Source organism: Ursus arctos, unplaced genomic scaffold (genome assembly GCF_023065955.2).
Source record: "Ursus arctos isolate Adak ecotype North America unplaced genomic scaffold, UrsArc2.0 scaffold_15, whole genome shotgun sequence".
Classification (NCBI taxonomy): Eukaryota; Metazoa; Chordata; class Mammalia; order Carnivora; family Ursidae; genus Ursus; species Ursus arctos.
The window spans coordinates 6,597,346-6,669,434 of record NW_026622819.1 but is presented as its reverse complement, the minus strand read 5'-3'; positions in this window follow the sequence as shown (position 1 = coordinate 6,669,434).

Genomic DNA, 72,089 nt, shown 5'->3' with positions numbered 1-72,089 from the left:
AATAACTGCTTTCTGTTTACAGTTTCAACTAGAATTTTAACCAAGCCTGGGTAAGAAATAGAGGTCTTACCATTTGTTTCTGGACCTCTCAGAACAATGAAGGAAACAGGGTGCTGTGAGAGACAACATTGGGCGACTACTTTCTGTGGAAAAGGGGCTCCCCTCTCTGAGGAGGTCACCTTTCGTTTGAGAACCACATTAGGAAGAGCTGACCTTGAGATTTCTGGGGGGCACACTGGGAATGAGAAACACTCAGAGAGAAACCCTAAGGCAGCAGTAAGCTTGGGTATTTGAGGTTCTCAGTGGAGGCCACTGGAGTAGGAGTTTCATGAGCAAAAATAAAAGCGGCTGGAGTTTGAAAAACTTGTATCTAGTGCAGGGGTTCTCAGTCAGTGTTTCTTTCCTCACTTTGACTATTCCTTTCAGAAACTTCCAACTCCTGCAATTGTATCGTTCGTCATTTACTGACTCGTCTACAATCAGCTGCCTCTACACCCCTGTGACAGCAGGGACTGTGTCTGCCGCCTTGACCACAGTGTCTCTCCCCAGAGCCCATGTCAGTCCCGGCACATAGCACTTGTTCAATAATTATTCCCAAAAGAAGGAAAGTGATGGGAGCCTGTGGCGCCTGTCTCCCTCATTTGTTCATTTGTGAAGAGTTTTGGGTGAGTTCCTTCCAGGAGACTTGGTTTTCCAAAGATGGATGTGGTTCTCCTGGGGTCAGCAGGGGCTCAGCAACACCCTCCTGTCAGCTTCCCGTTGGAAGTGTCACTGGGCAGGGTGACAAGCCGGCTCGGACAGGAGGCATGGGAATGGCCCCAGGTGGGAAGACCACAGAATGAGCGGAGTCTGGGGCATCATGCAGAAAGTCAGCCCCAAGCCCTGGCTGCTGAGAAGCGCCCTTGGTGCCTCTGGTCACCGTGCTCTGGGCTCACAGAGGTCTTCCCCAAGGTAGGCAGCCCTCGGGTAGAAGGTCTTTACTGATTATCTCTTTTGTCAGGGACTATGCTGAAGGACAGGTGAAATGTGCTAGTCAGGGAAGCCACAAAGAGGAGGCCTAGCGAAAGAAATGTATACTAACTATTCAATGCTACTGTGTTTCTACACATGAGAGACTCGTTGACCAACTCTTGGCCTTAATGTTCTTTTCTTGGAAATAGGACTGTGACAGATTTTGTGAAAGTCTCTTTCCACTTGAGCCTTCTAGAACTGAAGGGAAGTGGTCTGAATGGAACTTTGGTATGCTGAAAAGCCAACATACCTGCTGTTAGTAACTGGTAAATGGTCTCTGGGATGTTGGTGTTCATACAAAATAGAAAGGTACAAGAATGGGGGTGTGAAGGATGGTCCCATATGATAGAAAAAGGAGCTGCATGGTCTGTCTTACTGGTTTTAATGCTAGACGTTTGTGGATAAATGGAAGACACATACTAAGATCCAACCAATATGAGGGGGTGGCTCTGATAAAAACAGCACTTTTCTTCTGTTTCTCAAGATAAAGTGTTATGTGGTAGAGATGCAACACATTTTGATAGTGGAAATTCAGCTGCTTCTGACCAGGAAGATTATTTTCTATATATTTAATGTGATCTTACATTTTCAAATAATGAATTTAAATTACATATTACACTTTGCTGAGAAAGGAAATCTATTTGCCTGTCGGTGATATACATTCTTGGTATTTGCCAGACAACGTCTTGTGGACAAATGATAATGGATTCAGACAGGCAAAATCGCATTAAATAATTCCACCACTTAATTGCAATGAATTTATAGCAGATTCGAATCAAGGAGCACATTAGCAGGAACATTAACTTATGATGCAAAGCTCCATTTTACTTCATACTCATACTTTTAAAAACCTTCAGTTTTAGAGATCTCAAAATAACATCAGCTTAGCTGGTTTGGGGATAAACAGAAATAACGAATGTGCCTGTTCTTAATTTTTTCTACTCAAATGTATATTAGATTAAATTTCCATTTGACCTACTCTATCAATAAATGCATAAATCTGGAGATATCTCCCACGAGAAGCCATTAAGTTGGATTATTTTCTAACGTGAAATGTAGATTTGCGGTGAAAGGGACAAGAAGGGAAAGGGCATGTTTATGTTTTGTCCTCAAAGGGGCCAATAGATAAATGTGAGAGCTTCCCAGATGAACTTGGGCCTGCCAAGTTCATGTCCACTAGTGTTAAAGCCAGGTCAGAGAGTCACACCGGACTTCATTTTAGCCTGTTTTGTTGTTCTTGTTGTCATATCTGCGGATTACTGTTAGTATCGTTTCTCGTTTCTCATAACTTTATTTATTTATTTATTTATTTATTTATTTATTTATTTATTTATTTTTAAAGATTTTATTTATTTATTTGACAGAGAGAGAGACAGCCAGCGAGAGAGGGAACACAAGCAGGGGGAGTGGGAGAGGAAGAAGCCGGCTTCCAGCAGAGGAGCCTGATGTGGGGCTCGATCCTGGAATGCCAGGATCATGCCCTGAGCCGAAGGCAGACGCTTAACGGCTGAGCCACCCAGGCGCCCCTCGTTTCTCATAACTTTAATTTCGTGTTCCTTCACGGTGTAAGAGCATGGGGTTTATGCCTGTGAACGCACGTGTAAGTACCCAGCTGAGAGATGGTGCGTTGGGAGTCGGGGGGAAGGGGGCGTGTGGCTGGAATTATGTACACAAGACCGTGTGTGTGAGACTAGGTAGGTTTACCATTTATTTAGAAGATTTAGATCTTCCATCATGAAATCTATGCAACTGTGTAAATTTTCATTTTTAACCATAAATTATACCTCCAAATCCCTTGGTCTTTGCGGAAAATATACAACCTCAAAAGCAGATGGGACTCAGCCCCCGGTGACCTTTAGGCTGGTCCTCGTTGGATACCATTCATGTGTAAATGTTCATAGTTAAGAGATTACAAGCTGATTTTTGTCCAAACACGCTTATTAAAAATCATAATCAGTCTAATTCATCGTGAAACAATAATTTAGTCCCAAATATGCAACCCAGTTAACAACATAGCTTTAGAAGCTGGAGAGAAGCCACGGGGAATTCTTCGTAAGATGGAAAACAAATACTGATATATCTGAGTTCCAGGAAAATTTTCACAAAATGTTTTTACAGTCATTGGTCGTTCTATACCAGCAACACAGAGACAATTATAATTCATTTATTTCGAAGGCTAGTTTTGAGTAATGCAGGTGCGTGTGTTTTGCTTCATTGACTTCGAAGAAGTAATGATTCTCTGACCATCTACTCAACGTCAAGAGAGGACCTCGCCCTGCAAAGTCAGAGTTCAGTAGACGGGACGGAGAGACCCTCAGTACACCTGGTGTCAGACTGGAAGGATAAAAGTAACATTTCCAGTTTTGTCACTGACTAGTTATACGTGTTGAGCTAAGTCTTTCCCTCAGTTTTATCATCTACTAAATGGAGATAGTTATGCCAATTTTTCTAGAATTTGCATTAATCAGGTGAATAGCAACTATTAGCAAGCCTGTATAAGCGTGTGTGTGGTTGGGGGAGCAGACTGGGAAAGTTCAGAGCCTGTAGGGAGACTGGACCCCAGAGCAGCCAGTGTATAGACAGGGCAACAGCTGGTAAGCCAAGGAGAATGGACAGTGATAGGCCGAAGAAGGAAACCTCTGGCGGAAAGAGAGCTACCTAGATAAGACACCACCCCACCCCACCCCAGCCACCACACACTGGCTCTAGGTAATGGTGCAGGTTGTCCGTAATACCTGCCGGGGCAGGAATATAGTGGCCAGGCAGTTGAAAAGTTTCCATCAATATTCAACCAACTACACTGTAACAAAATGAGATTGCTTAATAATAGATATTACCTGCAGATATTAAGAAATTTTAAAGTGGCAGACTGGGGCACCTGGGTGGCTCAGTCATCTTCGGCTCAGGTCATGACACTGAGCCCCACGTTGGGCTCCGCACTCAGCACGGAGTCCGCTTGAGGTTCTCTCTCCTTCTCCCTCTGCCCCTTCCCCTGCTCATGCTCATGCTCTCTCTTTCTCTAAAATAAATGAATAAGTAAAATCTTTTCTAAAAAGTGGCAGACTCACGCCAATTAAGCGTATATAACTGATTTAATGTAACTTTAGACAAATTAAGGTGAACCTCACTTAGACCACAATGTCTTCACATGCAAGGAGCTCGGAACCGCGTGAGGTTTGTCTCTCCCTGGCCGCAGAGATGGGCTGTGCTCTTCTAATCTGCACTGTGGTTCTCCTGCTCTTTCCGGATGGAGTCACCCGCCATTGCTCTCCCTGCGTCAGAGGTGCTGGGGCTCACGGGTGCCGCTGGGATTCCCTCAGTCAATGCTTGTTTCTGGCGGGAGTGGCTCCTTTGTTATCATGGTTTTTTCTCCTCTTGGTTTTTTATATGATTCTTCACTGATGAAACATTTAATGACAGTCTGTGATCTGCAGACATAGAGTAGGGCTGTGCATATTCAAAGGCATATAAAATGGGGTTTCTGCCTCAAGGGGCTCACAGTCAGTCCGCTAAGGCAGACAGACCAGTAAACAGGTTTTCAGACCATGTGATGACAGACGTGTGCAGGGGAGCTGCAGTTGAACTGGAAGATGACCCCAACTAAGGCTTGGGTGCACAGGCCCTGAGGTCTGTGACTTTTGAGCTGCCCGCCTGAAAGATTAGAAGATGTTGCCTTGGTGAAGGGAGGCGGGTGCTCAGGCAGAGGGAGCACCCCTTGTTCAGAACAAGGAAGGCGAGTGCTTTCTATCCTAGGAAGTGGAGGTTCTGTGCTCCCCCCCTCCTCCTCTCTCTCTCTCTCTCTCTCTCTCTCACACACACACACACCCCAAAGAAATTCTACCACTTTTGTGGAAAGAACCAGCATAACCTTCACCCTCAGTGGCTGGCAAACTACCCCTCAAGAAAACAACAAGAGTAACAATAACAACAACACGGATTTCTGAGTCCGTCAGTCTCTGTGGTATAAACACTTCCCCCATGGCTGATTTCAAGCTACCAGTGACGTCACAGCTGGCTTGCCAACTTCGATCTGTAACAATCAGGGCTGAGCTGTTATTCAGCCCAGCCCACCACTGCCCCCAGGCCAACAGCCTCTCTCTCTCTCACACACACACACACAAACACACACACACACACACACACACACACACAGAGAAGCCCCTTCTCTGGCATGTTTTGGCTTCTTTTCTTTGAAATATCCCCAGTGGTCTCTGGATGCTGGCCCTTCGGTCTCTGAGTTCCCATCTGGCAGGTGATCGTGTGCGGCGGAGGTTGCTGGGAGGCTCTGCAGAGCTGGCAAGGACAGAGGGTGCACGGCTGTGACATTTGGACACACACACACCGAGAAACCCTCTCTCCTGCTTGACAGGAGGGATGGATATGCTAACGGGGTGAGTGGTGAGGATGCCAAGAAGTGTAGCAGGAAAACATGGAGCAGGTGAGAGCAGACTGAGCAGAAAGTGGACCCCGCCCTCTGGGCATGGACTCTCTCCCAAGCCTGCAGGAAATAGGAGGGGTGGGCCTGGGCAGCAGCAGGGAAACCCTTCCCAGAGGAGATATGTGCTGGAGAGTTTGCAGACAAACATGAGGCTCGCTTCCAAGAAGCTACACGCGGGGAAGGCCGGATTATCAGTTTGATTAATTAATCCCTAAGAACATAATTACTGTAAATCTTATTCCTGGGAACAAGATATCTGAACCGAGATTTGTGTCTGCAAAGAAACCAATATTAAGTGGGAGGTTTCTGAGATAATTAGAATCTAAAACTTTGGGAAGAAGTGAGTGGGGATTCCATATCTATGCCTGAAATCCTCATTCCCTCCAGTGCTGAAACACAGACTGTAGGAAAGGTTTAGACGGGGAAGCATGACCAGTGCCGGCATAACAATGGGGTTCGGCTGGGAAGAGTGGAAAACAGAACTTGCTCGAAAGCAGAGCATAGAAGTGACATTGCACATGCTTTCCATGCAGAAACAGGAGTGTCAGAGCCCTTATAGCCCATGGCCAAGAACACGTTGCAGAAGCAGTCATGTGCCATGACATTTGGGGAACAGCGTCAAGGGGGAGGAGTGTAAGGGTCCAATAAGCGACTTTTGAAGAGGGAAGCAGATGGCACTAACCCCCAAGCGAGCAGGACGGGAGTATCTTCAAACGACTCACAGCAAATACATAGCTGGGGTGGTTTAAAACAGACCTAAACTGGTAGCCAACTGGAGCCAACGAAGCTGCATGTGCCCCCAAACCAGGGACGCTGCCTGGGGAGTGGGGTAGATGAGGAACATAGAGTCCAGGCGGTTGGAGGGGGGAGGGAAGCAGAGGAGAAGGAGACAAGTTAGAGACGGGCAGGTGTGATGAGAAACAGCAGGGAGATGCAGGTTCCGGGGCAGGAACAGGGAGTGTGGGCTCTGCAGCTTCCCAGGGAAAGGGATTTCCTGGGCTGGGGGGGGGGGAGGGGTAAGTAAGTTTAGAAATGATAGCTAGTGCCTGTCTGATAGAAATGTTCGCAATTTGGTCATTTTATTCTGCTTTGATTTTCACGAAAATATATGACCCAATTGCTTTTGGATTAAAACTGGTAATTATAGATTTTACCCACCAAGATAAATTTGGAGGAAGAGAAAATTTCAAATCCAGAATAATAAGAAATAAAAATAGTTGTAGGAATTTTTAAAATTAAGTTAAGAAAAGATCAACTTGAGGCAAAATTGGACTGAGAAAATTTGTCCTGAGAAAAAATTTGACTTTCTCTCTCATTTCCTCCTTATTTCTGTTCGAGAATCATGCATTTTAATGCACTCTACATCTTGCCTACTGTGGTACTTTGTGTTCATAGTGAAGTAAAAAATAAACTAACTATGCTGTTTGATCATTGATTATGGTTGAAATGGCCTCCAGTCCGTATGCATGAAAATTATAGAGTGACAAGTGTGTCTTTTGCCTAACGACTTTTTCACTTAGCATAATGTTTTCAGAGTTCATCCACGCCATAAAGTGTATAGGACTTCATTTCTTTTCACAGCAGAAAGATCATCTTTTCTACAAATACACCACATTTAATTTTCTACCTATCACTTGATGGATATTTGGTTTCTTCTACTTTTTGGCTCTTACGAATAATCCTACTGTTGACTTACATGCACAAAGTTTTGTGTGGACAGATATTTTGTTTCTCTTGAGTGTATTCTTAGAACTAAAACTTCCAGGTCATATGGTAACTGTTTACATTTTTGAGGAACTTCCAGACTATATTCCCAAGTAGCTTCAACGTTTTGCATTTCCACCATCCCTGTGGGAGGGGCCCAGGGTTTCCCCATCCTAGTCAATACTTGTTATTAGCTGTGTTTTCTGTTTTGTTTTGTTTTGGGGGTTTTTTTGCATCCAAGTGGGAGTGATGTAATAATTGTGATTTTGTTCACATTTCCCTGATGACTAATAATATCGAGGATTTTTTCACGTGCTTATTGGCCATTTGTATATCTTCCTTGAAGAAATAACTATGCAGATCCTTTACGTATTTTCCCATGTGTCATCTGCCTCTTTACTGAGTTGTGAGCGTTCCTTATATGTTCTGGATATAAGTCGTTACCAGATACGTGTTTTACAAATATTTTCTCCCATTCTTTGTATTATTTTTCTCTTTCTTAATGGCATCATTTACAGCACAGTTTTTAATTTTGATGAAGTCTAACTTAGCCATTTTTTTCCCTTGTGTTTCTTGTGGGTTTGGTGTTGTGTCAAGACTGCCTGATGTAAGGTCACAAATACTTACTCTTACACTTTTTCTGGGAGTTCTATAGTTTCAGATTTTACATTTAGGTCTCCGACTCATTTTCATGAAATCTTGTGTGTGGTGTGAGGTAGAGATCCAAATTGGAGACAATTCTCTCTTTCCTTCGTACAACTTGTGTTTCCCTCGACTGCTGTGTCGGTGCTCTTGGATTTCAAATCTGTCAGGCCAGGAACAAAATATCATGCAAAATATTAGACAAGAGACAAACCATGATAAGATGACAAAGGAGGCTATTTTTTTTTACTTTAGGGTTGCCAAAAGAAGTGATAAAATACAAATACATACAACTCAACGCAGTATTTGGATGCCCAAAGCACATACTGTCAGTAAATCTCTTCTTGTCACTGCTTGAGGATTTACGTGTTTGACACGTCTGTGTGAGACCACACAGCCAGTCTCGCGCCTGACCACTGCCTTTGAGGGTTTCCCCATAGTCATCATGCTATTCTTCACCTCTGTCCCTGCCAATGGATTGATGGTGCAAATTTGAGTAAGAAAAAAAAAACGTGCAAAAAATGCTTATCTTTCTTTGTCCATAACTTACCTTTTTGTCCTGATACGCTCCATACCCTAATGGCTTAATCTGTGCCCAAAATGGCTTAAATCTTCATCTTATCAACCACTTAATGAGCTCATTAATTAGTTCAGACAGAAAGTGCTCGGTTTCTCTGAGGGCGGCCCCTCTCCATTTGTCTGTCTCACAGAAGCCCAGAATCTAGGACAGAGGATATTTGATTCCCACATTTTGTAGTGTCGGAGAAAGAGCTTCCTTGCTTTGCCTTTCAAAGTGTGGGAGAACTGATACCCTCTTCTCCCTCTCTCCTTTCCAGAACTCCTTGGCCAGAGAAAGATAGACTTCTTTTTTATTTCCACTCTCGTAAGTGGGAGGAGGGTTATATTTTCAAACTAGAGGGAAGTTCTATAGATTGGATTACCCAAGTTTATGCCTTAAAATTTCAAAAGAGGAGTTTCACAGAAATATGGAAAATTCTCTTCTAAAACAACATTGCCAAACCGTAATACTGCTGCCTAAGCACATTGAACGTTCAGAAACTGAATTTTAACTCATCATTTTTTTCTTTCTTCTATTTTGCATCAAATCCTTCCAAGGAGCAGATTATTTTCAGGAGAATCAGTACTCAGACTTGCAATGGAGAAAAGCGGTTTACTTAGTTTTCAAATCTTACCCTGTTACACTAATGCCTCTATCCCCACTTGGGAAACATCCGCTGCTTCCCTCCCAGACAGTTTCCCTGGTTTCTGGGCTGAGTCCAGAGCAACAACCTGGACCCACTGTTGAGTTTGTATACAGTGCCAGGGGCTGGGCTAAGATAATCACCTTCGTCTTCACAGTCTTCCTGTAATAGAGGTATTGTTAATTTCACCTTACAGAGGAAGGGACGGAGCACAGATACTAAGTGAGGTAGAAATAACAAATGATAAAGCAGAGATTTAAATCTAGATGCATCAGACCCAAACCCATTATCACAGTACCTGGCTAAATTGTTTCCTCATTGTTGTGCTTGCTTATTTTTAAGTGGGCAGTCATTACTAGATCGTGAATGCCCTGGGCCCAGGGGGGCTGCTGTTTTTACTGTGTAACTCCACTGCCCAGCAGAGTGACTATCCCACAAGAAAAGCCTAATACCTGTACGCTGAGCTAAGGAAGCAGCATAAATCGGTGATGATGGAGAGTGGAGACCACATTGCCCAGCCCTGGATGGAAACAGCACAGTCAGAGGCCACCCACAGATGCAGAAAATCTCATGTGTAGTTCTACAGAAGCTACGAGAACACAGGGGCATGACTGAAAAGGCCTGTTAACATGGCAGACGATTATTAGAGCTTAGAAGAGGAGGACAGTGGATAGCTGGATCGTGAGAGCTACTCAAGATGGAGAAACTTTTGGAGTGTGAACAAGATTAGGTAAAAAAATAGTAAGAGAAGAAAGATACCAAAGACTAGAGAAAAGAATGAACAAAAAAGTGCCTGGTGTACTTTAAGTACCACAAATTAATCAATGAGCCTGAAGCAGTGATTTGGTGGAAGAGCCAAGAAAGAAAGAGAAATATAAGGGCTGATGTCATGGTGTGAATGGTCCTAAATCCCTTGACACGCTGATCATAGTGGATCAAGGGGACTTTAGCAGGTTGGACAGACTGAATTAAGATGGGGGCTGAGGGCTAAGAGGGGGATGGGAAGAGAGCTGGAGGAATAACAATGAAGTGGGGGCTAGTTAAGGAACAACTACAATGATCAGGGTAGAGGGTAAGTGTAGGGTGTGGGGGAGGGACAGAAATTACAGAAGGGAAGGAGAGCATGAAGAATTCTCTGAATGTGGAGACCGGAAGTGCAGGGAAATGCTGAATCAAAGTTTCACTCCTATGAAGACAAACCATGGTCATGTACCAAATCCTGACACCCAGAGGAAATGAGTACGCAGTGGCAGATGGGGCTGGTGGGAGCAGCTGGGTTTGGCCTCCGACACATGATGTGAGGAGGGGGTGAGGCTCTGGCCATTCGCTCTGCAGGACTGAGCTCGACCCCGCTGGGGTCAGGAATGTGCTGGAACCCGTGACTCTGTGCACAAGGATCAACTGCCCCGGGGGAGAGAAAGAAACAGGAGGGGGTTTTGTCTCTACCACAGAGATGTGCAACTACACGAGGCAAGGGTTCAAAAAATATTTATAGAATGATTACATAAATGCAGTTATTTCTAAATGCAAAGTCTTTCAGTGTGTTAGGTTTGAATAAACAACATCAGTTGGGACTAGTGGGTTTCCCCCTTCTTTACAATTATGGTCATAAACATCATAAGGACCAGTCATATCACTTGTAATTTCCAGCTTCCACCACAGTCATTCCTCTGGAACTTTCCATGCCATGCAAGGCAGTTTTCCAAAAGGTGGGAGGGGAAAAACAACTTGGAGGCCATGGGGAGAAAAAAGGTCTATTTTAAAATCTTGAGCTGCTGTGGAATTTGACAATTGAACTTTATAGAAAAACAATGAGTCAACTTTATCTGGTAAAGTTATTACCTGTAAAGGTTGATTCGGCCACAGTCCTTTATCAAAATGGCAGTTGGTAAGGTTGCAATATTGAAAATAAATTAGGTGAAGTGCGTGCTCTCTGAAAGGACACAGCAGAGACAAAGCCTGAGTGCTGGAGGTGCGGCTGGCCCAGCTCTTGACCTTTCCCAGAGCTTCTGCGGAGGGGCTTCCCCTCCAGGCTGGCGGGGCAGGGCCTGCGGGCTGAGAACCAGGAGCGCTGGGGACACTGCGGGCCAGCGACCCCGTGGGCTGTGCGCATCTCAGGGTCCAGAGGAGAGGGCTCAGAGGGAGGCGGGGACTGAATCACTGGAATCAAGACACACATCGGACCCTGCACGACTTTCTCTGTGTAATTAAAACGCATAAAACAGACCTGGGGCAGCCATTCCCACAGCTGAAAGCCTTACAAATCCTCTTTCCCCCCAGTTCTGGGGACCCGGTCTCAGGGCGCTGCAGCCACAGCCGAGTCAGAAAGAGACCGGCCTTCTGCCAAGGCCACACCTGGCCTAGGGAAAGAAGCAGATGCTGAGTTGGCGGGATCTGCATGTCAACCCTACAAGTGTGCACACGTGGGAAAAATCATGCTATCTACGAAGATTTAAGTCCCCCTTCTGTATGTCTGCTCTCCTATTTGGCCAGCCGAGGGCCAGTGTATTTCAAACTAATAAAGAAACTTCAGGTTTGTACTCAAAGCTGGAGGTCTGTGCCTACACCTGCCATTAGGCGGCCCAGAGCGCAGCCTCCACTGGTTTCAGCAAAGTGCGATACCCAATGTTCCCCACAGGGGGCGCAGTCCTCCAGAGCGGCGCTAAGATGCAGCAGCTGGGCATCAGGATGTGTTTTATATATGCATTTATGTAAACCTTAGCCACCAATTTATTTCTTTGGTCCTATTTTTTTAAAAAAAAGAAAAAGAAAAGAAAAGTTTTGTTGAGTGACTACCACATTCACAGAAATCGAATGGAAATTTATAATTCAGCCAGCGAGATGAGTCATAAGAAGGTTGATAAGAAAATAATAAGAAGTGGACTGATCCGCACATATGAAAGTCCTTACCGTTATTAGCACTGACTTGTTCATTCCTGAAACAAATAGAGGTTCAGTATAAATTAACTTGTAAGAGCAAGTATTGGTTAGTATGGGGGCAATTACATGCATATTAGGGAAACCTGATAAGAGTAAAAATTTCAACTATGTTGGGTATTACCCTATTGATAAGATAATAGAATAAAAACACTCAGCACTATTCCTGAAATATAATTAGCACATAATAATTGTTCATGTTTTGTTTGTAACCTGTTTAAACGTCTTACAGATGCCAATGTGGAAATTAAAGAAAATGTCCTAGGAAAGGGGATAGACTATAAGAGGCAATGACAAAAAAGAAAATTCAGTAAAGGTCAATATGACTTTGGGAAAAAAAGTTAACCCCCTAGTAAAATGTTACAAATTTTAAACAATAAAATATCAGTTCCTTCTTATTGGGTAGGCGATTTTTAAAAATTGCAGCACGCATAATGAATTAGGAAGCAGTATAAGGACATGGGGAAACTCACGCACAGCCAGTGTGAGGTGAACTGTCTAAACTACCCGTGGGCCATTTACCACCGTACACCCAAATTCTCAAGCAGTATGTATCTTTCATCCTACCATTCAAGCACTAATAATTTATGCTAATAAAATTATTAGGAAGTTTTAAAAGATACTGTGTCCATCTACACTCCTCCACAAAAGGGCAGTTATGGGATCTAGAGTCTTGAAGAAGGGATTGTGTCCATCTACACTCCTCCACAAAAGGGCAGTTATGGGATCTAGAGTCTTGAAGAAGGAAAGAGAGAGCTAAATCAGGGTGGGGTGGCAGAGGGAGGGGGAGAAGCAGGTTCCCCACTGAGCAGGGAGCCCGATGCAGGGCTGGATCCCTGGACCCCAACATCATGACCTGAGCGGAAGGCAGAGGCTTAACCGACTGAGCCACCCAAGCGCCCCAGGGATTCTGTTTAGATGGCAAGAAACACACGTGTTTCATGTACCAGGAGGAAGAGGTGTGGGTAAGGGTGGGGGCAGGGCAACTGAGGGTGTTCACTTTGGCTGGTTTCTGGTTTCTCTCTGGGCTGAGAGTGAGGGGAACAGAGGGGATTGGAAACGTTTGGACATAGATTCTCAGGGAAGGAGAAGAGAGAAACTGAATAGCTATGCAAAGTAAGTCATGCAGTTGTGGTGATGGCTTTGGTGAGCAAGCATGATGGGGGCATCCCAGGGGTCAGGGGTTTCCTTACGGATCACCTCTTTAAAGAAACACGACTTGAAGCGGAAGCCCTTGTTTCCCAAGTGTACAAATCCTTTGTGAAACTGAAACAATTCAGAGGATTTTTAATCATTTCTACAAATTGACAAAACAAGAAGCACTGTTTTTCATGTATTTCCATTGAATGGTGGCCCGTCATGCCAAGGCTTTCTATCTGCGCCGGACGATGTGCCCGCACTGGAAATGAGGTGAGGCCTGGAGGCGGTTGGAGGATTCACTCTCATTTGTGCTCCTGTGGGAACATTATGAGGAGCAGCAGGTTAACAAGCTTATATGTTCCTGTTGGTCTCAGATCACCTGCGTTGTCCAGGGACTGGCCGGAAAGGCAATAATGCAAGATGAAGAAAAAAATTGCAAGTGTATGTCTAAACAAGTTTAAGGCATGTGTGTGTTTAGTTCCAAGGGTCAGAGCCTGGGATGAACGAGGGTCTGACATCTGGATCCCATATGGAACAGTTAATTTCTCAGAATGTTCAGTAGTCCAAGTGCTGACGGAGAAAGAGGCTCCTCCAAAGGTGGGGTTTGTCAGGCAGGCACTGCCAAAGGACAAGTGCCACTGGGAAAGGAATGGATCCAGCATGGCCTTGTGGAGAAAGGTAGAGGGGCCCCAAGGCCTGAGTCCTCCACGGTGGTAAAGGACTAGACCCTGGGGAGTAGCAGAGCATGTGAGAAGTCTGTCATATTACGTGCAGCCTGTCCTGTATCTAGCTTAGAACTAAGCCCTGAAAAATCCCGGGTGGACACCACAGTTCTACTGGAACTCAGAGCTAGCGACAAAGAGACGGCTGGGCGCCATGTTTGCGCACCTCACAGACTCACAGACGTGTTCCATTGTGAACGGTCCAGGGGAATTTTCAACAGAAGAAAAATGTGTTACTAATATATCATTTCAAGAAATTATACTTGTGGTTCTTATTAAGGTGGACTGGATCAGCTTTCTCTAGCTCAGGGGCTCTGAGGAGGCATTTCTGGAAGGACAGCTTGCCTCTGTGCTGCCTTCTGGAGACATGCACCAGAATTTGCATCTCTGAGAGGTTCATTGATCCATATAAGGTTCTGATTTCAGAGCCCTGTTAGTGCCAGGCTCTGACCCGAGATGCTATGACATGACTAACTTGCTCAGAACTGTACTTGGAGTGTATTTCTCTATCTCATTCCATTTCCTGTCAGCCCCTGCGCGATTCAGGGGATCTGAGACCAAGAGAAAATTACAAGCTTGTTCAGCTGCTGCTGGGCATAATGTTCCCACATGAGCACAAATGAGAGTGAATCCTAAAGCCAGATTTCCAGTGTGATCCCATCATATTGCACACGCAGAAAGGCCCTGGCATGAAGGATATTATGGACTGAATCATGCCCCCGCCCCTGCCAAATTCAGAGGTTAAAGCCTAAACCCCAACCTGATCGTGTGTGGAAATGGAGCCATTAGAGATGTAATTAAGGTTGAATAAGGACATAAGGGTGAGGCCAGTAGGATGAGTGTCATTACAAGAAGAGGAAGAGACACCAGGAGTGTGTGCTCACAGAGTAAAGACCACGCGAGGGCAGAGCAAGCAGGGAAAGTGGCCATCTAGTAGCCAAGAGGAGAGGCCTCAGGAGAAACCTCGAACCTGGACTTCCTCCAGAACCGGGAGAAAAAAATGTCTGTTGTTTAAGCCCCCGTGTGTGGGATTCTGTCATGGTTACGCCGAGCAGACTAAGACCAGGCGCCATGATTGAATGGGGCATACATCAAACATGATTTTTCTCCTTTTGTTAATTTATATACATTAGTAAAAACTCTCTGAATTTTTTTCAATTTCATAAAGGATTTGTGCACATCTGAAATGAGCCACCTTGGCCTAGCATTTTCTTTTCTTTTCTTTTCTTTCTTTCTTTCTTTCTTTCTTTCTTTCTTTCTTTCTTTCTTTTTATTTTATTAGAGAGAGAGCTACAGAAGGAGAGGAAGAGGGAGATGCAGACTCCCCGCTGGGCAGGGAGCCCGAAGCAGGGCTTGATCCCAGGACCCCAAGATCATGACCTGAGCCGAAGGCAGATGCTTAACTGACTGAGCCACCCAGGCACCCTGCATTTTCTTTTCCTTACGGGATTTTCTTAAGAGGATGCATAAGCTTAACCCTGGGATGGCTCACCCATCCTGAGTCATATGAAGCTTGTTCTTCATGAAGATTAAAAGTATTGCTGCATTCATTTTTTCCCAAGGCATTGGTGAAAGAATGCATCATCTGGAGGATGGTGAGAAGAGGCAGTCTTTATTTCAGGAAAATACTCTCATGATCTCAAGACACCAATGGCACTAAACCCTCAGGGTCTTGGTCCAGGCCCAGAACCCAGAAATCTCCACGGACCACTTGGGGTCTGCCTCTCTGTGCCCAGGGGGGATGATGCCTCTCAGATCTGGGCTGGCTATAGTCAACATGAGGTTTAAGGCTCAGAGTGGCCCCACGTGGTGGTTACTAGAGACTAGGTTCCCAACCTTGGCGGGAGTCCAGAGGATTAGCCTAGGAGAAAAACCGGGAAATTTTATAGTGACTTTTTTTTTTTTTAAATGATTCTTCTGAAGATTAAAAAGCAAACCACCATGGGTTGCATTTCACATGACGACTCTGTAACAACTACCAATATCGATAGGTGGAGGCATCACTGCATGTTGATGGATTATCAAGGTTAATAGACTATGAATATTGATTGATTGATTGATTGATTGATTGATTTTGAGTCATCTCTACACCCAACATGGGGCTTGAACTCACAACCCTGAGATTAAGAGCCACATGCTCTCCTCACTGAGCCGGCCAGGTGTCCCTATGGATATTTACATTGCTGTTGCTAATGTGGCCAAGAGGCTATGGGCAAGTGGGAAATTGGTGATGATTTATGGAAAGGATCCCATGTCTCAGTTCCAAGGCTAGTTTTGTCACATCACAAACTAATCCATATCCCTATAGCACCCCAGACCAAACCAATTGTCCAGCAGTGTGACTGCCTTCCAGAAAGCGCTGTGACCTGCCACCAAATGGGGCTCCAGAGGTCTTCATTCTTCTTAGCTGGATCACAGGTAAAATTTGATAGTACTATAGCAAAAGGTGTCTCCTCCTAGCTTCAAAAGATTCTGGGAAACAAAACCCTTTATTACCAAATTCCACAGCGATTCTCCTCAAATGTGATTTGGTCCTTCATTGTATCTGCTGTATAAAGAAGCCAATAAAGCAACCCAAACTCATGGAGTCTTATTTTAACTTACACTGTAACTCTCTTTTATGTCTCATGTCAGATGTTATCTGTAGTCTTTGAAATCCCTTTTATAAGGAAACAATTTAATATGAAACTATTGGCATTCTCTGTCCAACCTCTCACACTTCCCTACATAATGACATTAGTTGAATTCCCTCCTCCATGAAGACATCATGTTCCCCAGAACATTTCTAGCAGTTTTACCAGCCCTCAAAACCCAAGTGTTTTGGAGTACCTTTTAGGTTAATTGAATGACATAGTATACGCAATTATTTGCATGGATTCGAGAACGTGAATCTCTAACAAGCAAAGAAACTGATGGGGATTTGAGATCACATCCCAGCTTTGCAGCCTTTCCCACCAAAGGGGACTCTTGCAGGGATGGGAACTGTGCCCTGTTACCTTATGGACTAACAATAATTGTGTACAACTATCTCTGCAGGCAGCTTGCTCCTGGACAGGGTAGAAGGTACTGGAGAATATAGCTTCGATGAGATAGCAGAATGGGCTATATTGAACTCCTGAATTAGGTAGAATTTCCCACGAATTATGAGAAGAACTGAGCCTCCATATGGTTGTGGGTTGAGGGAGAAGGGTAGAAGGGCCTGTCTCCTTAAGCATTTCAACCAGGCGGTCTTGTTTTAGGTGCACCTGCTTACTTAGCCCTCTGGGGACCACCAGTGTTTATTCAGGTTCCCTGTGGGCCAATGCTTTTGCTCTCATAGTTCACAGTTAGGCAACAACTTGCATGTCCACCTTGCTTATGGCCACCCTCAAGACATACCCAAATGCCATTTTGGTTTTACTGAGAATAAGTCGTCTGTGCTTGGCCCCACACCTTTGTAGCAGCCTGTGAACCATGGTTATAACCCAAATACATGGAGCCAGAGCCTGTAGGGACCCTTTGAAATAAAATACAATGTAACCCATGGCTTTGGATCTCTTTCCCAGAGGTTCTAAACCAGCATGGATAAAGATCTACATGGCCTGGTCCCATGAAGAACCTTAATCCCAAGCATGGCTAATACTCCTCCTCTATGGGATACCTGGAAAAGTGCAGAGATATTTTGGTTGTTACAATACCTGAGTGGGACACAGTGTACTATTATAGAAAAGGAGTGGGCTTACCAAAAATCCTACAACGTGAGGGACAGTAACCTACAATGAAGAAAGTACCTCTCGAAATGCCAACAGCGCTCCCCCTGATTCCCACGATATCCTAACAGGCCTACAAATTGAGATCCGCCCCCTCCTGAACAAGTTACAGTTAGAACTCATGCTTTCTCCGAGTATAAGGGTAGCTTTTTCTAGAAGGTAACCTAAAACAGCTATCAAGAAATGCTAGCCCCTCAGCATGGACAATAAGGACCACTCAAGGCTGAACATCTCCAATGCCTGCAGTGTGCTCTATTCTCCCAAAGGAGAAAATAACCAAACTGATTCCCTGCCCCCGTTCTCTTGGTAGATTAATGAAACCACCTACTCTAAATTAAATACTATGGCAACAGAGCCAATATTGCTTCACACTGAAATGGAAGGGTAATCAAAACAGCTAGGAAATGTCGGCTTAGGAAAGTTCAGAATCAAATTAAGTTTTTTAAAAAATTGTCAAATAATGGAGAAATCAGGAGTTCAGGGCTAGATAATAAACCTTGTGATCTGATGGTGTCCAAGATTTATAAAGGGTCTTTTGCTTCCCCTTCTTTCCTTCCTTCCTTCCTTCCTTCCTTCCTTCCTTCCTTCCTTCCTTCCTTCCTCCTCTCTCCCCCACCCCTTTACAAAAATTCTACAGTTTGGGACAGTTGTTTTGCATCTATTTAGATTAAAATCTCTTACTTAATTCAGTGTTTGTTTCCTTTTGGATTAGCCGTATTTGGCACAGACTATCATTACTATTGGTTCTCTGTTTGTTCCATCTTCTTTGATCTTAATGTCAACTCTGACCAAAGATGGTTAACAATCGCTCTACCAAATTTTCTCATTAAGAATTGTATCAAGTATTAGTGTTCACAGCATCAGAGGACAATATGTCCAAATGAGAAGGTCATTTTCCAAATTGTTTCAAAATCCAAATTAGCCAAAGAAGCTTCTGTTCCTTCTGACTCACAGCCCTGTTGGAGCTGCTGAACTCTCTTCAGACAACACCCGGGACCACCTGGGCAACAGAGCAGTCAGTCCCAAATGGCCGATGGCCTCATCAGTGGAATGTGTGACCAGGAAAAGTATCTGTCACGTGGACACTGGTGACCAAGTGACCAAGTTTCACTTTCCACAAGTGAAAGACTGAGAAGGAGTCCCAGCTCCTTTCTGAATTAGAAGATGGCCTTTTGGACTAATTTATGAGACAGTTTCATCTGTTTTCCCTCATAAAGTTCTAGAAAGTATCTAGTGCTAGCCTTTAGATAGACTTTCAAACAGGAAAAATCATGTCCTAGTACTTCTTGTGTCCATTCTTACTTCCCTGACCCCCACCCCAGACATACCCTCAGTTAAGGGTCTGGTTGTTCTCCAGCACTGATCTTATTTATTAAAAATGCCATCTCAGAGGGATGGGGAATACCCTACCCCAGTAAAACTTGCTAAAAAGTCCCAGGTCCGACCCTAAACTTTGTAAATAACTCACACCAACATGGCCTTTTGTAAATTATAAGATTACAGAGCTGATACACTAAGGATTCAAGGAATGGGGAACGAAGAGATTGGGAGGAGGGTGACACAGCCTGCCAGGGCTGGGATCATACCCGCGAGGTGGCCATTGGGCACAAGGCCAGCCCTGACATGGAAGCGTGACATTCACAGCAGCACAGACCTCAAGTCCATCACCACGACATCTGAAACAGCTATGGGGCCAAGCACAAAATGAATTCCATGTGTTCTCATCCAGAATGTGTTAGAGTTTTCTGCCTGACATTTTCTTTTCTCCAAGATGGTTTTGGCTGGCAGGGGTCTAATTCTTGGCAGCCACTTTTATGGGGGTAACAGCAATCCTGAGTTTCTGCAAAATATATCACTGCAGCTCAAGAAAAGAAGAAGGAAAAAAAAAAAAAAACCCAAAACATGAGCATGTGGGATATTTAAATTTGAATTTGAATTTAATTTTAAATTTGTATGTTTTAATTCCCCAGACCTAGATTTGTGATATTGTTATTTTCATCAAGTAGGAAGGCTCCAGGTTTTGTGGAACCTAGCCCTCACTGTCTCAGGACAGTAATAATGTCTGTTTAGCTCCGTGTGAAATTCCCAAATTGAGAAAAATTAGAGTCAATCTTAACTGTACTTCACAATTTATTTCGTGTTTACCTTCAAGTACACTGGGGGGATGTTTGAAATGTTCTAAAGTATACACATGCTTTGTATCTCTCTCTCTCTCTTCCTCATCCAATATAAGAAATTGTTTATGTTAGAGGTAGAGAATGTGATATAAATATGTAAGAAAGTATAAATACATTAGCATAAAGCATACATTATTTCGTGATGATTAAAGTTATAAAGACAGCCCATCTCAAGAATCAGGACAGCAGACGCTGTTTAAAGGGGTCACCAGCCAAGAGGATGACGGGGGCAGATGGGATCAGGACGCATCTCCAGACAGTTAAGCACACACACGAACACTTTTTAATTAAGATTCTGAATTAAGGTTTGAATTTCAATGTATTAAATGTATATTTTAAATGTTGGCTTGCTTTTCAGAAGGCTGTGATTTCTTGTGGGGATATTTTTATACGTTCTGCTTTTGAGTGTCTCCAAGCCATGTCAAAGTCCTAATTGAGCCAAGTTTTCTCTTACTTTAATTGCTGAGCATTTTATGATTACTAATGTCGGAAGACTGCCTGGGTTTTCAGATCAGTATCCAAGTGTCAGGATTTCCCAGTTTCGTGACTCTCTCTGCATGCATTGATGACCTGGGACATGATCTTGCTGGACATATCTTCCTGCCTTTTTAGAACATTACAGTTTATCAGGGCGCCTGAGTGGCTCAGCCGGTTGGGCGTCTGTCCGACTCTTGATTTCAGCCTGGGTCGTGATCTCAGGCTCTTGAGATGGAGTCCTGCCTCAGGCTCCCCCTCAGCTCGGAATCTGCTTAAGATTCTCCCTCTCTCTTCTTCTGCCTCTCCCCTGCTCTCATGCTCTCTCTTTCCCTCTAAAATAAATAAATAAAATCTTTTTTTTTTTTTAAGAATATTACTGTTTATCACGGTAAATTGCACTCTTTAGCAAACCACCTGATGCTTGGTCTAGAAATTTTATTCAAAAACAGAATTCTTTCATCTCATGAAATTCATCAGACTTTAAGCCTGAGGCTTCTGCTGGAAAATGTTCGGTGCTTTGTATGTATCATTTCTTTAAAAACAGGCCATTGGGGCTGTGCCAAGCATGGTACCACTTGCTTGGGAATGGGTTGTTTGCTGTTCCCCAGCTGCCTGTGCAAGCCCTGTGTTTTTGCATAAAATGTCCGACCTAACCTACCTTCACCTTGTTAGTTAAATATTTCCTGCTGCTTTCATCTATGATGATAGCTCATTTTATAGATGGAAAGAGAATCATCTTCATTCTACCTGGTTGTCTGCCTTTGAGAGAGTGACACCATATTATCTTTCACTGTTTGGACTCAAGCACACAGCAGAAAGGAGAAGTTAAGTGCAGAAGGAAACATGGTCTTCTCTTCTGCCTGCAAAGTAGCTATGTTTATAAGAGGAAGTGGCTGAATCTAGAAAAGGATGAGGCTGTCAAAGTCTGTTGGGGGCAGAAGCCAATGCAACGCAGGTGAAGGGACAGACCTTCACCCAGTGAACCTGACCCTGAACCACATCTGCTGGCTATGTGCACTAGCTGAGGACACTTTTCCAGGCCCCTTCCCTCTCCCCTACGCTGCTGCTCACTAATGACCTTCTGTCCATAAGGTGCTCTTCTGGGTGGGTTGGGCCCCATCAGTCACTTGAGGCCCAGGCATCCATTGTTTTCCCAATAGGAAGCCCCATAGCAGCCTAGGGGGGTTATGCACCCCAGAGAAGCCTTTCCCATATTGTTCTACAGAAAATCATTGTCCAAGATGCACCCTAAAGAAAAGAATCTTGGGTCCAGAGACTCTGGGTAGCTATCAATATTGTGTCCTGCCCCCTCAGAAGTTGATTCTGTTTTCTGAACTTGTTGGTAGGGATGCAAGTTGGTACAGCCACTCTGGAAAACAGTGTGGAAGTCCCTTAAAAAGTTATAAATTGAGCTGCCCTATGATCCAGCAATTGCACTACTGGGTATTTACCCCAAAGAAACAGACATAGTGAAGAGAAGGGCCATATGCACCCCAATGTTCACAGCAGCATTGTCCACAATAGCTAAATCGTGGAAGGAGCCGAGATGCCCTTCAACAGATGACTGGATTAAGAAGCTGTGGTCCATATATACAATGGAATATTACTCAGCCATCAAAAAGAACGATTTCTCAACATTTGCAGCAACATGGACGGGACTGGAGGAGATAATGCTAAGCGAAATAAGTCAAGCAGAGAAAGACAATTATCATATGGTTTCTCTCATCTATGGAACATAAGAACTAGGAAGATCGGTAGGAGAAGAAAGGGAAGAAGAAAGGGGGAGGTAAACAGAAGGGGGAATGAACCATGAGAGACTATGGACTCTGGGAAACAAACTAAGGGCTTCAGAGGGGAGGGGGGTGGGGGAATGGGATAGGCTGGTGATGGTTATTATGGAGGGCACATATTGCATGGTGCACTGGGTGTTATACGCAACTAATGAATCATGGAACTTTACATCAAAAGCTAGGGATGTACTGTATGGTGACTAACATAATAAAAATATTATTAAAAAAATAAATAAAATCATAACAAATAACTTGTTTTAATAATTTCCCAAATATGTTTAATATTTGGGGGGGGCAATGCCTATGAATGCCCTGGTAAAGTAGGATTTTATAGAACTGATGTGGGGAAATAGCTTGTAAATGGAAACTCCTGACCAAATGGATTTATAAAACCAGTCTATTGGGTAAAATATAACCTAAAATATAATCTAGGGAATTAGATATGTAGGAAATTTTACTCATTCTTTTAACCTAGAGAATATCGCAGGTTACATTATAGGGAGCAACTCTACGTTTACTAGCAACTGATGTGTTTTAGAGCTCTACATTTTCCCGTGATGTAATCGTTCTAGATCATATCTTTGCTCAAGGTTCTGAGAACAGAGTTGGATAATTGATCTGTGTTTTGGCAGTCGTTCAAAATCTATTGGTGATTTTTCACTACCCATGGTTTTTTGATAGTTTAAATTGAGTGAGTCCCTAAAACATGAGAATCGAGTTATTAGTACCTACTTCAACAGGTAGCTACCCATCACCATCTCGCCCTACCCCCAAAACACATATACTAGTGCACCTAGACACACACAGGCCACACCAGAAACAAACCATAGAGAATTAAATTGAAAAGATAAAATCCCATACACTGTGAAGGGTAAAATTACTACGGAATTTCTGATGTCTTGAAGAAGGGAGGCACATACACGTTTTGGAGGACCTCTGTCCAGCTGATAAAGAGAGAACACATTTAAGATGAGTTTGGTGCTTATCGTCAACTAAGCCCAGATTCCTGCTCATTACACCTTGATCAAAATAGTCACTCAGAATCCAGCCTAATAGTCATACTCTGGTGCGGCCGATCAGATTACTTGTCTCTATTCACTACTGTCCCATGACATTAGGATTATTTATAGAAGTAACAGTGCAGTGCCTTTCCCTGTGGTAGAGTGTACTTCTCCCCCCAGTGAATAATGGAGTTGGTCACGTGGCTTACATTAGCTACGGAACAGTTAGTGCACCTGACTGAATGAGGTTTTAAACATACCTGTGAAGTTTGGCTTGGCTCTTGTCCACTCTGGTGGCCCATGCCCCATTCAACCTGTGCTCTGGAATGAAGAAAGGGAAAGCATACTTGAAACCTTCTGGAAGTTTGGAGCACATGACACAGCCAAACTCAGCTCAAATCAGTTTAACAACAGCTTACTTGCAGACCCATGGCCCTTGTAAACTATAGAAATTTTGAAGATGTTTTTTATATGAAAAAGAAATGACTAATACAATGATTGACTTATTTTTGAGGCTTAAGAAAAATCTGAAATTTAATAGTACCACAAGGGGCAAGATGAATAGGAGCAGCTGTTGATTCCCAACAGGACCATGGGTCTTTGAGATTCGGGATGCATGAGCACATCCATGCCTGTCCACCGTGGAAAATGGGCACCCACCCTGCCTGGGGTTCCTCACTTTCCAAAGAAGATGCCCAGGCCATTTCAAGCTCAAGTAACTGTAAAGAGGCCTGAAATTAAACAACATAGAATATCTGCCCTCCATTATGTGCCAGAGAGCATAACCTTGAACCCATTGCCACGTGATAGTCTGCAACATTGAGCTATCCCTCATCATCATTCCTATCAAGACCCTCCCTGCCACCACCTCCCTAACAAGAGCTGCTACAGATCAATGCCAAACAAAACACACACGTGATTCAAAATTGTTACACCACCATGCAAGATACCCATTGTTATTCTCAACAGATGAGTAAACTGAGACTCACGAACAGGAAGTGGCCTGGACAATTTATCCAAGGGGGTGGCATAGCTGACATCTGAAGAGATCTGAGGGGGAACGTTGGTTCTAGGAGGCCACCAGAGCCATGAGTCTCTAATGCGTTGGCTGGCCCTTGTTGGTACCGCTGATATGGAAATGACTTTGCCTTTAAGAAGAAAGGGTGAAGACGAGATCGGGGGCGTTCAGAGTGGTATGGCCGTAGACCAACGTTCATAGCAGCATTGTCCACAATAGCTAAATAGTGGAAGGAGCTGAGATGCCCCTCAGCAGATGACTGGATTAAGAAGATGTGGTCCATATATACAATGGAATATTACTCAGCCATCAGAAAGAACAATTACCCGACATTTGCAGCAACATGGATGGGACTAGAGGAGATTATGCTAAGTGAAATAAGTCAAGCAGAGAAAGACAATTATATGGTTTCACTCATTTATGGAACATAAGAAACAGCAGGAGGATCGGTAGGAGAAGGAAGGGAAGAATGAAGGGGGGTTAAGCAGAAGAGGGAATGAACCATGAGAGACTATGGACTCTGGGAAACAGACTGAAGGTTCAGAGGGGAGGGGAGAGGGGAATTGGGATAGGCTCGTGATGGGTATTAAGGAGGGCACGTATTGCATGGAGCACTGGGTGTTATACGCAAATAATGAATCATGGAACACTACATCAAAAACTGAGGATGTACTGTATGGTGACTAACATAACACAATAAAAATTATTAAAAAGAAAAAAGAAGAAAGGGTGAAGAAAGAGTGGAGAAGAGTCACAGGAATTGTGTCAGGTACTTGTAGTGTGAACACTGACAGTTGGGATTTTGTTTTTGTAAGGCAAGTCAAGGGCTTGACTTAAGCTTTGATTGTCAAGGTATCCACTTCAAAGAGGGTGATCTTGAGTAAATAACTGCTAGCCACAGGACTGGAGAAAGAGCAAGCCCACCCCAACCAGGCTCCTTTGTTTTAGAGATTTTGGTTTATTTCAATAAATGACTATTTGGGCCACTTGTATTTCTCTTCCCCCAACTTTAACACCCTCCCCTGACCCCTGCCTTTATGTTTTCTGGGATCTAACTGTCAGTGTGGATCCTAGCTCTGGGCCTAAACTCACAACCCTGAGATCAAGACCTGAGCTAAAATCAAGAGTCAGTTGCTTAGGGGTGCCTGGGTGGCTCAGTCGTTAAGCATCTGCCTTCAGCTCAGGGCCTGATCCCAGGGTCCTGGGATGGAGCCCCACCTTGGGCTCCCTGCTCCACTGGGAGCCTGCCTTTTCCTCTCCCATTCCCCCTGCTTGTGTTCCCTCTCTCGCTGGCTGTCTGTCTCTGTCCAAAAAATAAATAAAATCTTTAAAAAAAAAAAAAAAGTCAGTTGCTTAACTGACTGAGCCACCCAGGCGCCCCACCCCCACCCCATTATGTTTTAAAATCACCAATAAAGAGCAAGCCCATGAAACCTCATGGGCCCCCATCCTCAACCCCCCAAAAAGCAGAGCCCAGGCCCTCTCTCCCTAATCCCCAAGACTTCTCTGTGTGGCCCCAGGTGTGCCATGCAATTTCTAGGACTTGAAAGTAATAAACCTTTGTCATCTTGCAATCCTAAGAAACGTAAGGGCCTGTCCAACCACTACACTGGTTATGGACAGGTTCAGACCGGTCCTCGACAGGATTTATTGCAGAGATATCATTGAGCACTTTATTCAGGACTTTGAACCCTTGAGAGAAAAGAGTCTCAGGATTAAGTACCAGAAACAGACATGTTTCTATTACATAAATTATATTCTTTCTTTGGGCCATTATAAAATGGGTCTCATTTCCCTCTCTGCTTAAGCTTAGAAGTTCAGAATACTATTCTCAGCCCACCTTTGCTGAACTGTGTTCATGCCATGGTTACATAAGATGTTTACATTAGGAAAAATTGGATGAAACTTACACTGGAACTCTGTATGATCTTTACAATTTTTCTGCAAATCTAAAATTACTCTAAAGTAAAAAACTTATTTTCTAGAAAGTTCAGACTTCACATTAAAAAAAAAAAAAACCCTAAAAACACAGGTATGCGGACACACACATCTCAACCTGATAATATTGATGTGGAGAACAAAGGCAAAAGGAAATGCAGATAAAATTAAATTTCTATTTAACCTGCAGCCCATTGTCAAATACTTGAGACAGGCAGAGCGAGACATTCCTCCAGGAACTCCCAACTCTTAATACTTTGCTAAAGGGAAAAGCAACCTTAGCCTAACAATGGCAAGGCCTCCAGGATCTTGTAGGTCTTCTTTAACATATGGAAAACCTTCCGGAAACTTCCCTTTGTCTTTACCTCTTCCATCTCCGAAGTCTATAATGAGTTGCTCTCACAATCCTAAGTGCAGCCCTTTCTGCCCAGGTGCTATAATAAAAACACCCTTTTTGCATCGAAGACATCACAGGAATTCTTTCTTGAGCATTCTCCCAAACCCCAACATTTCCACATCAACATGACTGTGGCTCACCCCTTTATCCATGTTGGAATCACCCACAAACTTCAGATCTGACCACGTTCCCCAGAGCAACAGCGCCCCCATGTGCAGGTTTGTTCCCACCACTTGCACCTTCCTGGACTATGCAGAACTCTTCTGAACTTCTAGAAGCACAATAGGCAACCATAGAAAATCGTCCATGCTCTTCACTCCTTGATGCAGGCCTCATGCCTTCGTGCAGTCCAAGCTCACCCCGAATCAGAGCCAACCGTGTGTGATCAGTAAGCTCTCCGGAAGTGCTGGCGAGGCCATAAAAGGCAAGAAAGCCTTGTATATTGCTTGCTGTCTTAAAGCACTTGCCCTGGGGTAAATCAGACACTTCTGTAGGGACACTCACGCAGCCCCCTGAGAGGCCTCTGTGGAGAGCTACGGAGGTCCCTGGCCAGTAGTCAGCGGCCATTGAACATCAGGGTCAGGGAGACATCTCAAAAGAGGATTCTCCAGCCCCAGCCGGCATCTGACTACAGCCTCACAAAACACTTCAAGTCACAAGTTCCCTACCACGCTGCTCCTGAACTCTTGACCAACAGAGACCGTGAGATAATGAATGATACGAATTTGGGGTGGTTTGTCACACAAAAAAAGGGGACTGGTACAGATTTTGGCACAAACAAATGAAGTGATGTGATAAGAAAATTTCCAGAACAAGTGGGATTGTCAGTGGGACCAGCAGTGAGTAGAAGCTGCAAGCACATTGGGAAGAGAGTTAATGAAATCCGAAACCGCTTTGAAGAGCTTGTTAGCAGAGCCTGATTGCCTTCAAGAAGTCTGCCAGCAGGTGTTTCACGTAATTTGAGGAAAATCTGTGATTTTTCTATACATTAAAATAAGTCAATTGCATGGTTTACGAGAGAGTTCGTGTCAAGAGCACACTATTTTTTAGCATGAATTTTGTTATACACCCATAATATCATTAGGCTTTCCTGCTTTCTTAAATTATAGCAATGATTTTCTGGCATTTCTGTATTTTCTGTTAGCAAACTTGAATCCATGAGACAATACAAATAAAATCAGATACTCTAGCTTATCCAATCTGAATCTACTTAGCATACAGTTTGCTAAGTCATGGTATTCTTTCAATTCTAGAAGAATCGTGTGCCTACAGAAACATGGGGAAGCAGAAGGTCTATCTTCAGCCAGGTTTTTGGTTTTTTTCAATGTATTTGAAAGGAGTCATCTTACCAGTTTAACGTTTTACTGTACATGTCACATCCTAGAAATACCTAGTGAGGCATCTGAGTGTGTGGTTTACATTGTTCTCTGGCTGGTTTTCAGTTATAAAGCAACCCACCCACAGAGCCACCACGGGCAGGACACTCAAACTGTCTAGCAACGAACAGTCCTGATGATGAATGTAATTTTACCATGAACATGGTGACAACTATGTTTAATTGAATTAGAATTTTGTAAGCGATTTCCATCAATAATTAATATGTCTTTGGGTCAATAAGGTAGCTGGATTCTGATCAATATTACATCATAAGAAAGTAATTGCTCAGCTTTTCAATATCATTTTGAAAAAATTTGAAATGGATTGCAATATTTTATTTTCCTAAGGAGCTAAGTCAACATTTTGCTGAAGAGATGAAGTTGTATTTGGAAATGCTTACTGCTTTACTCGGGACTATGGAATAAATTAATTGCAAAACTGGGAATACAATCCTTATCTTCTGGAACGTAATTAGGCTTTCAATCAACAGAGTCACACTTTTCCAGTTTAAATTCCAGAGTCTATCAGCTTCTGGAGGGTCTGATGAATGCCTAACAGGAAGTGATGAAACCACCGGGAAAGAAGGAGACTCCCCATGGTTTTGACTAACCAGTGCTTCTAACATCACTTAAAAAATAGAGTTTCCTTTCCCAGATAACACTCTTGCGAATGCAGTCTAGTCCAGGTCTTTTCAAGTATTCAGTCAACAAGGCTGCCGTGGCCTCTCCTCTTACTCCCTCTTGTGCTTCTGTAGAATTTGTGTTCTAAAAGCAAAACATATGAAACACATAGTCACATAAGGTATTAACTAAGATCATAATAAACTTTGTGAAGTAAAACTAGAAAATTTCATCAGAATCAATAATGGCCTCAGGGAATTCAGATGTGGGAACATGAGGAAAGTGACACTTAGTTGACACATGAAGGATGAATAGGAGTTAGTTGGGTGAGGCATGGCAGAGAGCAATCTGGGTAGGGGGCAGGTATGAAGGCTCTGGGACGTGAGAGGCCATGTTGGATTTTCAGGAAATAGAAGATACACGTGGGGTATAATGAGCAAATAATTGAGTGGTGGGAGATGAAGCAGTAGATAAATGTCATTAACAAGGCCAATTAGATAATATAAGTGATTTGGGATTTTATTTTCTGAAGAAGGCACTTTATAGAGATGAGAGGAACTGATCCATTTGATTATTTGTTTGCTGTTGTCAACATCAAGAGCACTTAATGATAATAGGAGAGGAGAGTTTTATCAACATAATCATATGAGTTTTAATTTTCCAAATTGAAAATTGGAAATTGGAATTCCAAATTGTGGTTAATAAATTTGAAATTGTTGTCAACTTTAATGGGCTCTTTTCTGTAGCTCATAATGCTTAAATAGAGAAAATACGATTTCTCTAAGTGCTTTCGTACCTGCTAAGCTGAAAGCAAAGTCCATTAAATGGAGAATATTCTCAACATGAAAATATTTTAAAGTGAAATGTGTAAATATTTTCCATATATTGATAGCATCTTCAGTTCTTCAGGGTCCTGCTTTTAGTCTTTATGATTCTTTTGAAAGTTTTATCAAATCTGGATGCTGAAAATTCACAGGTATTTTTGTATAGTGCTATTGTGACACAAAGTATAAATATATCAAATTAACTATGGGGGTGCCACCCAAAGTCTCTTCTTACAAGGTGATGTATTCCAAAGTGCAATTTAGAACTTAAACATTAAGCTATGCACACTCGAATTCCTATTGCATGTTTTAGTTTCTCTCTTATTTTTGTAGGGATAAATGTTTTCTGCATGCAAGCTTTTTTTATCACTAGCTGGAACTCACTCACTTTTTTCAAAAGATCATAGGGGAAAAAAAGACAGGCAAACCAGGAAACAGACTCCTAACTACAGAAAACAAATTGATGGTTACCAGAGGGGAGATGGGATGGGGGAAGGGCTAGATAGTGATGGCAGTTAAGGAGTGCTCTTGTTGTGATGAGTACCACGTGCTGCATGTAAGTGTCGAATCACTGAATTGTACACCTGAAACCAATTTTACACTGTATGTTAACTAGCTGGAATTTGAATAAAAACTTAAAAGAAAATTTAAAAAAATAAGTTTATATTTTTAATCCACCAGTTAATTTTATAGTTGATCAAATATTTCCAATTAGGTTTTAACAAAAACAAGCAAAACCTATAGGACCTGTGCTTAAAAAAAGTCTAGTGTCACTGTAGGACATATAGGTTTATTTATGTGGTTAGATGATGGCCAGAGGATGAGCTGGATGTGCAATGTGGAAATCTGGTTCAAACACCCCAATTTATTTCATACAGTGATAAATTAACTTTTTTAAAAATGAAAAACTCGAGGCAAATCCGAAGTTGGACAAGTTGATTAGACATTAGGCAAAATGAGCCTGTATTGAATAAATCAGGATGAAAGGCCACTCTGTTTTGACTTGATAAGAAGATGCGACATATCCGTTCACTGTGGTCTCTCAGGTATGAAGTAGTCTAACCTATGAGCTAAGCAGTTACCCCCACTTCCTTCTTCCTGTGCCAAACCACAGAAGGTGGGTTAGACTAATCTCTGCAAGTTTTTCCTGAGACAAATGTATTCCTAAAATCCATAGGATAATGTGAAGTTGCTTTTCTCCTTTCAATGATCTCAAATCCTTTCATAAAACGAGAATAAAGAGTGAGCCTTATACATTATGAATCCGCTATCACTGAAAACAAATCTAATATAACCCACCAAAGGTTACAAGTAAAGTACCTCAGACGAGTGCTTCTGGCTTTGGAATTGGCAAAATAATATCAAGTTTGCACGGTTTCTTCCAAAAAATAGAAGCAGACAGAACACTTTCTAACTCACTAAGTATAGCATTACTCTAATAACAAAATTGGATAAAGACATTATAAAAAAGGAAAACTACAAAATAATATCTCTCATGAATAAGGACAAAATGGTTTTCAAAAAATATCAGCAAATTTTATTCAATGATGTATACAAAATATTATATATTATGAGCAATGAGATTTTTTTTCCAAGCGTGCAAGGCTTCTTCAACATACAAAATCAGTCAGTGTAATTTACAACACATAAAAAAAAAATCATATGACCTTACCAACTGATGCAGAAAAAGCATATAACAAAATCCAACACACACTTCTTATAACAACTATCAGCAAACTTAAAGAGGAATTTTCTCAACTAGATAAAGAAGAACTACAAAAAAAAAAAAAAAGATGACATCATATTTAATGATGAGAAACTGGGTATGCATCCTTAAGATTGGGAATGAGACAATGTCCTCTATTACTACTCCTATTCAATATTTTGCTGGAAGTCTCATGAGAGCAATTAGACTAATAAGAGAAGTAAAATTATATAGACTGGAAAGGAAGAAATAACTGTCTTGATTCACAGATGACATGACTATGTATGTGTAAAAGCTGAAAAAAAAAAAAAACAATCAAAAACCTGAAGCTAAAGAGCGAATGTATTAAGGTCACAGGACATAAATCCAATATACAAAAGTCAATTGAATTCCAGAAATTAATAATTAGTATTTGAAATTTTAAGAAAGCAATAGCACTTCTAAGCTTGCAAGGAAAGAAATACTTAGATGTAATTCTAACAAAATATGTACAGAATCTGTACACACAAACATATAAGAAATGAAAGCTCTAAATAAATGGAGATATATTTTATATTCATAGGTGAAAATACTTGATACTGTGGAAATGGCAATTCTTTCCAACTTGAACTATAGATTCCAAACAAACTTCCAGAAAGCTGTTTTGTACATACTGACCAACTAATTCTAAAACTTTATATGGAAGGGTAAAAGACTTAGAATAGCCAAAAGAGGATGGAGAAGAAATACTGGAGGCCACACCCTATCCAATTTTAAGACTTACTGTAAACCTACAGTAGTCAAGATATCAAGGTAATATAAAGAATAGACACAGATTAAAGGAATAAATTAAGGCCCCAGAAATACATCCCACAAATATAGTCAATTGCTTTTTGAAAAAGGCACTGAAGCAATTAAATGGAGAAAAGATAATCTCTTCAACTAACACAGAAAACCACAAAAACAACAATAACAACAAAGACCTAGACATAGATCTTATACCTTACACAAAAATTGACTCATGATGGATGAAAGACCGAAAAGTAGAATACAAAGCTATAAAACTTCTAGAAGAAAATATGGGATAAAATCTAGGTCACCTTGGTTTTGGTGATAAGTTTTAGATATGACACTAAAACACCAATAATGAAAGATAAATGTGATATGTTGAAAGTACTAGAGTTAAAACCTCTCAAGGAAAATCACTGTTAGGAATAAAACAGCAATCCAGAGACTGTGAAAAAAATATTTATAAAATTCATACTTGAGAAAAAGATCTGCACCTCAAATATATAAGACACTCTTAAAATTCAACAAGAAAACAACTAACCCAACCAAACACAGCAGAAATATGGACACCTGGCCAAATAAGGTATACTGATGTTAATTAATCTGATGAAAAAATGCTCTACATCATTTGTCATTAGGGAAATGCAAGTTAAAACAATAGTGAGATAGTGCTACACACCTATTACAATGGCTGAAATTAAAAAAAAAAACCTACAATACCAATCGTTGGCAAGAATAAAGAGAACTAGGAAATCTCATTGATTGCTGGTTAGAATGGAACATGGCACTGCCACTTTGGAAGACGTTTTGTTAGTTTCTTACAAAGCTAAGCAGGGTCATTCCAAATGATCCAACAATTATTCCGGCAGGTATTTACCCAACATATTTGAAAATTTATGTCCTCCCAAAATAAGCACGTCAATATTTATAGTAGCCTTATTCATAGTTACCCCCAATTGAAAGAAACCAAGATGTCCTTCATCAGCTAAATGGATAAACAGAATGTGGTACAGATAAACAATGGACGCCAGTTAGAATGGCAAAAATAGACAAGGCAAGAAACAACAATTGTTGGAGAGGATGTGGAGAAAGGGGATCCCTCCTACATTGTTGGTGGGAATGCAAGTTGGTACAGCCACTCTGGAAAACAGTGTGGAGGTCCCTTAAAAAGTTAAAAATTGAGCTACCCTATGATCCAGCCATTGCACTACTGGGTGTTTACCCCAAAGATACAGACGTAGTGAAGAGAAGGGCCATATGCACCCCAATGTTCATAGCAGCAATGTCCACAATAGCTAAATCGTGGAAGGAGCCGAGATGCCCTTCAACAGATGACTGGATTAAGAAGTTGTGGTCCATATATACAATGGAATATTACTCAGCTATCAGAAAGAACGAGTTCTCAACATTTGCTACAACATGGACGGCACTGGAGGAGATAATGCTAAGTGAAATAAGTCAAGCAGAGAAAGACAACTATCATATGATTTCTCTCATCTATGGAACAAGAACTAGGATGATCGGTAGGGGAAGAAAGGGATAAAGAAAGGGGGGGTAATCAGAAGGGGGAATGAAACATGAGAGACTATGGACTATGAGAAACAAACTGAGGACCTCAGAGGGGAGGGGGGTGGGGGAATGGGATAGACTGGTGATGGGTAGTAAGGAGGGCACGTATTGCCTGGTGCACTGGGTGTTATACACAACTAATGAATCATCAAGCCTTACATCGGAAACCGGGGATGTACTGTATGGTGACTAACATAATATAATAAAAAATCATTAAAAAAAAAAAAGAATGTAGTTGAGTTGAACAAAAGAAAAGAAAAGAAAAACAATGGAATACTATCCAGTAATTGAAGAGAATGAGCTTCCAATCCATGCAATGACATGGGTGTATCTTAATGCATAGTACATACAAATAAACAGCCAATTTGAAATAGCACATACTATATCATTCCATTATATGACGTTCTAGAAAAGGCAACACTATAGATATGGTAAATGTATCAGTGGTTGCCAGGAGTTTGGGGTTGGGGAAGAATTGATTAGGTGAAACCCAAGGGACGTAGCACTGTGAAAATTTTTTCTATTATGTTTTAATGATAGATACATGACACTACGCAGTTGTCAAAACCCATAGAATGTTATAACACAGAGTAAACCTTAATATATATTTGTTTTAAAAAAATTCCCTTAGAAGGTTAGGAGATCCCAGGATGGAATGTAGACAGTGACAAAAGAATCTATTGTATGCAAATGTGAGATACAACCTCACCGACAGGTGGGAGCAAACAGTGCTGACCTTCATAATGTTGGGAATTAGTGGAGTCTATAACACTAAATAAGGGCAAAGCAAACTACATATAAGTGTTGTACTCTAGTTGGTAAAGTTGCTCCCGACAGGTTAAAAATATGGAACCATCACCATATGTACTAGAACTAAACGACGAGTAATAAACAGCTAAGTGAATAGATGGCAAATCGTGACAGCCAGGTTTCTAACCGTTGGAATGAAAGATCACAAACAATCACACAGATAAGGTATCAATGATCCATATGGTCATGGACTAGAGTTGGAGACCTTGGTATGAACTTATGTCCAGTATGTGTGTGTGTGTGTGTGTGTGTGTGTGTGTACAGATGGATACACAGAGATGCTTATGGACATGTGCATAAATACATGTCAGTCTACACATGTATAGTTCCCTGCTCCTAGCTGAGAGGGACTAGACACAATGACACCCCAGTAGCAACAAGCACACCCATCAACCAGCTCTTGCTTTCTGTGACCATTCTCCAAGGAAAAGAAGCAGGGCTACTTGAAAAATTTGCTGATTCGAGATAATCCTGGAGCATGGTACAATGCCAGAAAGGAAGGAAGTCCTTGAAAAAGCCCACAGTGATGAGAACATGTCAAAGAGACCCAGGAGACAGCTGACGGAACACCCAGCTGGTATAAGTGGAACAATTTAAGCAGCACAATTAATAAAGAAGTATTGTATTCTATCACAAAGTATAAACTAACTTCCATGAGTCCATACTGATAAAAATTAATGGTTGTATAAGGAAAAATATTTGGATAATAGAGAAATTTTCTTTCAGACGAATTTCAAATAATGTACGTAGACACTTAACCTCCAGGGGGTGGAGCCTAACTCCCCACTCCCCAAGTGCAGATTGTGTATAGTGACCTCATTTTGAAGAGTATGGTGTGGAGGTGGGAGGGGGATAACTTTACCATAGAGAACCCAACAAATGCGACCTCAGGCAGGCGATCAGGGTTAACAGCCACAGTGGGAGTAAGACGTGATGGTGACAGTACGTACTCTAGAAATGACATAATGAAAATGACTGAGGGATTGTCACAGCCAAGAAGAGCCCAGAGAGAAAGAACAACTCAATGGAGTATGGCATCCTGGACTAGAAAAAGGACATTGGTTACACATGGACTTTAGCTAATATAAAATGATCAATACTGATGGATTATGATAACTGTACATTACTAACATATTAATAGGATGTAAAAAAATAATAAAATATTAATAGGAGAAACTGGGTATGGGGTACATGGGAACTCTGCTATCTCCACAAATTTCCTGTAAATCCATATCCATTTAATATAGAAATTTATTTAAAAAGATAGGCTTAGAATTTGATTGTTTCTATCAAGCAATTCAAATTGATGACTTTAATAAACAAACATACAAAAGAAATCCAGAAACCCAGTGGGGAAAATTTTTGGACAGCTTCCAGATTGCATATAATTGTACCTTTCAATCTCTGGCTTACTCTTAACTTCCATTTGGATCTTATTACATTCCAAATCACATTGCTTAATGAGATAAGAACTGACGCTTGTTTTCCTTTTGCTAGCATTGTGAAGATGACATTCACTTTCACAGGGATTCCTGGACCACCTGCTCTCTACAGGCTCTTAATGTGGAGTGCTACAAGGAAGGTGAGGGGAGCTGCCCAGAAAGCTGACTCATAGGTTTCTCACGCCGAGAGCAAGCTCTGCACTGAAACACAGTATAAAGGCTCTTCCTGGACATTTCCTATGATCTGAAAATTATAAAAATTACTGCATATATTGGAGGAACATCTGGTGAAATTAATATAATTTAAAATTTCCACTAATAATGTCAGCTATTTAACCCTCCAGAGCGTTCACTTGATTATTGATTTATTGATTATTAATTATTCACTTGATTGGGAGTCTGTTCTGGGTTGGCAGATTTCGAGAATGTAGAAAAAATGTCCTCCTTTGGAGATGGAGGAGTTCTGATTTCTCAGTATCTCAGAGAAACTGGACAGATATGGACAAAAATTTTGCAAAAGGCATGAGATGGAATAAACCACTTTTGCAAGTATCAGCTTATAAGCACTTGTGTTCACAAGCTGTTGAATGCACATAGGTGATCTTGAAATTGCAGAATCTCCGCGTTGGAAGGGATCTTACTGCATTCGCATTTTATTAAGCACTGGCAACCCATGCAATGTCTAGACATATTTCTTAAAAGAACAAATATAATTTTGTATTATCAGTTTTCTAAGAAATAGAATTATCATTCACAGTAATTTACATCTTAAAGATTTCACATACTTTTTCCTTTCTCCAATTGCTCTTAAACCCCATGTGGGCAGGAAGGCAACATGCATTTCCGGAAGCACAAGGAATACCACTCATCTGGTTGGGCAAGGGCTAGAGCTCTGCCCATGAGCATAAACTGTGGCATTTCTGGAACAGCCCATAGAGGAAGGGAAAGGAGGTTCATTCCTTCTTGCAAGAATATCCAGGACACACTCTGGTTCTGTTTCTCAGATTCCAGGTACTTCTCGGAGAGTAGGTTTGACTTATTGGGGCCCTCACCTTCCATCAGAGAACAGATTACTTTTGTGAAGTCATTGTGCGGGGATATTTACTTAACGGTTTATAGTCTTATTATCTTCCTCATTTGACTGCTTCAGCATGTAGTCTTCTAAATAGAAATTTCCTTTGGTTATGTAGTAGTCCCCCCGTAGTAGAGGGATGTGAGAAATCTTAAATTTTCCATCATGCATGTATAATGTATTACCTGGTTATGTTACCTGGTTAATTTACATTAATAACTCTCTTAAATTTCGCTTGTTAATGTAAAATAGATGGAGAGAAAACTGAGACAGTAATTTATTCCAACTACATAGCAATAGGCTGAAACAGTCATGTATCCTAAGAATAGCAGTTGAGAAAATAACTAAGATTCTCAGTGATGGTTTGCAACAGAGCCTGCTAGACTGAGAGCTTCAGAAGACAGGAGATAGGTTTTATTCTTATGTTGTTCAGCCTCCTACGTAGTAGATGTTTAACAGAAACGTGTTGAATTGAATCGTTCACTAGGGTCGTGCACGTTTTTCCACTTTGATGCTATAAAAGTACACAGCATCTTTGAGGCTGGTTTCATTTTATAAAATAGAAATGAGGTCCAAAGGGATAGGTAATCTGCAACAGATGTATTCAGACCAGACCTTCAGACCTGCTGGTTCCCAAGACACAGTGAGAGGCCAGTTTTTTAATAGCTGGACTCTTGATCTAAACCAAGAGTCAGCAATTTTCCTCTAGGCATCCTTCTGACCACCCTTTGTGATTCTGTGCTACTAGGCTTCAAAGCGTAATCCTAATATCTATGTGTAATAAGATTCTGGGCTGGTGGTAGCTGGTGGCTAAATTTTTAGGAGCTCAGAAAAATCCAAAATCATCTATGGAAGTACAATTAGTAGACACTTTCAATCCTATGAATTATAATACTTCCTTTCTTTATGGGTTTTCTTTACTCGATTCTTAAAATTTTAGATTCTTCATGGAAGAAAACAAATAGCCAGAAAAGTTCTCTGTTCATATGGTATATACAAGTTTGCAGTTGAGAATGACATGGCATTGTCATTACTGACCTCATTAAGAAGTTTCTCTTTCCTCAGTGAGATGGGGATGGAAGCTGGGGAAAGGGGGAGCTTCCTATTTTCGGTGGAATTGGTACAGAGTATTCCAATGGCTGTTACAGTTTTTTTTTCAAAGTAACAAAATATTCTAATCCATCAGCTAAAGAGCTCTGCAGGTTGTAAGGGTTATTTACAAAAGCTTTCATTAAAAAGTTGGTAGTAAAATGTTTCGCAAAAATGCAGTCTTGGAAATTTTTGCCATCATGACATCAAGCTGGAGTTTGTTCTTTCCCCCAACTGAAAGCCCAATTACTCCCTGAATTTAACTCTATTTAAGTGAGACCTTGTGCATAAGAATAAATGAGAAAGAAATTTGATTGAGAACTGTCTGGGTCAACAAGCACCAAAGCTTGCCGTCCCAGAACCATTAACCAAGATCCAAAGTTTTGCTCACAGGGCCTGTCACTTTCATCCTGAAGGTACAAGTGGAAAGAGATACTGGGATACTAAAATCTTATTTGACTTTTCCTAGAAGGCGATGATAATTATTTCCAATTTGAAAAGACCCCGGTGGGAATCAAAATTACAGAGCCAGATTTACAGGTTACTTGGGTCCCTAGAACTCTTTAAAAGCCTTAGTTCTTCTTCATGTTTTAATGATGTGTGTAGGACATGTTATTTGCCAAGAACTCCTAAGGGTGAATAATATTAAACCCGTTGATATAAACAACACCAACAAAAGCAAAACTCTTTGATACTAGAAATTCCTGGAGACCTCTGAATATAGTGAAATTGGAGCAGGATGCAGGGCTGACTGCCTAATGAGACTAATCTTACTGGAACTGGTGGGATTATTTTAGACATAATTCCTGCCAGGAAAATGAATTAAGAAACTACACAAGGACTTTTATTTTGAAGATTGAATTTGAAGGCAATTAGCCAAAAATGAATTTTTCCAATTTTTCCAATTTTCTAAAAAACTGCTAAAAGAATCCTGCTTAATGTCTTCCTCCTGCAATGGGTACCCTCGGAAGTATTTCTCTTGATAAGGGAGTGAAGAAATCCTAAACAGGGACAAAGAGAGGAGAGATTTATTGTCAACACAGGTGAAATTTAATTAGCATGACTTAAAGGAGAAGATTGGAGGGAAGAAGGTGACAGAAATTTCACCAGCAGGCTGAAGCACATGGATTGGAGAAGGAAAGGTCCTATCTGATGTGCCAGGCAGGCCTGGTTTCCAGAGTTTCCCCCCCGAGGATGGGAGTTGGAGCTGGAAAGTATGGAGTTTATTGCTGATGAAGTCACTTGGGCTGAGCTCTCAGAGGCTAAGGTGAAAATGCATAAAAATGATTTTCATTTCTGCCTCAGAAATCTAAGGCCAGAGAAAGTTGTGGGTAAGTGGGAAGTGTTTGGGCAGAAACCAAGATTTCTGGGTCAAAAAAGAGAAAAAAGCTGGAGCCAAGGTCTTGCTAGTCAGCCAGTGCCCTATGGAGGATGTAGAGACTGAGCCCCAATCTTTTGAAACTGAAATTGTCATGAATTCCAGAGGGGGATCTCCTATGTGTGGCAGCAGTATGGGACGAGGGGAAAAGTGTTTGGACCATTTCCAAATATGACAAGTGAAGACTACTATGACTCACGAGATGGCAACTCTGGGGGTGGGGAGGGTACCCCTGTTCTCAGAGAAGCAACAGGAGCAGGACAGAGGAAAACACTCCACTTGTGTCTTAACAAGATGTAGCTCTGAAGCCAGATCCAGCCACTTTCTCCTCCTTCGAGTGCGTCTACCTTTATGCCAATTGATCTTAGTTATCAAAGCTTAGAAACAATTCTATGTTGAGAGATGTTTCCATTGCTAAGACGTCACATTGAGAGACCACTGCCCCAACAGAAGAATATGGGTTCAGAATCTGTGTTGAGAGAAAAACATGAAGGTCATTTTACGTCCATGGGGGTTTCTGGGGATGGAGTGATGCTGAAGAGGACACCCCACTGGCCACGTCAGGCAGAGCCATGCAACTCCCATACTTCATACGGTTTCCATGGAAAAAAAGTTGGTTCATCCCAGCTGACCAAGCAAGCAGGGAGGATTTCAACTCAACAAAATTTCAAGATGGAGAGAAATCAGTGCCAGTTTTGTCATTTACACAGGATTAAGGCTAGTGGAATTGCTAGATTTCTCAGAATACCTTCTTGTGATGGGTGCATTCATTCAGGAGACGAAAATATATACTTCAAGGGTATTTGGTGAGCAGCAAGAGATCAGAAGGAAATTATCTTCTTAAGGGATACGTCCAATAATCCAGGAAAATTTAAGCAGTATTTATTCATCCACATAGTCAGTAAGAATTTCCTGGAGTCAACTTCCCATTTCTCTGGGATGGACTGGATAAATTTGAGAAGATCATGACTATTTTTCTAAAATATATTCAATTCACTAGATAACAAATCACAGCAAATATGGTCAACTAGTAAGAATCGTGGCAGATATATTTCAAGGTGGTGCTCAAGGGTGCACACTCTTGGATAATTCCCTTCCCTTGAGTGTGGCAGAAACTGTGACGTGGTTTTGACTGATACATTATGACAAATGTGATGGATGTCACTCCTTTGGTTAGCCTATGTTATTTGGCAAAATAAACAGATTTAACTCCCTTCATTAAGTTACATTTTATGGCAAAAGTGATGGGATTTTGTGGATAATTAAGGTGACAAATTAACTGATTTTTTGAGTGAAGCAAAAGAGAGATTATCTTGAGTGGTTCCGACTTAATCAGGTGAAAGTCCTTAAAAGAGAACTGAAGATCTTATGAGGAAACAGAAACAGTCTTTCCTTTGTGGAAGAAGTAGGCTGCCATGTCATGACTTCATGTGCAAAGGGCCATATGGCAAAGAAACTGGGAGCAGCCTCCCTTCAGCACCCAGTAGGAGGTCAGAGTCCTCAGCAAGGCAGTCCAAAGAGATGCATTCTTCCAACCTGAATGGGATTGACAGGGATTTGTCCCTTGTCAAGCCTCCAGATGAGACCACAGGCAAACAGATGTCATCGTAGTATGGAGAAACCCTGAACAGAGGATCCAGGTAAGACATGATAACTTTGTGGTAATCGGTGACACATCATTAGAAAATGAATACAAGAATGCCATAAATTTTAAAAACCGTCTTGTTCTCCTGATTGAATTCCAAGACACTCTAGTTTCATCAGCAGAAGTGAAAATCACCTCTGGGAAATTTCTTCTACTGCTGGCTGAGCTCCTTCAAGTGTATAATTCTTGTTTCAGTTCCAGAGGGGAGTTTTTCTACACCCATGAGTCCCCAGGATCTAAGAGCACCCTTTGAATGCTCCATCTATGCTAAATTTAGGATACATTTCACTGACAATCAACAACATTTTCAGAGTAAAAACAGTGTAGCAGTGCAGCAACAAGTGATTCGTTAATCATGACATTACTGCCAAGACTGTCAATTCATCAAAAGCTTATCTCCATAACCCATCCTTTCAGGGTCACTGTTGGGTTTTTTTCTTCTTAGCTTTCTGCTCATTTGCAGTATTATCACCTATTTTGCATTTGGATGAGGCACGGATTAATTCTGAAATACTGGAATGAACAAGATGTAATAATGACAATCTCAAAGTAGCAGAGCACCTCCCTGTAGGGATGATGTATGGGTCACCACACACACTTGAACCCAGCAATTATCAGTCCACAAATAGCAGTCTTCACTGTAAATTTCTGCCAGAAACCCTGAAAGCAAGAGAGACCCAGAGGCTACGCAGCCAACAGGCACACATTCTTCATAACTGAATTGCTCAGAAAGAGTCATTATAGGGTCCTTCATCTTCAAGCATTAACTAGCCTTAGAAGCATCCATAGGGGTTTCTTGAGATGTATGTAAATTATATTTCCCATGTAAACAATCCCGAGGAACACTAAGCAATTGGAGGTCAAATTATGCTTGACTCAGTAGAGACAGTTGTGTTCAGCGGCAGATGGGTTGTGCGGTTTGGTTGACTATATTAACAAAAAAACCTTCATTGGGCTATCCCCACACCCCCTAATAGCATCCCTCTACACGTCTCCATGTGAACAAGTCGAGATTTTTTTTTAATTCAACATAGTGTTAAATTATAACCTGTATTATCTATCAATAGGGGCTAAGTTGGAGGATGTAGCTTACGGGGGAGCTTGCTGAATTCCAGAATTACACACGCACTGCCATCCACTCTCAGTTAGCATGGGGTTGGGGTGGGTCCGGCTGGTCCGTTCCCAAGGCAAAGGACAGAGATCAGCTGAGCATGCGCAGTTACTCTCCCAAACTGACCAATAAGAGGCGGTCCTCCTTTACCTGGTGGCAGAATGCTGCAGAGGTGGTTTTCGGTTCATGAGGCACTTTCTTGACGGGAAGCAAACGGGTCCCCCAGCAATCCCCATTTGTTTAGATCACATTTAATAAACTTTCTCTTAAGAAACCCAGACTTAAAGCTATTACTAGACAGAGAGACTCTGTTATCAGCTTAGAGAACTGAGTAAAAGATATTGTCATACATCTTATGTAATAAATCAAAGCTAAGCAAGATAATAAAAGATGATATGAGAGATTTGTTACAAATAAATTATGCATGGTGTGTAGTCAAAGGAAAGACATCGGCACTTCTTAGCTAAAAGCCTGAAGTTAATCATCCAGTGCAAAGAAAAGAGTGGCAGTTATATCTTTGGAAAATACTGAGATTTGTGAGCAGACTGCCAAATCATGTCTGGGAGGAAGACCAGCCTCATGCTGAGCTAACACGGTATGGTCACGCTGAGACCTCCATCTCTGTCGAGCTGCCAAGGAGGTACCAGGTTCTTCCCCTGGGCCTGGCCCCAGAAACTTCCACATCACAGAGCACCAGGGACTTACACTTCTGAAGAATAGCACCATCTGCCTCCATCCCTCCCACCAGTCCTATTCCCCAGGATAGTTCTAGAATTTCTGTATAGGAGACTTAAGACAGCTGTCTGGATGGAAGGAGGGACCATTCTCTGCTTTTTACTTTTCTTATATCACAGGTTTCTTTGGCAGGACTGGGCTTGGGAATGAGTGTGAGACATGGAGAGACTCAGGTCCCTCAAGCTACTCTTAGGACCACCTCTCCCCGCCCCCCCCCCAACAGTACAGTTTAAATTCAGAGATAGCTATCCATTCAAGAAAGTTCTATATCACATAGCAATGCATCTCTCCTCTTCTCTTAAAATAATAACAATAGTAATTCATCAGAATTTGTATTAACTCACATTCTGAAAGGTTGGTTGTGGAACCCTGTCCATGTAGTGTCTCCGTGCCACCCCCGAATAGCCGTGTTGCAGAATCAGCCTGTGGCAGATTCTCTCACAATTCAAAGGGACAATGGTGTCTTCTAAGGATGGCGGAGGCCTGTTGTGACTTAGAAGGCCCACAACTGGCATCTGCTGCAGGCCAGGGGAAGCTGAAATCAAACGGTATTCAGAGAAGTTCTCCATTTTTTGGCCCACAGACTTCAGAGGAGAACTCATTTGGGGTGCCCAAGAACCAGTCCTGGGGACGGAGCAGAGCTATCCCTCTGCAAGTTCATATTTAAACGGGGAATTAGGCCACACTCATCTTCCGGTGATGGGCTCAGAGCCCCTCTATTCACTGTGAGGGAGAGATATTCACAAACATGAACAAATAAATTAAATGGTGACAGTCTCCATTAGACACAGTAAAGCACATAGAAGGCTGGAGGAAGTTTACAAATCATTAGACTTGTTTACTCTACAAGCCTATGCAATCAATTCAGAGTAATTAATCTGAAAGAGGGTATTAGTTAGAATATATTAGTGATGTGAAGAAAGCCAAGCAGCTTAAAACTACCTCTAAAGGAAAAGAAAATAGATTTGAGATAAACAAATACATATATTCTGTGGACTTAATATGCTTATAAGCAGAACCGGCTACATAATTTGTGGAGCTGATGCAAAAATGAAAATGTGAGCCACTGTTCAAAAGACGGGGAAAAAAGTTAAGTTAAAAGTACTAAGAAATAGACTCTTTTTATTTAGAAATATTTTATTATTGATGAAATATAATAGGAGTAATTTTACACATGAGTAACAGCTCAAACTTATAAATTACAAAACTTATTCTAGCATAATAATTTTATAAAATAAATAATAATAATGCTTCATGCATCCGATATCTTGATTGGGAGTAGGATTTCTTTGGCTCACTTTTCTGAAAATTCATATCCTAAAATCATTGAAATGTGAACCCACAGCAACTTTATCTTCTATTGATATGATCAAAGCAACATCACTTGCTCTTGGCAAATGTAAGATCACAAGTAATTTTTTTTTTTAAGATTTTATTTATTTATTCGACAGAGATAGAGACAGCCAGCGAGAGAGGGAACACAAGCAGGGGGAGCGGGAGAGGAAGAAGCAGGCTCATAGCAGAGGAGCCTGATGTGGGGCTCGATCCCAGAACACTGGGATCACGCCCTGAGCCGAAGGCAGACGCTTAACCGCTGTGCCACCCAGGTGCCCCCACAAGTGATTTTTGATAAATTTTAATTTTGAGTAGAATCTTTTTACTTTCTAATGAAGAGTATTATATATACTACAACAACGTTGGGATACATTTCTGCTAAATTATGTGGAAGTATAAGTCTTACTACATCTAAAGGTAATGATTCTCGTAGAACAATTTCTCTAAAAATATTTAACTCTTCATACAAATGAACTTTGTGTCTGAATTTGTTTTGATATATTTTTAAATAGACTTCCTATAATATAGCAATTATAAGTTCACAACAGAATGTTTCCATACAGCCCCGCCCCCACACATGCATGCCTCTGCTACCACCAAAATTACCCACCAGAGTGGTGTGTTTATTACCATCAATGAGCCTACATTTACACCTCATAGTCACCCAAAGGCCACACGTAACAGTAAGGCTCACTATTGTATTTTCTATGGCTTTGAACAAACGTATAATGATGTGTTTCCACCATTATGGTATCTCACAGAATTGTTTCGCTGCCCCAAACATTTTCTATGCTCCACCTGTTTATCTGTTTCTTCCCCTGACCCCTGGAAACCACTGACCATTTTACTACATCTATGGTTTTGCCTTTTCCAGAATGCCATAGAGTTGAAATCCTATGGTGTGTAGCCTTTTGAGATTGGCTTCTTCCAGTTAGTAATATGCATTTAAGGTTCTTCCATGTCTTTCGATGATTGATAGCTCATTTCTTTTTAGTGTCTACATTCTGCTGTCTGGATGGACCACAGTTCATTTATTCATTTACTTACTGAAGGACGTCTTGGTTGCTTCTAAGTCTTGCCAGTTATGAATAAAACTGCTATAAACATCCACGTAGAGGTTCTTGTGTGGACTGATTTAGTTTTAAAGGTAAATGTTCAGGGCGCCTGGGTGGCTCAGTCATTAAGCATCTGCCTTCGGCTCAGGGCGTGATCCCAGCGTTATGGGATCGAGCCCCACATCAGGCTCCTCCGCTGGGAGCCTGCTTCTTCCTCTCCCACTCCCCCTGCTTGTGTTCCCTCTCTCGCTGCCTGTCTCTCTGTCAAATAAATAAATAATTTTTTTTAAAAAAAGTTAAATGTTCATGATCCTGTTTTAATGTCTCCTCTGGAATTTCCTACAACTTGCGGATATAAAACAAGAACTCAAAAGTGGATTCATGATTTGTACAGAATTCGAAACAACTGCTTTTGTAGTCGATCACTGTTTCTTTGATAACTTTGCAATTAGTTTTAAAATGGTCTTCCTCATTAATAATAGATTCATCCAAAGCTTCATGTGAATATAATGTTCTTTGCCATCTAATGTGATGATCTTCAAATTTAATTTCTATTTGTAAGCCTGTGGGTATTTTCTTTGAAGATTTGTAAGAATTCCCTGATATGCTTTATCACGATGTCTGTACGAATGCCTTTATTTTGTAATAATTTACTGACAATCTCTCCTTCCCGAGCTCCAGCAGTTTCAGTCTCAGGCTGGAGATTGTGCAGACGCTTGTAAGTAGATGCTTCAGGCAGCAGCTCTCCTGCAAATCCCAGTCCTGCCCCCCCTCCCAGTGGGGCCCTGGGCTCTCCTGCAGCCCTCACCTCTGCTCCCAAGGCTACTGCTTCTGCTGCCCCCTCACAGGCACCTGCAGTACCTTGTCTGCTCTTGTCTCTTTGCTCAGCTAATTGTCACTCTCTCCCCTTTCTTCTCTTTCCAGGCAGTGTGGATATTGGGGAACAGTCTCTGCTTGCCTCTGTTCAAGGGCCCCCCAAAGCGAAAGCTGGAATCTCATCCTCTCCTGGGGGGAATTGGATGTCACTCTGTTTTGCTGCCTATGTCTTCATAGGAAGCTCAGTCCATTAGCCCATTTCCCTGTGTGCCCTTCTGAAATTCTAGTGATCTGTGCACCGCTGTTGAAACCATGCTGTTCTCGGTTTCTTTTCCCCGGGTGATCAGCAGCTCTGCCCAGTGAAGACTGTCAGGTGTGTGAACCCCAGTCTCCCCCCTTCTCCAGTGCATGCTCCTGATGCTCCCGGCACACAAATTGCTTCATCAAAGGTATTTAAACTTTGAAAGAAGAGAGCAAAAGAAACGAGAGATGCGTGCATATGCTAGTGTGGGTTTGTGTGCACGTGCAAATTAGCCAGATTGGCTCACAAAAGTAATTAAAATTGGTTTCTAGGTCCTCCTTCTTCTTACTTCTTTTTACTTTAACAATGAGAGGGGAGGCGAAGTGAAAACACCAGATCACCATTTTTGTGATGGGGCAGCGACTGGTTACAAAGAAGGAAAAACTACAGAGCAAGAAGAAAATGTTGTCTGTATCTTGCATGTTTACCATTTCCAAGCCTTCAACCCATCACAGTTGGTCTTTCCTCAGATATACAAGAAATCTTGGGTCTTTTCATTTTTACATTACTTCACATGCACCACAAGCTCAAGGTGACTTGTGGGGGATATTTAAGGGAGTGTAGCCGTTGGCAGGCACTAATTCTCTTACCAAGTAAAATGAGAAGAAATTGATGATGCTGATAATTATCTTAGGAGTACAGTTGAGCTTCTTGGAAGTTTAGAAGCCTGGGGAAATTTGGGGTCCATTTGCAAGGCTATTTTAATTGACTAACAATCTCTCTCTCTCTCTCTCTCTCTCTCTTTCTCTCTCTCTCTCTTTCTCTCTCTCTCACACACACTTTTTGGTGGTTGACATCTTTATTACTTGGGAGGTGGGGGACAGGTGCTCACGAGCTCTTGGTGGGGGCAGGCTGCTCGCTCTTCACCATCACAGCCTTAACTTCCCTGATTAATACCCATGATGCCATGTAACCCTCGTCCTCTCGGGTGAACTCTGACACCCCTCCTCCCCCACCCCCTTTTCTGACTTAGGATTCAATGGAGCAGCTACATATTATAAAGATATAACCCTTCCTGATTAGAAAAATAGCTGAGGCATGAAGCAGCAAAGAACAATATTATTGGCCTCCAGCAAAAGCTAATTTAAAAAAAAAAAGTGTGATAAAAGCACGAGGGAAGGGACACCTGAGTAGTACAGTCGGTTAAGGGTCCAAGTCTTGCTTCCGGCTCAGGTCATCTCAGGGTTGTGAAATTGAGCCCAACATTGACTCCATGCTCAGCCGGGACTCTGCTTGGGTTTTTCTCTCCCTCCCTCTCTGCCCCTCACCCCCACTCCCCCTCTTTCTCTAAAATAAAGAAATCATTAAAAAAAAAAAAAAAAAGATGAGGGAAGACATAAACCCCACCATCGAGACATCTCGGTTACTATGAGTTACAAATTAAGGTAAAACAAGGTTGTCTCTATGTCTACTTTTAAAAGAGGAGACACAATGTTGCTGAGGCCAGCAAGTGGTGTGTTTGAGGAGAGAGGAGGTGGGAAGAAGGCTTATGTGCAATTGGAGAATTATGACTGTAGAATAATTGTTGGCATCCTGGCTTTGCTGGCTTGTCTGCAGCTTTGTCTCCTGTTAGTGCAGAAACCCATGAAGAACAGGGCAGGGCATTCGCCATATTAAAGCCTGACTTCCCCCATGTGGCAGATGGTGTCCACAAAGGGTCCACGACGATATCTCTCATCATGTATGTCCTTTTGCAACAGTTCTTGTCTCCCCCAACCCCATCAAAAGGTGGGATTTATTTCCCTTCCCCAGGGAACTGGACTTGCCCTCGAGAGCTCTAAACAACAGAGGGGGTGCAGAAGTGATGTTCTGGGACTTCTGAGCATAGGCATTAAGAATATCTGGCAACTTTCACTCATGTTCTGGGGTAAGTCAGCTAGCTACCAGTCAGTATTTCCAGTTTCCTCAAGATTGCCATGCTGTATTCAACGGGGAGAGGCACGCAGAGGAAAGCAAGGACTCCACCAATATCAGAAGCCAAAAGCCAGAACCAACTTGTGAGCCATGTGAATCAGACCATCTCGGAAGTAAATATTAAAGACCATCAAACTACCCAGGTGACACCACATAGAGCAGAGGACTGTTTTCCCCCCTAAGCCCTGTCCACACTGAAAAATCATCTGCAAGCAAGTAGTGTTTTAAACCATTAAGGTATCGTTTTGTTTAGTTTGGTTTTTCTTGTTTTTTTTTTGATAGGGGGTGAGGGGCACAGGGAGAGGGAGAAAGAGGGAGTCTCAAGGAGGCTCCATGCCCCGTGCAGAGCCCCACAAGGGGTTTGATCTCACAGCCCTGAGATCATGACCTGAGCTGAAATCAAGAGTTGGACGCTACACTGACTGAGCCATGCAGGTGCTCCTTAAGCCATTAAGTTTAATTTTCTAAGAGCAATAGATAATCAAGCCCTGATCTCATATACCTTGAGGTTCCCTACGCTCATGATACTATCTGCACAGATGCAGGCACGTTCCTAGAAGGGCCAAAATTCCACTGGCTCTGACCTCCACTTGGTTAGTAAGTGAGTCTTCAATACAGCACCCCGTACCAGTCACAACCCCAGCAGTTGAACATAAATGATGCCGGTTATTCTAAATTTAGGGAGTTTAATGAAAAGATTTGTTGCTTAGGTGATGGGAGGGTCCATAAGCATAGAATTTAGTGTGGCGACTTAACTGGATGAAGGCGCTACCATGGCAACCATGGGAAGGGGTCGTGTTTGTAGTACCCAAAAGCAAGGGGCATCCTGACGAGCTAGAACGACAGTGGGACAGCCCAGCACAAGGTGGAGTCCTGGTGCTAAGGGGTCTAAGGCAGAAACAGGGTCGGGCGAGGACAGGAATACCGTGGTGTCTCCATTCTTTTTCTGTTCCATCTCCTGGCTGTTCCTTCTGTCAGTCGAACTGAAACAGAAGTCAGATGACGAGGGAACCCAGTAAACAGAACTGTTGTGACAAGTAGAACAAGAGAAGAGGAGTTCTGAAAGCAAACATCTCTGCAACCAGCATAGCCCCCCAGGCACTGGTATGCATTCGTGGGGAAGAACAGCATCCTCGTGACACAAGCAAGCCTGCTTCCCCATCATTAAAATGATACATTCCTGTCTCAAAAGCTTCCCAATATTTTGAGGAATAGACTTTGTTATGGGCTGATCAGTGTCCTCTCAAAGTTCAGATATTGACGTCTTAACCTCCAGGACCTTGCAATGCAACTGCATTTGGAGACTGTGTCTTTAAATGTCATATTATGTGCAGTGTCACTCTTCCTGGAGCTAAACCAAAGCTCGGCCTCTCGGTGCCCATGCAAATGTGGGCCATGAGGAAGTGCTTCGAACATCGGCTAACCCTGTCAGGCTAGAGCATCTGTGGGGGGCCAGGGTAAGGCCACCCTGAGAAGGAGACCCTGTAACTAGATTTACAGATTGTCGTTGAAGACATTTGAGCCTTGTCAATTCCCAGAGTGAACCTTTCATCCTTGGTTCTTCATGCCTTGTTTCTCTGCGGCCACATGCCCTCCCTGACTGTCCTTTTTAAACTCCCTACCTCAACTCAACTTCAAAGAATATTTCTTAAAAACTGCCTTTTCTCTCCAGCGCATACAACTTTTTCACATTGATTCCAAGGGTATGGATATACGTCCTGGTTGGGAAGACAGCAGATGGAGAAGAAAGACAGTGTAACTTGACCCCAGGAGTCATTTCACAGCACCCAGGAAGGGGAGTCACCTCTTTGCTACTTTCAGGGTTTAATGATCTCGGCGAAGAAACTACAGTGAATGAGGAACATGCCAGGAGTAAACCTTGTAAACCTTGGCCCCCCTAACTGCAATTCTAAAAATGCGCCTCCCTGAGGCAGATTAGAGGGTTGTATGCCCCGCCCCCATACGCACATGGCACCTAAATATAGGTCAGTCAATGAGAAGAGCCTTCCAAACAATTAAGTCTACTAGTCTGAAGTCTGCTGGGATATCAGAATCTTCCAGAGCACATATTTCATTGTTGACTTGTAGCAGTAAGGAGAATAGGAACGTTATGAATCTGAAATATAGAAATACAAAATGACAAACAATGGGCTCGGTGACCTTATTAAGATGGAGTGAGTTGATTTAAAGCAGTTTCTGCACCAGCCTCTTTTCTGTGTCGGTGGGAAAATGACATCGTGTCAAGAATTATAATTTTTTTGAGATTTTGTTACGAGGTTTTTCAAAAACACAGAAAACTGAAAGACATTTATGATGAATACCCAAATATCCCACCACCGCGATTTTACCATTGTATTATTACATCTGCTTTATCACACACCCATACACCCATCTAGCTGCATAGTCATTTCTTAATCTGTTTTCTGAAGCACGTCAATGTAAATTGCAGACATCAGTACACAACCTTTTAAATGCTTAGGTATGTAGCCATTAATTAGATTTACGTAGTTGTTTGCAGGTACTATGTAAAACGTATATACAATTAAAGGCACACATAATAAGCACACACTTGATGTTTTCCAAATGTATACTCTGTAACCCAAGCCCCTATCAAAATATGAAGTATTAATCTTACCATGGGAAGTTCCCCAACCCCTCCCAGTCTGTGCTCACTTCCTCACCCAAACTGGCAGCCATTGTTCAGATTTGTTTTCCAAGATCAGCTGTGCTTCTGCAGAATTTCATGTAAATGGAATGAAACCATATACTCTATTCCGTGTAAGGCTTTTTGCCCAGCACGTTTAGTGATTCATCCATGTTCTCGCACGTATCACGCATTTGTCCCTGTTGATCATAGGGTTCCGTTGTAGGAATACACCATTGCTTATCCATTCATCTGTCGAGTGATACCAGGGATGTTTTCTAGCTTTTAACCATTATAAATAAAGTTGCTATGGGCATTCTTGGGCAAATCTTCTTGTACACGTGTTTTTATTATCTTGAATAAAGAAATAGGAGCAGAATTCTGGGTCATAGAAAAGATATGTGTTTGGCTTCCGAAGAAACTGTCAGAATGTTTTCTGTGCCTGAACATCTCAAAGTGATTGTATCACGTAGCATTCCTACTGACGTTGCATGAGAATTCCAGCCGTCCCGTTCCTCACCAACATTTGGTATTGGAAGTCTTTTAAATCGTAGCCATCTTGAGGATCATTTTTGGATGTGAGATTTTATCAAATTATGGATTTAGTTTAGATTTCCCTGATGACAAATGAGGTCGATAATTTTTTAATGTGTTTATTGACCATTTGTATGGATTGCTTTGTGAAATGTCTATTCAAATCTTTGGTCCATTTTTTAAAAATGTATTGTGTAATGGAAGTAAGAGCTGTATCTTGTCTTGTGCCTGATCATAGTGAGAAAGCATTCAATATTTGATTATTAAATGTAACGTTAGTCAAAATTTTTTTATATATGCCCTTTATCACGTTGAGAAAGTTCTCTTCCATTCCAATTTTGCTGAGAGATTTTATGGTAAATGGGAGTTGGATTTTGTCAAATTATTTTACGCATACATTACAAGATTTTTTTATTGTCATAAAGTGCATTGATTGATTTTTAAGTCAGCTTTAGTTTTTAGAACACTTTCAGATTCACAGAAAGTTTGAGAAGGTATTAGAGATCATATCCCCTGCAACCAATTTCCCTTATTATTAATACCTTATATAAGTACAATATCAATCAATATTGATATTTTATTTTTAATGAAATCCTATATTTTATTTAGTTGTTTGTTTTTGTTTTTTTTTTTTTTTTTAGTTTTTAACCTGATGTCTTTTTTTGTTTGTTTGTTCTAGGAGTCCATCCGGAATAGTGCAATGCATTCAGTTGCCATTTCTCCTTAGGCTCCTCTTGGCTGTAAGAGTTTCTCAGATTTTCCTTGATTTTGATGAATTTAACCATTTCAAAGAGTCCTGGTGAGGTATTTTATAGAACGTCCCTGTTTTTGAACTTTCTGGTATTCTTCTAATCATTAAACTGGGTTTATGGATTTGGGAGAGGAAAACTCCAGAGGCTAAGTGTCATTTTTATGACATCATATCAACATGGGCACATATTACCAACATGACTTATCACTGTTGACTTTGACCTTGATCACTGGTGGAGGTCATGTTTGTCAGGTTTCTCCTCAATAAAGTAGCTTTACTCTTCACTTTCCATAATGTACTGTTTGGCAGGAAGTCACTGAGCACGGTCCATATGTAAGGAAGGAAGGTCATGTTCCCCCTTCTTGAGGATGGAGAATCTATATAAATTATTCAGCATTCTTCTGCATGTAAAATTGGCCCCTTTTCTCTCATTTATTTTTTCAGTTATCTATTTATATTAGTATGGACTCATGAATATTTATTTCATACTTGGGGTTACAGTTTAATGTTATTTTATTTATTTACTTATGTCGTGAGACAGATTGATCCAGTGTTGGCCATCGGGGCTCATTTACTTGGCATGTGCACTCTTCAGCATGTTTGTGATATGAGCTGCAGGATTTTTATGGATGCTCTTTATCAGGGTGAGCAAATTCTTTCAGGCTGTTGCTGAGATTGTTTTTTAAGTCATGAATAGATGTTCTATTTTACCAAATACTTTTTCTCTGTTAATTGATACGATCATGTGGTATTTCTTCTTGAGACTATTAATATGGTAAATTATATTGATTGATTTTTTAAATATCGGACTAGCCTTTTGTCTCAGGAATAAACCCCCGCTTGATGCTAGTGAGTTTTAGGTAGATGGCTAGATGGCTAGATAGACGCATCGATAGATGGATCGATCTCGATCCAGCTTGCTAATATTTTGTTGAAGATTTTTGTGTTTATGTTCCTGAGGAATATTGATCTATAATTTCCCCTCTTTTTTATATAGAATAATGTCTTTTGGTATCAGGGAAGTACTGGGCTCAGAAAATGATTTTGGAGTTGTTGTTTTGTTTGTTTGTTTTTTCTATTTTCAGGAAGAGATTACATACAGTTGTTACTTCTTCTCTGAAGTTTGGTAGGCTCTTCAGTGAAACCATCTAAACCTGATAATTTCCTTTTTTCTTAGAAGGTTTTTAACCACTAATTAAACTTTTATTTTATTACTAGAGGACTATTCAGATAATGTGTTCTGTCCTGGGCAAGCTTTGCTAGTTTGTGCTATTCACGGAATTGGTCCATTTTGTGTAAGTTGTCTAATTTGTGTACAAAGTCTTATTTGTAGTATTATCTTGTTGTCTTTTTAAGGTCAGTGAGATTAGGAATGATAGTCCCTCTCCACCCCAAGTGTTTGTAGCTTGGGTGCTCTCTCCTTTCCTCGTCAGTTTTGCTAGAAGTGGATCAGTGTTGCTGATCCTTTCAAAGGACTGGTTCCAGTTTTTTGATTTCTCTCCACTTCTCTGTTTTCATTTTGACTGATTTTTGCTCGTATCTTCTACTGACTTCCATCTTGCTTTCGGCTTGCTTTGTTCTTGTTCTTTTTGGTTCCTGTAGTGTAGGTCAGTCACTGACTTCAGATTCCTCCCCATTTCTATGGGCTTTAACTTTCTCTTCCATCACAACTTAACTTACTTTCCACATATTATGATACGTTGTATTTTCATCTTTATTCCATTCAATATGCTTTTCAAATTTCCTTGGAGACGTCCCCTTTGGCACACAGATTATTAGGTGTATGTTGTTTATTTTTTGAGCACTTGCTGATTTTCCTCTCATCTTTCTGGTACTGATATCTCATTGAATCACATTTTGGTTAGAGAACATATTTTTATGATTTCTAATATTTATAACCTGTTTAGGTTTGTTTTATGACCCAGAATAAAGTGTATCTTGGTGACTTTCCCTTGGGCACATGGAAGAAATGTGTATTTTGCTGTGAATTGGACAAATGTCAGTTTGATCCCATTTGTCAGGGCTGGTGTTCAGTTTTTCTGTGTACTTTATGATACTCAGTCTAATAGCTACATACGTCAGTTCAGAGAGGGGGGTTATTAATGTGCCCAAGTATAATTGTGACTTCATCTATGTCTCCTTTCAGTTCTGTTAGTTTTTCCTTCATGTATTTTAAATCTCCATTGTTTGATGGATAACCTGTAAGAATGGTTACATCTTCTCAGTGAAGAGCACTTTCATTGTCACTTAATGTCCTTTCTTTCTTGAAACATTTTTTCTCAAAAGCCTAATTGGTCTGAACCTCAGGTTTTGTTTGTTTGTTTTTTTTTTTTTTTTTGGTATGGCATTAAAAAAAATCCCTCTCTTTTTCTTACATGTATCTTTATATTTGAAGTGAGTTTCTTATAGACGGCATACAGTTGGGTCATTTGGTTAATTCTGAGATTTTCTGTGTGTCTAGACACTTTGCTTTTAATGTAGTTATCAGCATGCTGCATTTAGGTCCGTCATTTTATTATTTGTTTGGATCATTGACTTTTAATTAGTATTTGCTGGTATATCTAGAAACTATACTCTACTAATAGAATTAACAGATGATATCTTCTTTCATGGATCTTAAAATACGTATTTTAGTAATGGGACAAGTGCTGACAGTAATGAGTACAGCTGGAATAAAATATTAAGAGAACTTGGTAGACTACTAATGAGTACAGAGCTTCCCTTGGGTTGATGAAAATATTCTAAATTTTTGGGATGCCTGGGTGGCTCAGTCAGTTAAGCGTCTGCCTTTATCTCAGGTCATGGTCCCAGGGTCTTGGGATCAAGTCCCACATGGGGCTCCTTGCTCAGCGGGGAGCTTGCTTCTCCCTCTGCCTGCTGTTCCCCTTGCTTCTGCTCTCTCTCTCTCTGACAAATAAATAAATAAAATCTTATTTTTTTAAAGAAAATATTCTAAAGTTTGATATTAGTGATGGCTGCACAACACTGTGAATATATTCAAAACCATTTAATTGTGTATTTTAAATGAGTGAATTTTATAATATATGCAAAGTATGTCTTAATTACGCTGTTAAAATCCAAAGGTAAAAACAAACAGGAACACTTTGGTTAATCATCTTGGTGGTCCTGTTTTACTAGCTTTATTATTGAAAACTGACCACCCCCCCAACACACACACAAAGTCTCATCCTGTATTTGATAACAGATATGAAGGAACTTTAATAAAATGGCAAGTTCCGTCTCAACTTCCACAAATTAATTTCACAAAAAAATAGCTCCGGGCAGTGTTCAGCTTCAAAAAAGTCTTCTTAGTGGATCTTTAATTTTGGGGTATTTTGAAAACATCCCCACTTGAATTTCTCCTCTGTGTAAATAAAAGTGAAAGAAAGAACAAAGAGAATTTGATAATGCAGAGAGATAAAGATATAAGAAATATGCAAACTACTACAGAGCTGAATTGTCTTGGACTTTCCACTGAAATGTTCCATAGGCCACTTAGACTGTGTCCAAAATATGCTCCAAAGCAACGTCCACTCCTACAACTACTCCTTCACCTGTTAGTGGCACCCACTTGCTCAAGCCAAAAGCTTGCATCATCCCCGAATCCTCCCTCTCTCACCCCGACAATGGACTGTATTTGCGAATTATCTCTTGGCCATAATTCAAGCTCATGATAGATAACTCAATTTACCCTTAACTACTGACCACTCTCTAGTTTGCAAAATCTTATGTCGTTCATGCTGAGATCCACTCACACTGCCTCTCCTGCACTTCAAGTGATGCCAGACAATCCCTTGATCACACCATGCATTTTCTAAAAACAGCATTTTCTTCTTGGCACATGTGTCCCTGTCTTCCATACAAACTTTGAATAAAGTTTATTTATTTATAAGCCCAGAAAAAAAATCTCACCTTCCCTCTGAAGCCTTAGTTGGCCACGTTGGCTCACCCAGCTTTCTGCCACTTATATGTTTAATATTATATTGCAATGAACCCAGCCTTCTTTTCTTTTCTTTTTTCTTTTCTTTTCTTTTCTTTTCCTTTTCTTTTCTTTTCTTTCTGTTTCTATTCTTTTCTCTACCCTTCCCTTCCCCTCCCTCCTTTCCCCTCCCCTCCCCTCCCCTCCTCTCCTCTTCCCTTTTCTTCTCTTCTCTTTTCTCTCCCTCCCCATCCTCTTTTTCCCCCTCCCCCCTCCCTTTTCCCATCCTTATCCTCCTCCTCCCCTTCCCCCTCCTCCTCCTCCTCCTCCTCCTCCTCCTCCTCCTTCTTCTTCTTCTTCTTTTCTTCTTCTTTTTCTTCTTCTTCTTCTTCTTCTTCTTCTTCTTCTTCTTCTTCTTCTTCTTCTCCTCTTCCTCCCCCTCCTTCTCTTCCTCCTTCTTCCTTATTTTTCATCTCTTCCACTAAATTGTGAGGTACTTGAGGGCATGCTTCATGTTTTGTCTATCTCTGAATCCCTACTTAGTCCAGTTTCCAGCATCTGTTGGACCCAGTAAATGTGTGTCAAATTTGATTTAATTTATTTTAGTATCAATATATCCTTCTTGGCCATAGAATCCTTGAGGTAGGAACTTTTCCTAAACATTGCGCATCTCCAAGACTGGTATACAGTGCCTTATTGACAACAGTTTCCTAAAGAAATGTTTAATGTATATTAATATATGAATTGATTCCTAAAGGCCAACAAAGTATCTAACTATGGAATGGGACACTTGGATTCAAGTACCATAACTGTGACATAAGTTTTTAACAAGCTTTTTTTCCTCTTAGGTAGTCTAATGCATGTTAGGTGTCTTGATTTCAGAATCCAAATGCTTGGGTTTATTTATTTTTGTTTTTATTTTTATTTTTTTAAGGTTTTATTTATTTATTTGTCAGAGAAAGAGAGAGAGAGAGAACCCAAGCAGGGAGAGTAGAAAGCAGAAGGTGAAGCAGGCTCCCCATTGAGCAAGGAGCTCAATGCAGGACTTGATCCCAGGACCCTGGGATTATGACCTGAGCTGAAGGCAGATGCTTAACCAACTAAACCACCCAGGTGTCCCAAATGCCTGGGTTTAAATCCTGGTTCTGCCACTTAACAGACATGCGACCTTAGAAAGTAATTTAGTATAGTAGACCTTACTACAGTTTGATGATTTCCAGTGTTCTCCACGTGGAGCGCACTGAAGACCACAATCCTTAGCCTCATGCAACTAGACAGGGACTTGAGACAAGTTCTGGCCAGTGGACTGTGTAAAGCAGTTTGTCTGTTTTGGTCCAAGACATTTAAGAATTGATGCATGACATTTAGCTCTCTCTTTCTTTCCACAGTGATAAGAAAGACATAAAGAAAAAAACTCCTAGAGAGATTTAGACAAATCCTAAATGGTCAGGTTTCTGAATTATCACAAAATAAACACAACTGTATAACTACGAAGCAGAGCAAGAAATAGAATATCACCAGCATCTAAACGGCTCCTCATGCAAATTTCCAGTCTCACCCCCTTTCTCTGCTCTGAGTTAATTATTATCCCAGCTTCTAACACTTTGGATTCACCTTGCCTACTCGCCTCAACAGTCCATGTGTGCCCTTTCGTGTCTGGCTTTTTTCACTCAGCAACGCATTTGTGAGATGCACCCACGTTGCTGTACACAGCGATAACTCACACATTTCTGCTGATGTGGGGTGTGCCGTTGTATAGCACTTCAATGTTTTTGTTCATAGCAGCATCGTCCACAGTAGCCAAAGCGTGGAAGGAGCCGAGATGCCCTTCAACGGATGACTGGATTAAGAAGATGTGGTCCATACATACAATGGAATATTACTCAGCCATCAGAAGGAACGATTACCCAACATTTGCAGCAACATGGACGGCACTGGAGGAGATAATGCTAAGTGAAATAAGTCAAGCAGAGAAAGACAATTATCATATGGTTTCTCTCATCTATGGAACATAAGAACTAGGAAGATTGGTAGGAGAAGAAAGGGATAAAGAAAGGGGGGTAATCAGAAGGGGGAATGAAGCATGAGAGACTATGGACTATGAGAAACAAACTGAGGGCTTCAGATGGGAGGGGGGTGGGGGAATGGGATGGACTAGTGATGGGTAGTAAGGAGGGCACGTATTGCATGGTGCACTGGGTGTTATATGCAACTAATGAATCATCGAGCTTTACATCTGAAACCGGGGATGTACTGTATGGTGACTAACATAATATAATAAAAAAACATTAAAAAATATTTCTAATTTGAGAGATGTGGCTAGCCTTCAAAATTATTATTCTCTTCAGGCTGTTGATGTATTCAGGCCAGAGGCCACTCAGTTCCTCCTCAGGCTGTCCTCGTCATCAGCATGAGCATGCTAGACAGAGAGCAGTGGCAAGACAGATGTCACAGTCTTTCATGACCTAAGTTTGGAAGTGACATCCTATGGCTTTTGCAGTACTCTAGGTACTCAGTCCAGCCCACACTCAGGGAGATTGGACTCCTGGTACATGGCTGCTAGGAGGTGGGGACCATTGGGACTCATGCCAAAAAGAGCTTACTACGTTATCTATAGACCGCAAGTCAAAGAATTTAAGAAATCATCAAGCATGAAAAGTGCTGTTATTTTATGTACCACTGAGAAAGCAAAACTGTCAACAAGCGTATTTTAAGATACAATTGGTTGGAGGATCACCTTAATTTTGAAATTTAAAATGTGAGGAAATACACATTTTAGATCCAGTAAACTACGACCCTGGGGTTTTCTTGGCAGCTCCGTATGAAACAAAGGTTTAATTTCCTTACGCCACCAATGTGGCACCTTAATCACGTAAGTCAGGGGTCAATATGAAATCCCTACGATGTGGTGATAAGTTCAAAGAATTACTTATTAAGGTTCTGCCTCATGCAACTGCACATCAGTAGTAATATTAATGCTTTTTTTAAAAAATCACTGGGCAAGCTAGATTAACATTTTCCTGATTGATCGCAAAATTGGCCAAAGCATCCAAAGCATCTTGAATTTCCTGTGACACCAAACGTGATCTCATCGACTAGGATATTAATCCCTCAGCCAAGGGACATGGAAAATGTGTGTGTGTGTCCGTGTGTGCATGTATGTGTCATCTTTGAAAAATGAAGCATAAAATTATTGTAATAATCTGAGAATGGAAAATAAAGATGGTATCCAGAGAATATCATAGAAAAAAGTAGGAATGAAAACATATTCTAGATGAGGCACTCATGAGGGACTTTCAGTATTACTGCCATTTTTTTCCAGCAAGGAATGAGAATATGATTTTCGTCTTTATTTCACACTTCTGAAAGTGGTGATCCAAATATGAGAAACGTGTATAGAAAAGTGAGGAACTGTTTAACTAAATTGTCCCATATCCACATAATGGAATGCTATGCAGTCATTTAAATTACTGTTGCAAAATAATGTTTGATGGTGTAGAAAAAAAATTGTTCGTCATGTTATATTGAGTGGAAAAATTTGGCAAAATAGTCTGCACAAATATTCACATTTAAAATATAAGATGTTTATATGTACATAAAGAGGAACGAAAATATCTATAAAATATTAATACTGATTTCCTAGTTTGGGAGATTATTATTAATTTTTCTTTTTAACTTTGAATATAGAAAAATTTTAATATGCGTTTTATGTTTATAACTTAAAAAAATGAACTAGCTTACGAATAAGACTCATTAGCAATATCCAATGAATGATGAAGACAGACAGTAAGATTAAGATGTAAAAAGTAAATCAATGTTATGACTCACTTACTGTTTTCATTTTAAAAAAAGAAATGATTCTCTCTTTGAAATAATGAAGTGACATAGAAATTATCATGGAGACGTTTTATTTAAATATATCACTCAAATCCAGGGGCGCCTGGGTGGCACAGTGGTTAAGCGTCTGCCTTCAGCCCAGGGCGTGATCCCGGCGTTATGGGATCGAGCCCCACATCAGGCTCCTCTGCTATGAGCCTGCTTCTTCCTCTCCCACTCCCCCTGCTTGTGTTCCCTCTCTCGCTGGCTGTCTCTATCTCTGTAGAATAAATAAATAAAAAATCTTCAAAAAAAAATAAATAAATATATCACTCAAATCCAGATATTTCCTATTAAATGCAAAATGCCATTTTGTACAAATCACATATTTCCTTCAGTTCATATTTGGTTTTGTTCTCATATTTTGAGATATGCATTTTGTCATATATAGAAATTCAATTTCATTGTGAACTCCAGAGAAAATGGATAAATAATTCCTATATAAGAAAACTTTCACATCTAATTAATAGATGTAAAGATCTTGTACTTTAATGGGCATCAGAGACTTACAAACTCAGCTGAGAAACAGTTTCTCACCCAACATTTTGGCAGTATTTTAGAGGTCTGACAATATCAGGCATTGACAAGGTGTCAGGAAGTACAAGTCGGGGTGTAAATCAGTGTTGCCAAGGAGGCAAATGGTCATGATGTCTCGTTTACACATGCGTTTTCTGTGCCCCAGCCATGGTCTACACTACAGAAGCTCTGCACATGGGCCCAAGACCTCATGCACAAAGATATTCTTTCCAGCATTGCTTACAAAAACTCAGAACCAGTCTGAATGTCTGTTAACATTAAATTAAGGCATGTTTATACAATTCAATGTTATACTGTAGTTAAGATACATTGGCTAGTTCTAAAGGTAGCCCCAAAGTGTATCTCAAAAATATTACTAGGGATGAAACAGAATTATAGATTCTTAATTAAAGATGGCTGAATGAACAGAAAAAAAAAACAGGAGAAAATTAGTAGTAAGATGCTTTAAAAAAAATTGCTCAGACTTTAAAGACAAGAGTCTCCAAATTTAAATCCACTGCTGCTTGCTGAGAACAATGGCTAGAAATAAAACTATACCAGGGATAACATTGTGAATTTTCAGATCACTGAGTGTAACAAAGAGAATTTCAATAAGCTTCCATGGAGGGAAATAGTATTTGTTGTTTTGTTTTTATAAAGAATTAAGCAAAAAACTAAAAGATATGAAAAGAATGCTTTACAGATTGTGAAGAAAAGTTATTTGCATCTTAGTTTTTTGTTTTTTTTTTTTGTAAAGTAGACTTTGCGCCCAGCATGGAACCCAACACGGGGCTTGAGCTCACGACCTTGAGATTAAGACCTGAGCTGAGATCAACAGTGGGTTGCTTAACCAACTGAGCCACCCAGATGTCTCACATCTTAGAATTTTGCAGCAAGTCAAATTGTGTATCAAGTGCATGGGTGGAATAAAGACACTTTAGACAGGCAAGTTCCCAAAGACTTTATGTCCCTTGCATCTTATCCCAGGAAGCTGCTAGTAAACGTGGTCTACAGAATTGAGGCAGTAATCCAAGAAAATATAAGAATGGACAGGGAAATTCAGGGAACGGGGTGTCCACTATTTAGAGATGAAGAGCGTCCCGGACAGGGGCCTGGGCAGCACTCCTGGAGAGGAAGCAGGTCAGATGGGCTGGAGACGGTCAGAAGGCTGGAAGGATGATGCTGATAGTGGCTCAGAACATACTCACAGCTCATTTATGCAACAGGAGACTAGTCTGGGGCGGAAATAGTGATAAAACACGTAAGGAAGAAAGGAAAACTAAATCATATGCAAGAAAGAAAACATAATTATGATGTACTGTGCAAACACCTGTGAATAGCAGGCAGGTAATGTGATGGAAATATTAAATATCGATCTAAGAAAAATTATGACAGAAGCATATTTGGAGGATTAAAGCAAGGAGAATACATGCGTGTGGGAACGGAGAGGTCAGTGTGAGGCCACGCGCAGCACAGCCCAGCTCAACCATCACAGTGGACATCAACAGATTGTGACGAAAACCAAAGACTAAAGAGCAGCAATAGCAGCGTAATCCTTAGTGACGTGGAAACCAGCGTCTAAAAAACCAGCTAAAAGTGCTGACTGTATCTGCCTTTGGGGAGGCGGGTTTGGGGTGTCCCTTGTGCTGGGGAGCTCCCAATGTTTATAACAACTTTATGAGAGTTATTGGACTCTTTAAGAGTGGTGCGGTATGACTATTTTAAATATTGCAAATAATTTAAATGTTAAAATAAATGTCCATAAATATAAATAAAAAAACTTTAAAAATTAAATATTTTAAATAGTAAATTTTAATTATTAAAATACATGTCAATATTTCAGTGTTAAATATTTTCATATTTTAAGTATTAAAATACATTTAAAATAAGTATAAGTTAAACATAAAAATAAAGGTCTTATGTATAATTTTTAATTATTAATAATAAATTACGAATGTAACCCAGCCTGCAAGAGCACACTCACACAAGCTCACACTGAGGTATGACTCATGGTGTATCATGAAGTAAAGGCATAGCACAGAAAGCAAGGAGCACACAGCCCTAGGAGAGTGGGTGGGAAGAGCACCGGGATAGGGAAGAAGAGCACATGGTATGTCTTTTCCAAAGGAGCTGGGTTTTTTGTTTTTTTTTAAGATTTTATTTATTTATTCGACAGAGATAGAGACAGCCAGCGAGAGAGGGAACACAAGCAGGGGGAGTGGGAGAGGGAGAAGCAGGCTCATAGCAGAAGAGCCTGATGTGGGGCTCTATCCCATCATGCCAGGATCATTCCCTGAGCTGAAGGCAGATGCTTAACCGCTATGCCACCCAGGCGCCCCCCAAAAGACCTGGGTTTTGAAACAATTTTGTAACTCGTGCCCTCGGTCAGAGAGTAGATAAATCAAGGTGGGGTGGGAGCCGTGGCCGAGTGGCCTGCACCTGCCCACTTGGACGTGGTGGTTGAGGGGATCTACTGCTGTCTCTAGAACAGGAATCTCTTTCCTACCCAAACCTCGCATGTTCACGCACCCCTTTCCCCTGGAGTCGCATCGTTTCCATACAGTCCTCTGAGTCCTGTCTAGGAGAAATCAGTAGTCACTGGGCAAACTTAAGAGTATCCGTCTTTAGCAGGAATGACCTGTGCTAGACCTTCTGCCCTCCGTCCTCAGCTACAGCTCAGAGGATGGTTATTTTCCATCTACCACTGTCACTCTGTAATAAGGCAGAGTCCCAAACACCTCTTTTTTAAACCAGGGTCTTCACCCAAACTTTAACATGAAAATGTATGAAAAATAGCCACAAATGGAATGCCTGTGAATCAGCCTCTATTACCTTATAAACAAAAATGCAGGATGTGGGGCGCCTGGGTGGCTCAGTCGTTAAGCGTCTGCCTTCAGCTCAGGGCGTGATCCCGGAGTCCTGGGATCGAGCCCCACATCGGACTCCTCCGATGGGAGCCTGCTTCTTCCTCTCCCACTCTCCCTGCTTGTGTTCCCTCTCTCGCTGGCTGTCTCTCTCTCTGCCAAATAAATAAATAAAATCTTTAAAAAAAAATGCAGGATGTGTAGCCCAAATTTCAAGTATCCTCTTCTATGCTTAGTTGATGACCACAGGCATCCAGAAGGTCCATCCTTTCTTGGGACGTTTTCTAGAATGTCCCCCGGCCCCTTGCACTGCAGGGATAAGAATATCAGCTTTTACAGACTGAAATTCTTGGAATTGTTCACATTAGTATTCCTATCAGAATAGTTCTGTCTGCCGGCCCAGTGCCAATCACTAGCATTCCTCATACTCACAGGTTCTAGACTATTTACTGGGGGTGTCAGCATCAGTGGCTATAGCTGAATCATTCACCTCCAAGATGATGGTGATAAAATATATCTTTTTAGAAAAAAAATGGGACGCCTGGGTGGCTCAGTTGGGTAAGTCTGATTTCCACTCAGGTCATGATCCGAGGGTCCTGGGATCGAGTCCCACATCGGGCTCCTTGCTTAGCGGGGAGACTGCTTCTCCTGGTGCCTGCCACTTCCCCCTGCTTGTGCTTGCATGCTCCCGATCTCTCTCTCTCTGACAAATAAATAAAATCTTTTTTTAAAAAGTTTTTAAAAAAGCAGGACAGGTGTAGACTAGATACCTTTTAATATCCATCAACAAATGGGGTCTTGTGAGAAAAATTCACCCTAAATCTCTGACTCAATTTTGGATGTTTGCTGATGGTCCCACCTTCTTGCTTTCCCTCTGGCTCTAAATCTGGGTAAGCCAACGAGAAGCCCATGACCTCCACGCTGGGCTTGCCAGGAAGTTCACAGTACTGGAGACTTAGCTGCCCTGGCCTCAGCCCATAACCACTGTTCATCCCAAGGCCACTATCTCTCCTGCTTTGTCGAGCTATTTCACACCTGCTTGAGAGCCTGTCCTGCTCTCCCCAGAAAACATCATTACTGTGGCTAATAAGTCCTTGCATCTCCTCTTAGTACATGTATAGAATCATCCATCTTGGCATCCTAACCAAATTGTCTTGGGGAGAGAGGTTTGCTAGCCCCTACACAGGTGACCACAAAGCAATCTCCTTCACTGGATGGGACTGGCATTAAAGAAAAATATTTTCAGGAGAAAACACTTCGTTGGAAGAACACAAGAAACGTATTCACGTGTATTTGGATTGATAGAGCGACAGTAAATAAAAACAGAGATTTATTTCCCAGAGCCCTACGCCCTGCTCTCCAGCAGGGCAGGAATGATGCTCTTCACCTGCACGGAGCTGGAACATGTGCCATGGAGGGGTGAGGCACGTCTCCACCCGGTCAGGTGAGGAGGCCCTAGGCTGCCGTCTCCACCACGCGACAAGCCAGACCTGGGGAGACAGTGTTCTCAGGGAGCCGCAGTCCATTTGAACCTGACCTTTGGGAATAAAGGGACATACAAGCACTGACGGCATTTTAGGTGAGGGATCTCTACGCCACTATGCACATCTGGATTCCCTCATTTATCATCACAAACAGGCATCAGGCAGCAGATGTTCTGAGAAACGGCCACCGTGGACTGAACCGAAGGGACGCCCTGCAGAGGTGGGATCCACAGCCCTTCCAGGGCCGAGCAGGGTGCCTCGGCACCACTGCTCTGCTTTCTCTTAAAGCACAGATTCAACTTCGAAGGGGGCAGATTGCAGTTTTACTGAAATCTAAGCAAGGGACATTCACTTTGGGGACACTAGTCTCCTTGGTATTTTTACAAGCTTTTTGAATTTCCAGTTCAGGTTAAAGAAAACTAGAACAATATTTACAACCAGCACCTTACCTCAACTTCTAAATATAAAGAAAGGCAAATCTATAAATATACCTACATGAGAAAGTGTATTCCCTAAACTCAAAGAATTTTAATCTTTGCATGCATGCATGTACACAGTCTCACACATACACACCCACACACACACACACACAACCCACACCATAACGAAAGAAAGAAAAAAAGAAAGAAGAAAGAAAGAAAGAAAGAAAGAAAGAAAGAAAGAAAGAAGATTGATTCTGAAAAAATTCTGAAAAGTGGAAACATCTAGTGTGATTCCATTGTTTATTCAGAGAATATACTGGCAAGTGTAAATTCCAACAAAGACTTACCTGCTTCCGTTCTGGGTGGGGGTTGTGTCCATGGATAGAAGTCAGGTTTTCTGAACTGTATTTTTTTTTTAACTTTCAGAGGTAGAATTTAGTGATTCATCAGTTACATACAACACCCAGTGCTCATTGCTACAAGTGCCCTCCTTAATGCCCATCACCCAGTTACCGCATCCCCCCACCCACCCACACCCCTAAATTCATGTCTTTCAATAATTACTCTGAATGTAAATGGACTAAATGCTCCAATCAAACGACACAGGGTATCAGACTGGATAAAAAAAATAAGACCCATTGATATGCTCTCTATAAGAGACTCATTTTAGACCCAAAGACCCCTCCAGATTGAAAGTGAGGGGGTGGAGAACCATGTATCATGCTAATAGACTTCAAAAGAAAGCTGCGGTAGCAATCCTTTTTTCAGACAAACTAGATTTTAAACCAAACACTGTAATAAGAAATGAAGAAGGACACTATATCATAATAAAAGGGTCTATCCAACAAGACAATCTAACAATTGAAAATACTTATGCCCTTAACTTGGGAGCAGCCAAATATGTAAACCAATTAATAACGAAATTAGAGAAACACAATGATAATAATACAATAATGGTAGGGGACTTTAACACCCCACTCACAGCAATAGACAGATTATCTAAGCAGAAGATCAACAAAGTAATAAGGGCTTTGAATGACACACTGGGCCAGATGGCCTTCACAGACATAGTCAGAGCCTTCCAACCTAAAGCAACAGAACACACATTCTTCTAGAGTGCCCATGGAACATTCCCCAGAATAGATCACATACTGTGTCACAAATCAGGTCTCAACTGGTACAAAAAGATTGAGATTATACCATGCGTATTTTTAGACCACATGCTTTAAACCTGAGCTCAATCACAAGGTTTTCTGAATTGTAAGAATGGCTTTACACCCTTGGTTTCACGCACTGGAGGTCAAGATCAACCAAAGACTGTGTGATTAGAGTCCCTCCTCACCTAGATGTCTAGAATGGCTATATACCTTGCCTTCAATTAAAATTACACTTTCCTATTTTGTCGATACAAAATTTTCCTACTGATATAAATAAATTAAGCTTTCTGCTGATCATAAAACAATATGAGAGTATTTAAAATATAACAAGAATGAAAAACACTTAGTTTTTGACAATTAATAAAAAAAAAGCATATTAAAAAGACAATGGGGCTCAACAAATGAAAAAAAATTAAAAAAAAAAAACCCGCCCACGCCAGAATTGATATGAATGGAATTTTATGATTTACCAAGCCAGGAAAGTTTAATTAAATAAAAGATAAAAGTGATGGGATGCTGCATGCCTTTTAAATTCTATTTTTATTGCAGCTTATTAAAGAAACATATGGACAATCCGAATGTAGAATATGAATTTTTAAAATTTCATAATAAGGTTGCAAATCAAAATGATGTATTTAATAAAATTTCCCATTAAATTTTCAGCTTTCCAAAGAACTCTTTTCTTTTGTAATACAGTTATTGTCAGTTCAATTAATTAGACTTCAGCAGAACATCCAAAATAACTTTTTCAGGATTAGTGTTGCAATGCCATGACTCCCCCATAGCGTGTCGCACGGGGACTCAGCTTGTCCCTTTTGGTGCCCAACACGGGCACACCCCTGGCTGGTGGAACCCTAAGGCTGACATGCCGAGGTATTTCTGATGTTCAATATATAGCTGATTTCTCAAGTGCACGCAAGCTTTTATGCAGGCATTCAGTGGAGTAGCTGAGATTAATTTGTCAGTAATGGTACACTGCAAAAAGGTTTTGTTCTTTCCTCAAATTTAGTGGATTTTAAAACTTAAGAAATATATCAGAGTGAAAGCCCCTGACATAATAAATGAAAAATGGCCCCAAACGGCACAAACTATTACAGAATAACTTATTTTACAATGGTCATAGAACACCCCTTCAGTCTGAGACCGACCGGTGGAAAAGCCACTTAGTTTCAATACAGAATCCCTTGGGAGACCCAAGACATCATCGTTTTGGATGACTTTTAAATCTATTAAAATTATATATAATTTTAATATATATAAAATGTTTTTATAAATTTGTAATAAAATTTTAAAATAAGAATTATATATATTTAAGGTGTATACCATGATAGTTTGATACACACCTACACAGCGAAATAATGACTGCAGGGAAGCTCATTAACATATCTGCCTCCTAGCTTACCCTGTGTGTGTGTGTGTGTGTGTGTGTGTGTGTGTGCGTGTGTGTGGTAAGAGGACCCAACCAAAGTCTATTCTTAACAGTGGATTAAGACCAGGGGTCCTTTGAGGATGGATGGCAACTCCCACATGACTGAACGTCACGCTATGTGGTGGTATCGTGTTCTTACCTTGCATTTAGCCTGTCCTTTCAAAATCTTAGTTTTTCCTAATATTGTTTAGCAAGCTCTATTGACGACATCAATTAGCCATGGTTCCTGCAAACAGCCTACAGATAGATACAAGCCAGTTTGCATAGATCACGGAGCAATGTTTTTCTGTTTGAATTGGCTACGTCTGACCATCCCATTCCCCACTGCACATTTACGTTCACCCTGTGTCATAGGATCAGGCACATTGTCTGAATGCAAAGACAGTGGCTTATTGTGCCATGGGGGTTCTCAAATAGTCACACTAAATAAAACACTATATTCAAACTTCAAAGTGCTCTTCTGGTAGTTGCAGTCGTAGAAAGAGGTCTTATAAAAACAAATCTAGTGCTAGAACATACGAAAACCTGTCCCTGTTCGTACCTTCCAGAGTCACAGCTCACAGACGGCTAGAGAAGGAGCCTGAGCCTGAATATGACTCGTGGACTTCAGAGCTGACTGAAGATTCCAGATCTCATGGTGGACTCCGACAACTGCAAAAAGACGTGAATAAGATGACAGTTAACGATTCCTTCTGTCATAAACCTAAAGGTTAAAATATGCCTCACGTGGCCTTTCAGTGGCTAAATTACACACAAAACGCACCACATCCATTTGTGAAAAAAAATGTATAATAGCAGAGAAAGACAACTATCATATGGTTTCTCTCATCTATGGAACATAAGAACTAGGAAGATCGGTAGGGGAAGAAAGGGATAAAGAAGGGGGGGTGATCAGAAGGGGGAATGAAGCATGAGAGACTATGGACTCTGAGAAACAAACTGAGGGCCTCAGAGGGGAGGGGGGTGGGGGAATGGGATAGACCGGTGATGGGTAGTAAGGAGGGCACGTGTTGCATGGTGCACTGAGTGTTATACGGAACTGATGAATTATCGAACTTTACATCAGAAACCAGGGATGTACTGTATGGTGACTAACATAATATAATAAAAAAACATTAAAAAATGTATAATAATGACATCTCTACAATTTTATATTCAGATCTGTCATTGCCTGGGCTTCAATCCTAAAAGTTTGAAAATAGAACTTTTTTCGTCTGAAATTTGATGATTTATGAATGATGTTAAGACATTTATTTTCAAAGTTGTATTTAAATTATATTTCCTTCCTTCTGAGTTCAAAAAAATTTGGAAGTTTAGAGCTATAGGAAAATATTTTTCTTTTTTTTTTAAGATTTTATTTATTTATTGTCAGAGATAGAGAGCAAGAGAGCAATAGAGAGTAGCAGGCAGAGGGAGAAGCAGGCTCCCCACTGAGCAAGGAGCCCGATGCAGCATTCGATCCCAGGACCCTAAGATCATGACATGAGCCAAAGGCAGACACTTAACCATTGAGCCACGTTAAGTGTCCCATGGGAAAATATTTTTCTTCAGTCAATCTTTTTTCCTTCCAAACAAAATTGAACTTTTATATTGAATATTGGTTCCTTGGATTAAAAGAGAAAAATGTGAATATATCCTTGTTGTCTTTTGCCATGGAGTGTCAGTAATTAATATCTCAATCTTTTGGGTAGAGAAGAAGTCAATCAGCAGAAAAAAGACAGGAGAATCTAAGGGAACTTGAGGATCTGCTTGCATTTCCTAGAAGTAATGCTGAAGTCCCCTCTAGCTAGCCTCTGGGTGCCCCACAAAGAAAACCATGCCTCCTTGTTGCCCACCAACCAACACAGGACACAGAATATGGCAGAAGCTCCCCATCATTTAATGGAACCATGCATAAATAAATAAATTAGCGGGCACATAAATGAATGAACACTAATGATAATTCTTGTATATCAAATGACTAACTTTCAGTTAGCTCTTAGAAAAAGACTCCTCTTCTAAACCAAAAATCACAGAAGAAAATGCATCCTCAAACAGAATTTTAGTCAATCACATCTTAAAAATGTGAACTTGGGGTAACTGATGGCATCTGGTACTTATGTAAGGCTCTCAATAAATGTATTTAATTTTTAATTTCACTGAGTCTCTCACATATGCTATTTTCATTCTTTTATCAAGTTGGAACACCAGTAAAAGGCTATTTTCCATATATATGTGTGTGTGTGTATATATATATACACACACACACATATATATATATGTAAAATCCTGCTGTCATCCAGATAATGGCAGTCACTCATGTCACAGTGGAAACCCCTTTGAAACTCTCTTCTGATTGGCTGCAGAAGGGCTGGGGGCTGGGGGTAGCCTCCGGGGGTCTGAGCTGGGCGGATTAGCAAGTGGGTTTGCTGCTCCCTCGGGAGAGAAGCATGGACCATGACACGGGGTTCTGGGGTCTCTAACACAGCAGCTCTCAGGCACTCCGCATGGTTTTGGAATCAGGGTCTGGATGCAGAGTCGTGGCTGTCCCTCGGAAACGCCGGTGCTCTTCGATGTCCGCGGTGACCTTGTAGCTTGGCATATTGATCGAACACCTTGAAGCAATTGCTCTTACTTATGTCTCAGAGGCCAGACAGCAGGTTGGCCATAGTTATTCATTTACGTTGACATCAACATCCCCTTGGTCTGTGTTTTATCAAAACGGATCTCCCCTCTGCTTCAGCTTCTGGGGGGGAGGGGTGTATGGGACAGAATCTGGCTGCACGGCCTCCAGGACGTCTGGGGAAATGCTCAGAAGTCTTGACCTTGTTGGCAGCGCTCTTCCAAGCGGTTGTCTCATCTGGATACAGAAAAGAGGTCCCAAATCAATTACGCGGGATCAAAGCTCCTAGCCGTTTGGTCTGATGAGACTTGGCAGGGTCACAGATCTAAACCCCAAGCGGGGGAAGCCTGGATGCTGAGCTCTGCTTTCCAGAAGGCTGTGGGCTACGCAGGGGGCAGGAAGCCCAGAGATGCAAGTGGTCTCCCTTCCTCTTGCTGCAGACCCAGCTCTCCTGCCTCGGGGAATAGCTTCCTTCCCCACCTGCCCTTTTTTCTGGGTGGCTTTCCTGTCTCTTTGATAAGATCTAGGTAATAATCAACGTCTGGAAGAAGGTGGGAAGTTTGGGGTCTCTTTATTTTTACTCTTGTTTCTGTGAAGCTGAGAAGATTGGCATTTCTCTAAATGTTTGAAGCTCTATAAGAAAAGAAGACCGAAAAATCAGGCTGAACAGGTTCCATCACCATACTGAAATTTCTGTGTTCGCGTACTGCAGGGATGAAGAAGCAAAGTGTAACTTGATGATTATCTAGGTGAAGCTGTTGTGTTTTTCAGATTTACTCCCTCCTTCCAGGGAGTCGACACCCCAGGTGCTGTCAGGACGGACCTGGACTCACTCCACGCCACGTCTCGCAGGAATGAACGACAGGGAAATGACTGCGTTCCCCAGTCCTATAAGTACATAGATGGGGGTGAGGCTGGCCCCGTTTGGGAGTGGAATAAAACCCACCCCATTATACACTTCGGAAGGACAATTTTATGATATACGAACTATTCCTCAGTTCTAAAAGGATATTACATTAAATTGCTCTCACAAAGTGAAAAAAAAAACATTTTTAACATTTTTAAATAAATTAAAATATATTGAAACATGGTGGGCGGTGGAGGGAGAAGAAAGGAAAAGTTCCAGAAATTTCAAACTCTTAACAGATAGGAAATGAGAGGGGAAAATCATTAAAAGTCATAAATAAGAGAAAGCCTAGTGAATATACATAATGTCACCATGACAAACATTAGTCCAGTAGCTCCTTTCCAATCCCAGTCCTGTCAACCCGAGGGCTAAAATCTCTGAATTCATGTCCCTTTAGTCTGTGTTGGATTAAAATGATCTCTCTCATGCCCCACTTCTCAGTGGAGAGGTGATCCCCAGAGTAAAGTCCTGCAAAATCATGGTGTTTTTTGAACAATGCAACAATTTTTGATGAATTACTCCCTCTTGCTCTTCATACCCATTTTCTTTATGCCTTGAAACGCCTCCCAGGGCATCGCAGTGCAGATACTAATATTCCTGTTGTGAAGAAGTGTCGGTGTAGCCCTGGGCTTTACAATAACAGACAAATTAGAAAAGCAAAAAGCCCTTAGAAGTGTGAATTATACATGCATCAGGTCTGGTTCTATGAGATTTTCCTTCTCACATAAATGGCTTGGAAATGGAAAGGCTTGGAAACGGACTATGGACAGGATGTAAGGCCTTGCTGCTCCAGCGAGAGCAGGTGTCAGCAACCCCGGGGGGCTTGTTAACACAGATCCCTGAGAGACTCTCCTGGGCTTCTCATCCAAATGGCCTGGGGCACAGGTACAGAGTTTGCATTCCAAACAAGGTCCCAAGTGATGGTGTTGATCTGGGGACCACACGGCATCGGAACCACTAATTTAGGGAACCAAAGGGCATAAAATGATACACTATTCATTTCAAGAGACATGGAAAAGAGAATTGCTATTCATTAAAGGACCGTATCATGCTTTTCTCTGTAGATAGGTTTTAT